The sequence below is a fragment of the Jaculus jaculus genome, chromosome 5, assembly GCF_020740685.1.
Source record: "Jaculus jaculus isolate mJacJac1 chromosome 5, mJacJac1.mat.Y.cur, whole genome shotgun sequence".
Classification (NCBI taxonomy): domain Eukaryota; kingdom Metazoa; phylum Chordata; class Mammalia; order Rodentia; family Dipodidae; genus Jaculus; species Jaculus jaculus.
Genome location: NC_059106.1, coordinates 34,789,186 through 34,861,274, shown reverse-complemented (window position 1 = coordinate 34,861,274; position 72,089 = coordinate 34,789,186). Strand labels below are relative to the sequence as shown.

Genomic DNA, 72,089 nt, shown 5'->3' with positions numbered 1-72,089 from the left:
TGGGGCCTGGAACAAGGTCAGGACTCAAGGCAGGTGGGCACAGGAAGGCAGCACCATGCCTGGGCACTTACCCGTAGGAGCTCAGAGCCATCCCCGGACCTCAGCTGCAGAGCATCCTGAGTCCAGGGACCATGGTGTCGCGGTCAGGGCCTCTAAGCTCCTCTCTGCCGGCCACGGACAGTCTCCCCGCGGAGACCCACACAGGTCCCGAGGGCCACCAGGCTCCAGCTCGCAATTCCCACTGCATTTCGGGAGACCAGCGAGGCGACTCTGGGTGAGAGAAGCGCTGCAAGAGAAGAGCAGCAGCCGCTCGGACCACGTCCAGCAAGAGGCTGCCCTGAACGGCGCCCCAGGGAGCCGGGCTGGTTCAGACAGGGAGCAGCAGCGCTGTGCGCATGTGCCGCCAACTGTCCAGGGCCCAGGCTCCTCTAGCCACTGGCCTGGTAGACGCCCCCTGCCGGCAAGCTCCTGTTAGACACCATGCACAGCCATTCTCCTAAGTCATGACCCCTACAGCCAATCTATTCTTTTCACTTCTTGTTGTTTTCAAGTAGAGTCTCGCTCTAGACCAGGCAGATGTGGAATTCACTGTGTAGTCCCAGGTTCGCCTCAAGCTCACATTGATCCTCCTACCTCTGCCTCCCGAGTGCTGGAATTAAAGGCATGCACCGCCATAGACAGAGTTAATGTAGTCTTTTTTTAAAAATTATTTATTTATTTATATGAGAGTGACAGACACAGAGAGAAAGACAGATAGAGGAAGAGAGAGAGAATGGGTGCACCAGGGCTTCCAGCCTCTGCAAACGAACTCCAGATGTGTGCACCCTCTTGTGCATCTGGCTAACGTGGGACCTGGGGAACAGAGCCTTGAACCGGGGTCCTTAGCCTTCACAGGCAAGCGCTTAACCGCTAAGCCATCTCTCCAGCCCAGTTAATGTAGTCTTAAACATGCTCCTCCAGCCAATATTCTTTCACATGTGAACGCCTGGCAAGCCCTATCCAGACTTTCTCCTAGACATGACTCCTTTGGCCTATATAACTTCATCATTCCCAGATAGTGCCCGAGGCCTTAAAATGACAGCAGAGCTGCTGACGCGCCCCAGGAGGGTGTGTGCGCTGTCTTCCCAGGTCTGTGAAGAATCCAAGGGACTGGAGACAAGAGCCTGCGTCCTGCTACAGGGAGCCTTAAGGAGTCGACCAGGGCCTCCAGGCCTCAGGCCTCACACAGGAGCCCAGTGCACTTTCCAGCTCAGTAGACCTTTCCCCTGCTCCTCTTCTTCCTGCCTAGACGTCCAGCTCTGCTAGCCCAGAGGATCCCAACTCAATGGAAAGTGTACGTTTGCCTATTTCTCTCAGCAGGTCTCCGAGTTTTTCTTTATACATTTAGTGCTGTAAAATTTGAATTTTTAAAAAGATTTTATTTATTTAAGGTCTGAAGAGGTGGCTTAGTGGTTAAGGTCCTTGCTGGGAAAGCAAAAGGACCCAGGTTCAATTCCCCAGTACCAATGAAAGCCAGATGCACAAGGTGGCACATGGGTCTGGAGTTCGTTTTCAGTGGCTAGAGGTCCTAGCACACCCATTATCTATTCTCTCTCTCTCTCTTTCTCCCAAATAGACAAATAAATAAAATAATAAAATATTGTATTTATTTTTATTAATGTGAGAGAGAACTGTGTGAGCTTGTACATACATGTGTGTGCATGTGTCCATGTTACCTGTGTGAACTTGTACATAAAAGTGTGTGCATGTGTGCATGTTACCTGTGTCAGCACGTACATACAAGTGTGTGCATGTTGCTCTTACTCTGCCTTTGCCTATGGTCATAAAATCTTGGGATTTCCCAGGTAACCCGTGTACTAACAGTCATGTACAGCTGATGATGTACTAGAAAGTAGATGCTAGAAAGATCTCTGGGAGCAGTTGCTGAACTGAGCCTTTGGCTGAACCCAAGATTCCCAGGACAGTGTGCTGGGATGAATCATGTTGTCATGTGTTGACATGTGTCGATGTCCTGTTGTCCCTGGACCAAAGAGAGCAGGAGACGTCTGCAGCTCAAGGGGCCATTAAGAAAGACTTTTCTGGGCTGCAGAGATACCTCAATGGTTGAGGTGCTTGCTTACTTTATTGCCCAGTGCACATGGAACCAGATGGTGCATGCGTCTCGAGTCATTTGCAGTGGCTAGAGGCCCTAGTGCACCCATTCTCGTTAATTCATTTATTCATATTCATATTCATTCATTCATTCTCTCTCTCTTTCTTTGATTGCAAATAAATAAAAAAGGTCTTTTCTGAGCAAGAGACTCAGGTAAGAGGAAGGCAAGAGTGATCTCACTTAACTGACAGGAGCCAATAGAGCTTGATACCATGGTGACCATGCAGACACAGTGGAGAGGCAGCCTCAACTGACTCCGATGTCCAGAGACCCTGACTCACTTGTCCATAGAGCCTGGACAGGGCAGTATGTGTTTACTCTCCTGCTTGGGCTCCATAAGCACATGCTTCGGAAATGTGTGGAAAAGGGGCGTCGCCAAATCTGGAGACACAGTGTGCACTGTGGCGCCAAACATCTCTGCCCACCTACCCCAAGGAATAGAATGGTAACACTGGATAGCCGTAGCAGGCTCCATAAGTCATAAAATCTCTCTGAGCCCCTGGGCATCCACCCAGCCAGGTGTGTGTGTTTCTGTGTGTGTGTATACATGGAGAAATTTTTTTTCTGCACATATTTCACTTCAGTTCATGGCAATAGTGATTTAGCAGTGTGTTAATGTCTCCTGAGCAATACTTCTTAGGTCCTTCTTCATGATGAAAATGGTGAAAACATGTTGAGACATTTTATTACAACAGTACCAACTATGTGGACGAAGTGGTGAATTACCTGTCGACCGCTATTCAGAATGGCAACTACCGTGTACTCTGCAGCTTCTTGTCCGTCATGCCAATGGTTACCACTGTCTGGAAGGTGATGAACCTGGTTATGGAAAAGTGAGTGCCCAAGTCCAAGCCCAGAGGAGCTCGCCTTCCTGTTTCCTCTCTTTCATCTCTGTTTCCTTCCTTCCTTCCTTCCTTCCTTCCTTCCTTCCTTCCTTCCTTCCTTCCTTCCTTCCTTCCTTCCTTCCTTCCTTCCTTTTTCTTGTTTTTTTGATATAGGGTCTCACTCTAGCCCAGGCTGAACTGGAATTCACTATGTAGTCTTAGAGTAGCCTCAAACTCATGGTGATCCTCCTACCTCTGCCACCCGAGCGCTGGGATTAAAGGTGGGTGCCACCATGCCTGGCTTCTTTCCATTCCTTTCTTCCCTCCCTCCTTCCTTTCTTTTTTTCCTTCCTCTCTCCCTCCATCCCTTATCTTTCTTTCTTTCTCCCTCTCTTCTCCTCCCCTCTCCTCTCCTGTCTTCTCTTCTCCCCTTCCCTCCTTCCTCCCTCCCTCCCTTCCTTCCTTCCCCTCTCTCTCTCTCTCTCTCTCTCTCTCTTTCTTTTTTTTTTCTGGCAGAGTCTCACGGTAGTCCATACTGACCTGGGACATAATCTGTAGCACTAGGCTTTCCTTGAACTCACAGAAATCCTCCTAACTCAGCCTCCTGAGTGATTAAAGTGATTAAAGTGATTAAAGGCAAGCACCAGTACATCAGGCCTGGTTTCTTTCTATCTTTCCTATTTTTTTTTTTTTCAACTTTTCAAGGTAGGGTCTCACTGTACTCCAGGCTGACCTGCAATTCACTGTCATCTCAGGGTAGTCTCAAACTCACAGTCATCCTCCTACCACTGCAACCTGAGTGCAGGGATTAAAGGCATGGGCCACCACACCTGGACTGGTTGCTTTTCAAAAGAAACTATTTAAGTGAGCAGGAAAGAAAGAAAGGACATATGAAAGATGCAAATAAACTCCAGAGATATATGTACCACTTTGGGATGTCTGGCTTTACGTGGATACTGAGTAATTGAATCTAGGCTAGCAGAATTTGCAAGCAAGTGCCTTTATCTTCTGAGCCATCTCCTGTCCCCATCCTGTCCCTTCATATTGCAATCTTGGAAGTCCTCTATTCTCTCTGAGATGATTTGTTCTCCTATACTGTTGATAGGACTAAGTGATATTGGACCGTGGTGGTGTTGGCTCAGGGCCTGAAATGTCTGGGGGACTCTAGTAGGTGACATTCACTCAGCTCCCTTCCCCTACCAAAAACATGCACTGTTCAGCACCACTCTTTCTTAGGCCTCAGGTAAAATCCTTTACACATTTGTAAGTGAGCTTTCCCATACCATCTAGCATAACTAGCATAAATGGCACATGACCAAAGACTCCACCAAGGGCACCCCAAGAACCTCTGTGGCTATGGAGATGACTGGTGATCAGCTTCTTGGGTTCACTCATGGCACAAGCTCACACCACCCCCTGTGACTGCAGCGTTTCCCAGGCGCCTAGCACGCAATTCAGCAGCCAACACTACACATCCTAGCCACCCATCCTCTGAGCTGCTATTCTGTATTCCAGGTAAGGGACAAGGATCTAAGGACTGACACCCTCCTGACATCCTTCAGGTACCCATGTTTCCTGCCTGGGAGTGAGGAGGACCAGAAAGAAGTGAGTGGGCTTCGCTTGAAGAGGCGGGAAGCTTCCCTTGGCAGAGTGGGATTTTGGAAGCCTTTGATGGAGGGCTGGGCTATGGCCATCATCTTCCGGTAATTTCCACTAGGACTGATGGCTGGGGCTTCATCAACACCTGGGAAAGACAGACCTGCACATGGAGTCATGGTACTGGGGAGCAGAGGGAGGATGCAGAACCCTGTAAACGTCCATGTCCACCATAGCCCCACCCAGGCCAGTTTCCTCAGTGCTGTCCTCCATTCAGGGCCTTGGCAGAGGCATCAGGACCCCCACATGGGCCTCACTTCCATTCTCACCATGCCCAGCTGCACATGAGCTGGGTGACCCAATACCAGCAGGGCCCATTGCAGTGCTGGACCAGGAGAGGGCAGGCATCGCATTTACGCCCTGACCATCTTCCGGCAGTGCCATAGGATTATTCTTTGCAATGTGGATGAAGAATGTGCCACAAGATTTTTATAGGGATCCAGACGCAGCCACTCTGGTCAGGCTGAGAGCCTAGCTGAATGACAACATGCCTGCTACAAATCTAGCTGCTCATGTCCAATTTCTCATGTCACAAGAGAATCAAAACAAAAACACAAATGCCTCACATGAAGTCACCAGTAGTAGGTGCCTGCGAATGTGAAAGGTGTTTCAGTGATGGGTACCACCAGGTGGGCTCTAGAAGATGTAAACCAGAGGTGGACCTCAGGCTGGTGAGGTATCCTATTGTGGGAACAGGGCCTGGACATTCTCTAGCAGGAAGGGGTCAGTTGTTGCTTTAGAAAGAGTTGGGGAAACACATCGTGAGGAAGCTTTCTCACACTGAACCTTCTACACTATCTTGACTTCCAGCACAGACCCCACCTAAAGTGAGCCTCTTCCTCTTCTTAGCTTCATAGAGTGACACATCAGGGATGGCAGAAGCACTGGCATCAGCTTTGGAAGCCATGCACCAGGGAGGACCGCCCCCACCGAATACCCTGTTTCACCTGAGGTCATAGAGCCAAGACCAGCAGATCTCCGGGTGATGGATGAGCCGGAGCAGCCTGTGTCCAAATCAGCGCCTGCTCCATCGCAGGGCGCAGACTCACCTGTCACTGGGAAGGCACATGAAACTACCACAGGACTATTAGATCCAGATCCTCTGGGGAGCATGTCTGATGTGAGCACTTAATATCAGGCCGCTGATCGTCACACAGCTCTGGCACCTCAGCAAAAATTCCCTCTCCAAGGAAAATACCATTTACTCTTTCTAGTTCTTTTACATTTTTATTACTTTCTTATTGTGTTAAATAAAATTTTATTGTTCATTTTATTTGCATGGCTCAAGGGCATAAAGTGACTCCCATGGTATAGTGTCCAGCACCATCTTCCTTTACTGCAGCCCCTAGACTAGCTCTTCGCTCAGGGATGGAGGACATTTGGAGGCATCATCAGGCATTACAGGAAGTGGGTATTATACAAGAATGTATCCTGGGCCTCAAAGGCATGCAGACACCATCAGCAGAGCACACTGCTCTGTGCTGTGTAATGGTTAGGGACATGGGATTTAGGGTCAGGCAGACCAGGTATCATTGACAGAGATTTCCAATTTAGTCCAGGGCTCCTGTTTTGTCAGACAGGACAATGGCCCCACCAGAAGTGAGACTAAGTCAACTCACATATAATGGTCTGGTGGTTTCTTTGTGAATCCTAACACCAAATTTGTGTGCACATATTAGACATATATATGATGTAGAAAATGAATGAAGGGAGGCAATGTTTCAGTAGGGTGTTTTTCCTATTGGTGATGTTTAAACTATTTTTTTTCCTTTCCTCTTTTTTGAGTTAGGGTCTCACGCTAGTCCAGGCCTACCAGGAACTCACTCTAGTTCCCGCCTGGCCTCAAGCTTAGTGATCCTCCTCCTACCTCTACCTCCTGAGTGCTGTCACAAAAGGCCTGTGACACCACACCCAGGTCTTTTATTTTCTTTGAGGGAGGGTCTCAGTGTAGCCCAGGCTGACCTGAAACTCAGTCTGTAGGTCTGCGCTGCCTTGAATCACGACTCTCTTCCTCCGCCAGTCTCCTGAGTGTTGGGACCAAAGGCGCAGCAGCACCACACTGGGCTCTGACGATGATGTTCTTAAGGGAATGCCAGGCTTGGCTGCAATCGTGGGGTTGATCATGAAATGACCAGAGAGTCCATGGAAATGCGTGTATGTGAGACGGCCTGGATGCGATGGCACTCTTCCCCATGCACAGGCAGCTGACAGCAGACAAGGTCAGTGGTCACGATCAGAAAGGGATCATCGCAGCCAGGTGTGGTGGTTCACACCTGACATCCCAGCACTCAGGAGGCTGAGGGAGGAGGACCCTTGTCAGTCTGAGGCCAGACAGTACTACCCAGTGAATTCCCATTGAGTATGAACTAGAGAGATAGAACCTCCCTCATAAACACCACCAAACCCACCACCCTAATGCTTTCTGCACACTTGCGATGCTGTCCACTAGGAGAGGACAGTGAGTGGGAGCAGGGCATCTTGGGTGTAGGGCAGCTCATTTTCACCATCCGGTGAAGAAGGGAGCCCCCAGCACTGGTCACAAGACATTAGACCTGGGACTACGTTCTGCATGTCTGGATGCTCTTGGAGCAGAGTCCACAATCTTCACAGTCCACATGGCAGTACATGGAGGCGAGCCGCACATCTCATCCAGTTCCCAGAGGTAGGTGGTCTGAAGCATCTGAAGGCTGGAGCCAGGCCTGCAGAAGCTCAGCTCAAGAAAACCCCACCCAGATTGGTGGTTAGGGACAGGCTTCCCATAGAACATGCAGACAGTGGGAGTCAGGCCTGTCCAGCAGAGGGAACACGGTGAGCACTGATCAAACGTGGTGGTGGCAGTGAGGTAAAATCAGCAGACAATTTAAAGAGATTAAAGGCATCCATATCCAGAAGCAAGCACACCATCCACTCAAACCACACAGATTACTTGGTCAATATATATAGACAATCTTGTAGAACCCAATGGAGTATCCTTACTGCTAATAAACAAAATCAACAAAATGACAAAGAAAATACCAATATAAAATTATATTACTGTATACTAGGAATAAGTCATCTGAAAAGTAAAATTAAGAACATCAACTTGGGGCTAGAGAGAGGGCGAGGTGGAAGGGAAGCAACTGCTTGTGGATGTGTCTCACCCATTGGAGCGGCCTGCATGTGGTGCAGTGTACTCCAGAGATGTAGCTTCTGTGAGGATGAGACTTCTCGTGGTGGGGTACCTTGGAATCATCTATCGCTCCTGTTAATAACTCCTCACTCTGCTCTGTAAGTAAACCCAATAAACTCACTGGATCATCAAACTGGTTTTGCTGTAACTGTCCTTTGTTCTGTCTTTTGTGCCCTTTTTGGGGAGAAGTGTTTGTGTCACCCCAGAGAAATGGTTTCCCACAACAATGTAACTTGTGAACCTCCACATTAGGTGTAAGATCCCAATCACTGCATACATAGGTAGAAACACCCGTTGTTTAAGGCCAGAAGTGGAAAACACCTGAAGTTTAAGACCCTACTATGACAGTTAACTACTCACAACTTTTAAGCTCTATTTCCCCTCTCTTTTGTTCAGGGCCACGAGGCCCTACAGCTGTGCACCAAGAACCTGTCCATGTATATAAGCCCCCGCCCCTGGTGGTGTGCCCTACATGACATAAAGATCCTAGGCAAGGCTCTCTTCTCTGGGACCTTGAGTGTCATGTTCCATGCAGGAAGAGTCACTATGTGTGGGGACTTTTACGTTGGACTGAATGTATTTTACATCAAAATGGTTACAAGGGTTTTTATGGGGGGGGGAATGGGGTCGAATATGATGGCTTGAATTAGATGTCCCTCATTAAGCTCATGTACTCAAGGTGGTGGCTTGCTAGAGGAGGTGTGCCATGAAGGGCAGGTCTTGGCATTTATTAGCCTCCACTTTGGTAGTATCGACTGGCTCAGCTCACCCTCCTGCTGTGCCAAGAGGTGGTGTCCAAATTCTGCTTATGCCTTCCTTTCCTCTGCAACCAAAGGTCCCCTTTGAGATTGCAAACCAAAATAAATCCTTTTCTCAAATAAGCTGCTTTTGGTCTGCTGTTTATCCTAGAAACTCAAAGGTAACTGCAACAGAGTATTTTAGAAACTGGGTGAATATTTTATACTTGAGTCCCAGTATGTGAGCCATTTATCAGCAAATGGCGAAGGGCTGGGAGGACCCATTCCTAAGGCTGCACTAGAAAACCACAGGCATGCATTCAGTTCAGAATCAGAAAGTAGCTTGACAACAGATCAGTGCTGAAATTAAGAAGCAATGTTTGGCCAGGCATGGTGGTGCTGCCTGGAATCCCAGCACTTCAGAGGCAGATGTAGGAGAATCGCCATGAGTTTGAGGCCACTCTGAGACCACATAGTGAATTCCAGGTAAGACTGGGTTAGAGCAAAATGCTACCTTGAAAAAACAAAAACCACACACACACAAAAAAACAAAACAAAACAAAAAAAAGGATGGATGGGAATAATGTATCCCTCTAATAAATTAAAATTTTAAAAAGTTTTTGAAAAAGTGCTGGAGAGATGGCTTAGTAGTTAAGGTGCTTATCTAGGAAGCCTAAGGACATAGGTTCGATTTCCCCAGAACCTATGTAAGAAATGCGCATGGTGGCGCATATGTCCAGTTTGTAGTGGCTGGAGGCCATGGTGTGCTTATTCTCTTTCTCTCTAATAAATAAAAGGCCTAAGAACTCATGTTCAAATCTCTAAATCCCACGTAGTCAGGTGCACACAGTGACACAAGTGTGCAATGTTGCACGTGCGCACGAGGGGCACACGCGTCTGGAGTTCATTTGCAGCAGATGAAGGCTCTGATATGCCCATTCTCTCTCAAAAATAAACTAATTTAAAAATAAATAAAAAAGACAATTTAGGCTCAGTATGGTGGCGCATACCTTTAATCTCAAGCACTTGGGAGGCAGAGGTAGGAGGATTGCCATAAATTCAAGGACACCCTGAGAGTACATAGTGAATTTCAGGTCAGCCTGGGCTAGAGTAAGATCTTACCTCAAAAAAACAAAACAAAAAATAAAATTACCAAAAAAGAAACATTTGGGTTGACATCCCTGTGGTCTTTCAATATTCAGAAGTGGTGGACTGAATGTAAATGCTGCTCTCACTGTTTGCCAGAGAACCATCACTATGGAGATAGTGATAGACACTGAAAAGATTCAAATCTCACCAAAGCAGAGGGAGGGTACTGAGAGATAAACACTGAGACCCTTCCCTGAAAAGCTTATGGAACAATACAGAAGAAGGGATAGAAAGAATTCAAGTGGACTGGAGGGATGGCTTAGTGGTTAAGGTGTTTGCCTGCAAAGTCAAAGGATCCAGTTCACTTCCCCAGGACCCATGTTAGCCATATGCACAAGGGGGCGCATGCATCTGGAATTGTTTGCAGTGGCTGGAGGCCCTGGCACGCCCATTCTCTCTCTCTCTCTCTCTCTCTCTGCCACTTTCTCTGTCAAATAAATAAACTAAAAATACATATATTTCAAAAAAAGGGAAGAAAGAATACCCCCAAAAGACATGGAATATTCTGAGCTCCTGAACACTTTGGCACTGAGAATGGAAAAGTATAAAACAAATGAGACAAAAAGAAAAAAAACAAACAAAACAGAAAAGACTATGTTGAAAGACGGTCCTCAGTGGATGGAGGGTAGGGGAAGAACACAAAGGATGACTGGACAGGAACATGATCTCATGACAGTATCTTCACACATTAAAGTCCTTCATTTGATTTTTTTTTTTTATTTGTTTGAGAGCGACAGACACAGAGAGAAAGACAGGTAGAGGGAGAGAGAGAGAATGGGTGCGCCAGGGCTTCCAGCCTCTGCTAACGAACTCCACACGTGTGCGCCCCCTTGTGCATCTGGCTAACGTGGGATCTGGGGAACCGAGCCTCAAACCGGGGTCCTTAGGCTTCACAGGCAAGCACTTAACCACTAAGCCATCTCTCCAGCCCAAGTTCTTCATTTGAAAAAACAGTAACAGTGCTTGACAGTGCACCACCCCTATGAGCATAAATGCAAGAACCACTTCCCAAACCTTGAGTCAACTAACACAGGCTGCCTGGGCCACGTGCAGCTTAAAGCTGGGAGCAACCAAGGTATAGGGAAAAACAACACTAGATCCACAGCTATGTCATTATCTTTTCCTCTGGCAAGTTCTTCACATCGGTCATCACATTCATTGTCTTGCGTATCCACCTGGGCACAGTGACCTAAGCACTGAACAGAAAAGGCACTGAGAACACAACAGCAACGAAGACCCCTGTGCAGCCAATCACCGGTTCTAAAGAATATCCAACTCTTCACAGGCACCCCAGCTGGTAACACCAGCACAATGAGCTGCCAAGCTAGAAGTGGCCACTGTGTAGCTGACACATCTGGGATGAGGAGCAAGAGAAGCGCAAACAGCATTGGCAAGCCCCAGCGTCCCTGCTTGGCTCTATGTGCATGACCATGGGGATGCTGACAGCCATGGGGTTGCCAACAGAGGCTGAGGGAGAACACAGCCTGGTACACAGTGACCTCACTACTACTGCCCATCTTGCCAATTCTGGTCTTGCTGCACACAATTCTGCACTGTCCCTGTGACTCAAGGTCTTATCTAGCTACCTATTTCCTTAAGTATTACACAACAGATGATTTGAAAATGTCAGGTAATTGTTGTATGTATTCATACTTAGGAGTTTATGAATTTTTTTAGTTCTTCAGAGCAATTTCCTATCATTGTTAATTTTACTATCAAAAGTTACTTTTTGGAAAGTATTTCACATTACTGCTAGGAAAATAAAAATTATTTTACTGACAAAATGCTATGCTGCTTCTAACAATGTCAGTGTGAGAATTCCATATGCCTTTGCCCAGTATGCAGAGGATTCTGGGTTTGATTTCCAGCACCATAAAACTGTTTACATATCTTACATGCAGATACAATTCTTAGCTCCTAAATATACAATTGTCAATTTCTCAGGATGTATTTCAAAATCGCTTCATGCATAAAATTATTTAAATATCAAGATTGTCACATACAAAATAAAAAATTCAAAACAATTCCTTCAGCTTCCAATAAAAGGATTTCTACACTGAGAAAGTATTTTGTCTATTAGGTATAATACAAACCAAGGAATGCATTATTTCAACCTGAAGGACGTAGAAAGAAAAAATATCCACAGAAAACCATCTTAATTTATTTTCAAATCTCTCCTCCTAAGAGCTGATTTCTGAGGCAGAAATTTGTAATTAAATTTACTATGCCTAAGTATGAAGAAATGAGATAGATTAAGCAGGGATGTGGAGAATAGCAAACAGGATTACTAAGGCGATACAGAGTAAGACATGGACAAGATAACGATAAGGAATTCTCATGGATATTGACAAGTAAAAATGTGTAATTCTCACTTCAAAGTTATTTTAGTTCAAAGTAGAAAACACATTTAAGGAGAATAAATAAAAAGACTGTCAGCAGTGATGTGAAGGCTGCTGGACTGTTCATGAGAGGCCAGTAAGGTAAAAACTTCTAAGAGTCTCTCCACATCTCTGACCTTTACTGTGTACCCAGGAAAGAAATATTTTATACTAAGCCTTACATAGGTATTTTTATGGCCACACATCTTTGTATAAAAATCAACTAAAACCAAATGAAAATTAAACTTCCCTAGTTTCCCCTAAGAATCTCATCTCTATGTTGAATAAAATGATACATTTCTAGCATGTAACAACAGTTCTAAGAGGAGATTCATAAGTACTGTTTAATTTGGGGATAAAACTCATCTCCCAATTCAGTAGGGCATGAACTGCAGTTTCTACATGTATATCTAAAATTATTTATTTATTTATTTACTTGAGGTGGGGGAGATAGTGAGCATGTGCCAGGGCCTCCAGCCACTGCAAATGAACTCCAGGTGCATGCACCCCTTGTGCATCTGGCTTATGTGGGGTCTTGGGGAATTGAACCAGGGTCTTTGGCTTTGCAGGCAAATGCCTTAACCGATAAGCCCTGTAGTTTATATTTTACCACAATTCTTTAACCCTCTCAACTCAATGGGACATAAATTGTAGTCTGCATTTTATCATAATTCTTTAGCCCTCTCAGAAAAACAGATGTGTTTTAGCTTCTTAAGAACTGACCACCAGTGCTTCTCCTCAATTACTTTATATTTATTGGTTGATTCGTTATTTTTTTGAGATAGGGTCTCATACAGTCCACCGTGGCCTACTACTTGGTATGTAGTCAAGAATAACCACCTGCTTCTCTATCTCCCAAGTGATAAGATTACATGTATAGGCCACCAGACAGGGTTTTATGAGATACTGGGGTTCAGCTCAGGACTTTGTACAAGCTAGGCAAGCACCCTATCAACTGAGCTATATCCCCAACCATTCCTAGACTCATGAAAATTACACTGCACATACAAATAAAATATGTCAATATAGAGTCAAGACAGTCAATTTTAGTATTTTCGGCCTTTTTATTTAATAAATAACTTCAGTAAATAGCATTGTAAAAAGTGAACTGTTAAAATTAAAAGGCACTTTAAAACAAGAAGTCGAGCCGTGGGAAGGAGCACACAGTGGTCTGCACAGCTGGCGGGGAGGAGGCCTGGCCCAGCTGAACATGGCTGTGTGAGCCACAGGACAGAGACAGCATCCCGTGTCTAAGAGAAAGGCAAATGTACAGCCAAATCTTCAGGGAAACAGTACTGATAAAGTTTTACCCGCAAACAGCAAATACATTAAAAGATTAGAAGAGGTGATAAAAAGCACCAGAACTTAAACAAAAATAATAAAGTAAAATAAACTAAATCCAAAAAGTTCCCATTCTGCACATGCTACCAAAAATGATGACCTTTATATAAATAGTGCTAAATCAAGGGCTGTTTAGCAGAAAAGTTGCCAGTACGTTTATCCAAGGATTGGATTTATAAAGAGAAGGCGTAATAACAGTCACCAAGATTAAGTAACTCTTGAAATGGCACACAGGTTTTAAAGCTACATTTTTTCATTCCTAACTCACTGAATTTTTCCCATAGCCTCTGCAGACCAAATCTATCAAAGCAGGTTCAATCAGACATTCTCAACATAACTTGTCTTTGATCTGTCATCATTCTTGTCTAGACGGCAATATGATAGGTTTAAACAATCCTGTCCAGCTAGCAGGACTGGAACTTTGGATTGTGTATAGCTAAAAACTGACATATCTGTAAAGCTAAAATTCAGCTTTAATAATACGATCATTTCACTGATTCAACTTTTGCCCTTTCAATCACACTAGCAATGTCACATAGTCCTGTAAGAGCTTGATGCCACTGGTCTAGGAAGAAGAGGTCAAAAGGCACACTGTGACCTTAGTTGACAAGGAAAATGATCCTGTATCAGTCTTCGGTCAGTCCCTGGCATAGATTATAACATTATTTTCAAAATAATAAAAAATTAAAAATTATACATATTGTACATTTTCAAAACCCGCACATGAATAAAACCATGGTAACAGAGCCCTAAAGCTACCCTAATGTGACTATGGCAATGGCTGCTGTGCATTCAGTGTTGAGAAATTCAGGTTGAACTCATTTCCCCTCATACTTTGGATTGACCACAGTTGTCACGGCACTCTTATAAATAGGATTTTCACCCTAAAAAAGAAAAGAAAACTACCAGTTAGTCTCTAAAATCATACAATGTTCTAAACGCAAGATTAGCGGTCTTTTTTAAGTCTTCAATGTCCAGGTATCACAGTTCTTACAAGGCATTAATAATGGTTTATATCTGACCAAAAATGAAAGTTCTTCTCGATGAGCTTAAGGCAATCGCTGGCATCTGACCCTCAGTTCTTGAGTACTTCCTCTCTAGAGGGCAGCTGGAAGAACGCCCTCCACAGAAGAGTGGCACTGCTGCTACCACAGAGGCACCTGTGAAGCAGACTGCATGCCAGGCCCAAGGAAGCCCTGACTCCACCTGCCTCATGCCCCTATGCACAGGTGAGCTTGATATCACTTACTCCCTAGTGAGCGAACTGTGCTCCTGTGCACTTCCTGATTTAATGTTCTGGGTCACAGAAGGCATTGTGCCCTGACCAAATCCCACTGCCAAGTTTGCATAAACCGTAACTAAATGTCATTCCTCATGGAGTTATTATAAGTTTTTAATGTGCTAAGGCTGATGTCTTACAGCAATTCTACACTTTAGCAAAGTATATAACGGGCCCAGCACTTAACTTCAAGCTACAAACCTCTTTCAAGACCCAAAAATATACTAACAGAGCTGTTTTACATAGAAAACTAAAATACATCCATAATTCTGCCTCCAAGGAGGGTAGTACGATAGATGACAAACATAAAAATAAGGTATTCTGACAAAGTTTCAAGTCTCACACAGAATTATGTTCATAACATGAGAGTCATACTAGAAAAATGGGATTAGTTTTGGGAGTTTAGGAGTACTTTCATAGTGAAAGTCACTAGAGAACAAATATGAATATATACAAGGTCCACAGATGGGAACAAGAATGCTACAAATATAGCTAAACAGGATTTAAATGTTTTGAGGTGACAGGAAGGGAGAGGAGACATGAACAAGAATCAATGCCAGTTCACCAATATATGCAAGCTCAGTATCTACAATATCCTGTGAGGCACCCATGACTGTTTTAGCTACATGGCTGTATGAATACCAGTTAGTACAATATGAAAAACCTGATTCCTCACCCCCACTCCTCAAAATACAACTTTTCTGAGTCCGGACAAACTTAGTATCCCTCACACAAGCACCTTGTCTTATGGAAGATCAAACTGTCCACCTTCTCAAAGTGTAAGCTCCCTGGACAACTGGAGCTCAGATGTTATGACAGAGACAGTTATACACCATTCCTAGCCAGGACACTGGACCCGAGGGCTGCTTGCTCACAAAGTCAGGGAGCAAAGATGTTACACTCATTATTCCCATCGGCCAATCTGTGTGTGAAACCAGGACTGCTCATGCTTAAAAATATGTTGGGCTAATAAAAAAAAAAAAAATCATCACTTGATTAAGTGTCTTTAAACTAATGCAGTGAATACATCTGGTATGTAGCTAAAATATAAAGGAAAGCCCACTATTACCAAAGCATCTAAAGTAGAAATTTATATGGAAGAACTTACCTTTGAAGAAGTCTCCTTTGCCATGTACACATTTATAGTCATTACTTCATAGGCCAACCAATCAAAAGTTTCACATGCAAGGTTAGTGGTAAAATTAAACTATGTGTACTAGACATCAGTTTAAATGGTGGTAAACTAAAGTAATTCAGATTAGTCCCCCTCACTTAAGAGCACAGCCCCACCCCAGAAAGCCAAAGCAGGTTTCCATGTCCAGAGCAGGTTATATATCCTCTGAAGTGAGGCCCTCTCTGCTCAAATGAAGGCTGCCTGAAATCACACGGCCATTGCACTCATGAACTCACAGCAGTTGTCCTTACTCACCCGAGACTGAGCTTGTCAACATTTAATCATGGATGGCATGGATGGCCCTATCCCTTCCTGAGATGTTATTGGCAGTTAATAGTTGCTAGAGAAAGGGCAGAAATTTTCTCCAGTGGTGTAGCCAGGGCTAAGTTCCCATGCTCCGTTAAATAACCCCTAATTCATGCTCATGCTAGCAACCCTAATTAAATTCACTGAGCCACACGCATTCAAAAAAGACATGAAAATGGGAAGGGACTTGTCGGGAAGGAGTTTAACAGGAGTGAAAGGGGGACAAAAGAAGGTAACAAGGGGGTGAATATGATCCAAATACACTATATAAATATATAAAAATTGTCAAAAGATAACAAATTAAACAAGCTCACCCTTGTGCTGGCTCTCAAATGGATGGTGATACTATGGAATTGTTTTTGTACTCTTGAATGAGATAGGAATGCTTACTGAGAGATGTGGAATCCACATTTAAGTTCTCGTAGCAGCAAAGGAGGACAGGTCAGGTACATTTGTCAAGTATCTCAACAGGGTAGTCTGAGGCCCTCCAGTAATTACAGTGACTTCTAATGTCGTAGATATTAACTGGAAGCCTTGGTGCACATGAGAAGAGTAAGGTATGAATTGCTTTAAATTCTCAATGATCATTAATTTCTATTGCTAAATGTCTAGTGAAACTTTTCCTTAAAAAAAAAAATCTACCAAGAATAATCTATAGCCAGGAATTTTTATGGACTTCATTAATACAAAAAGACATTTTAACGAAATCTTGCTCTTAACTTGGATGAAATGCTGGTTTTGGCTGAAGAAGTATTTGAGGCAAAAAAATTAATCAAAAATATAAACAGTAAATATGAATAATTGATCATTTTCTCCAAAGTACTACTAAGTATGTGAGAATGGTAAATATTTAACCTCAATAAAACAGGTGAGGGCTGGAGGGATGGCTTAGCGGTTAAGGTGCTTGCCTGCAAAGCCAGAAGACCCAGGTTCAGTTCCCTAGGACCTACGTTAGCCAGATGCACAAGGGGGCGCACACGTCTGGAGTTTGTTTGCAGTGGCTGGAAGCCCTGGCGCGCCCTTTCTCTCTCACACTCTTTGTGACTCTAATAAATAAGTAAGTAAATAAATAACAAGTGAAAACTTCTTCTGTGAGAAAAAATAACCCTATGAAATTAAGGTTCTGACCTACAAAGTAAAAGAATACAAATAAAAAAACAATAATTTCATTGGCTAATCAGTTTTCCTCTAAAAATTATGCTCTATAAAGTATCAGGTGAGATCAGAAGGAATGCAATGAGTTTCAAACACGTGTGCACTAGGGGCTGCCGCGATGGCGCAGCGTGTAAAACTGCTTGCGTGCAAGCGTGAGAGCCCTAGTCTTCTCTCCAGCACTCACATTAAAGGTCCACACCTGGTGGGGCTGCAGAGGTGGCTGAGTGGTCAAGCACTTGCCTGTGAAGCTAAGGATGTCGGCTCAAGGCACAATTCTCCAGGACCCACTTAAGCCATATGCACAAGGTGGCACATGCATCTGGAGTTCGCTTGCAGTGGCTGGAGGCCCTGATGCACCCATTTTTTCTCTCTCTCTCAAATAAATAAATAATTTTTAAAAGTCCATACCTAGGACTGGGGAGATTATTTGGTGGTTAATGCCACTGGTTTGTAAAAGCCTACTAGCTCAAGTTCAATTTCCTAGTACCCACGTAAAACCAGATGTACATCCACAGTCTGTAGCAAGAGGTCCTGGTGTACCATTCATTCTCTCTGTCTGTCAAATTAAATAGAAATATTTTTTAAAAGCTGGGTGCTGTATTTCATGACTTTAGTTCTAGCACTCAAGAGGTAGGAAGATTGTTGTGAATTTGAGGCCAGCCTGGGCAAGAGAATAAGTTCCAGATCAGCTTAGGCTAGAACAAGATCCTGCCTTGAGAAAAAAATATGTATCCACACATGCCTGTAACCCAGTCCTAAAGGTGAGGGGGGAAAGAGATGAGAATTACTGTGGATACCAAGTCAGCTAATCTAAAAACAAAAACAAACAACAGTTCCAGTTTCAGTAAGAGACTGTCTCTGGGAAATGAGGCAGAAGAATGAGAAAGGAGGAAACAATGTTTACTCTGGCCTCTGCATGTATGTTTATAGGGTACTACACACACACACACACACACACACACACATGCGCGCGCACCATGCACAGCCAATGTGCCCCGCCCCCTTAAACTCCAAATGCCACACATGTGATCTTAATATTTTCTACTGGCATGCTCTATATCCTTTTATTTTGTCCCATCATTCATTCATTCGTTCATTTTTTTGCAATGCTGGAATTAAAATTCAGGGCCTCACACACACTAGGCAATACCACTAAGCTACATTCTCAACCCTTCAGTATCATTTTATAATTACTTTCTCAATAAAGCAGCTCTGTGTAAGAAGGTGACTTCCCATTATGTTTCCCACAACAGCAGTATTGCCCTGAGTCACAACAAACTGTCAAAATGGCAACTCTGTACAGTGGTCTATCTCTTCCTAAGCAGGTACTAAGTCTCCTGAAGTAAACAACTACAGGGTGGAAGACAGGAATATGGGCCCTTAAGTCTAATTGCCTGGGCTTCTCCATCACTGGCTCTGTGACTTGGTTAGGCTACCTAACCTTTCCCTGCCTCAGTCTTCTCATATGTGAGAGAGAAACTAAAAATAATTGCTACTATTCTCTCTCTATCATTTCAAATGCAGAGTAAGGACTGAGGACTACGACAAGAGCACAGAGTAGCATGCAGTGTCAGCTGTCAGGACCAACATCACCACCACCTACACCATGAGGCAAAGTGGAAGGTGACAAAAGCTCAATCCTCTCAGGCTCTACTGTATTCAATCCCACTGGGAAAAGAAGAGAAGACTTCTGTACCACCAGCCATCTCGTGCTAAGTAGAATTAGCTTTTTATTATGACAGTTTTATGGTGCTGTTTTTTTTTTTTCCCGAGGTATGGTCTCACTCTAGCTCAGGCTGATCTGGAATTCACTATGTAGCCTCAGGGTGGCCTCGAACTCATGGCCATCCTCCTACATCTGCCTCCCGAGTGCTAGGATTAAAGGTGTGCGCCACCACGCCTGGCTCTTATGAGAGTTATTTTTAGGGTTTACATAATTAAAATATGCTGGAAGTACCTCATAACAATTCAGTATGAACAGTTTGATGTGGTTTTAAGGAATAAGTCAGTCCACTAATATAGAGAAAGTGATAAGTTTATGATCTAGTTAAGATATACATGCACCAAAGTTAGTTACTCAAGCTTGGAGAGCAGGAAAAATAAGCGTTATTCCAATCGTGAACATTTTTAAGTTTTTATCTAAAATCCTATCAAGGACTGAGGAGAAGGCTCAGTGGATAGTACTAGCCACGTCCCCCTGAGTGTCAGTTTCGAATCTCAGCAGCCAGGCAAACAGTTGGATGCTGTGCCAGATGATTGTCATCCCAGCTACTTCTACAAGTGAGAAGGGAGAAAGAGACAGGAGAATGTACCAGAAGCCTGTGAGCAGCTAGCCTGGTGAAAACAGCTATGAAAGTTAGACCCTGACTCAAAGTGTGATGATAAGACACCTGAAAGCTGTCCTCTGACTCCACAGGTGTACATGGCTCACACCAGCCCACATTCACACAGAACACACACACACACGCCCCCGCCAAGTACCAAAACGTTTCTCTTTAAAGTTTTGTTATATTTTAAATGTTCAATTTTAGCTCTGAACATCAAAATCATTCAATAAAAATAAACACATGCACACCACAGTCTTTGGCTCTTAATATAATTTCAAGTTAGAATCAAGAACTAAAGGACTGGAGAGATGGTTCAGTATTAAAGCACTTGGCCTGCAAAGACTAACAACCCAAGTTTGATTCTCCAGTATCCATGTAAAGTCAGATGCACAATGGTGCATGCATCTGGAGTTCATTTGCAGTAGTTGGAGGCTCTGGTGTGCTCATTCTCGTTCTCTTGCTGTTGCTGTCTCTCTCTCTCCTCCCTTATCTTTCTCTGCTTGCAAATAAAAAGTATTTTTTTTTTTTTGAAATCTAAAAAGTATGTTATCTTTTTAGAACCAGTAACATGAAACTGCAAACGAGACAAACACCATCCAGGACACATTTTCTTTGGGCTGGGCTTTTAGGCTGCATTCACTTTCACTGGTCACCTCATACAATGAATGATAGCACCACTTATGGCACATGACTGCCTCCCTCATACAGCCACCTCACATGGCAATGGATGTCCTTTTTTACTAAGGATGTGGAAACTGAGGACTCTTAGGAGTGTGGCCCCTCCAGGCCATTCTACTTACTAAGTACGAGGGTGGGGTCTTGACCTAGGTCCCCCGAGGGCGTGCAGAGCGCACTCTTCTCACCACACACGTACCGTTTCTACCCCTCTGAGCATATTACATTAACACACAGGAAGAAAAGCCACGAGAGATAAATAGAAATAAGCCAAACTTGAAAACAAAACAGCAGTTGTGGTAAGGGACACACAGTGCACTAAAAGACACAAGTTCACATGCAAAGACAGAATGTGAAAGGAAATACGAACGGCAACTTAGAGACCGGCTTTACGTCCATAGTTTGGGTTCTTGAAATTATTAATAGGACTCTTGTAAATCGGATTTTCTTGCTAAAGTAAAAGAAATAGTTTCTAGTGATTTCATCAGAAAGAACACTGACATTATAGTGTACAAACACACTATAAAACAGAATTTGTGCTATTTCTACATTTCTGAAATTCCTAATTTTTAAAGCCTATGCAAATTGTAGTATAATATAAATGACTATAACTCATTTAAAAATATTAAAGATTTCAGTGCTTTCTTGTACTGATGAATGTATGAAGGCCAAACATTCTGCTATGCCACCAGAGTCCATATATGAAAGCACTAAATGATAGTATGAGCTATTCACAGCTTAAGGCAAGGCGGCTTGCAGATGGCATCTGAACAATGTAAAGCACTCCTTATATACAGAGCTCCAAGGGCTTCCAAATGCTCATTCATACCCACCATAGACATAATCCTGAACAGTCCCTTGTACCCCCTTTGTGGTCATCCCTTACCCCACTCAAGCCCCAGCCACCACAAATCTGATTTCTGCCATTACAGTTGTGCCACTTCCAGAATGCCAATTAAAGGGAATCACATAGGATGAGGTGTGTGCGACCTGAAGCGGGGAGGAGTCTTTACTGAACAGCTTATTACACTGGTGATGTTATTTAAAGTTCTATGTCACATTAGACAAGGGAGACAGAGTAGATTTATAACCAAAAGTGTTAAAGAACTAAAAATATTGGCCAATATAACCAAAACATACATAAAAGTTTACTACAGTGAATATATGTGGAATTCTTTGTTTTTCAGTGAAAATTCTTTGAATAACTTTGGGAAGAAGGAAATACAGTGTACTTTAAAAATCAATCTCACCCTTTTCAAGAGTTACATTTACTTTATGAGCCACCTTTGCGTTTTAAGTGGTTTAAACTTACCGTGTCCCACTTGGCATTCATTTTTTCCTTTTCAAATTTGGCAAATTCCCTTCTGTCATGAATGATCATTAAAAGTTTCCAAATCAGAAGTAACGCGAGGCCAATAAGAACAATTCCAGCAACCACACCAGCTACAATTGGAATGATGTCTGGGCCAGTTGGACAGTCTAGAAAATAAACAAGTTTTATCCTAAGTATCCAAAGGGTGAATATGGGCTAAAATCAAGCCTAACCATAAAACTTGGGCAAAAATTTTGAAATAAATAGCATTCAATCCCCCCCCCCAATAAAAAAAATCTATCTAAAAGTTTCTAGGGACTGGAGAGATGGCTCAGTGGTTAAGGCGCTTGCCTGCAAAGCCCAATGATCTGGGTTCAGTTCTCCAGTACCCACGTAAAGCTGAATACACAAGGTGGCATGAGTGTCTAGAGTTCATTATTAATGGCTGGAGGCCCTGGTACAACCATTCATCCCCTCCCTCCCTCCCTCCCTCTCTCTCTCCTTGTAAACAAATAAAAGAGCTACCAGGTTCTATCAAGTGATTATAGGATGCAAGATCAATAAAAGCCATTTTGGGGGTTATATACACTTTGTTTTCTAGTGCACACCTTTAATCCCAGCACGCAGGAGACAGAGATAGGAGGACTTCTGTGAGTTTGAGGCCACCCTGAGACTACACAATAAATTTCAGGTCAGCCTGGGCTAGAGTGCCATCCTATTTCAAAAAACCAAAAAAAAAACAAAATAAATAAAATAAAATTTTAAAAAATCACAACAACATAAAAAAATCATCAGAACTTCCACAGAATAGGACAGAATATTTGCAAGCCATACACATGAATATTCAGAATACAAAGAATCTTTAAAAACGCAACAGAAATGACAAATGACAATTAAAACAGGGACAGTAAACATGCACAGATGTTTCTCAATGGAAAACGCGCAAAAGGCCAAAAGGTCCAACCTCATTGATCATAAGGGAAACAAGTCAAAACCACAATGGCCACGGCACTCCAGCAAGAACCGTTACAAGAAAAGATGGGCTGCAAAGTTGTGGAGAACAGGAAGTGCAAGAGCATTGTCCGTGACAATGTAAACGAATCCAGCCAATATGAATAGCAATAGGGGAGCTTCTGAGTAAATTAGAAGCAGAACTCCTGCACAATCCAATAATGACGGAAATTGGTACAGTAAAGAGGTATCTGTACTCTTCACCAAGACAAGGAATCAGAGACAATGAAACCAACGCCTGACATCATCCAACTTCTACCTGGAGTCTCCACAACATGAACAGAGGCTTCGTTGTTCCCATTCACTGAGTAGGTGAAGTAGAACCAGCAGTCGTCAACATCCTTCTCCTTGCAATGGGTCACGGGGTCAACCTGGACTGGCTGGGGCAATTTGTCCCGGCTTTCTACCTTGGTCAGGTTGAAATGTGAACACTCCTGTGCACACGTGTCTTTCTTTTCTCCTTTATTAAAGGCTCGGCACTGAACACATTCTCTGGGAAAAGAGAATTTGTTACACTTAAAATGTTTTACTTAAGGACTGGGGAGATGGCTCAGCAGTTAAAGGTGCTTGCTTGCAAAGTCTACCTGCACAAGTTCAATTGCCCAGTACTCCCATAAAACCAGATGTGCCAAGTGGAACATGTGTCTGGAATTCACTTGCAGAGGAAAAAGACCCTTTCATGACCACCACTTTCTCTCTCTCTTATCTAGTAAATAAATTTTGTGTGCTAACCTCATGGCCATACTGAACCAAGGCAACAAAAGAGTGGAAAAGCAGAAATACATGCTCTGATGGTGACTCAAAGTTGCCTGTTTCCAGCAGCTGTGAACAAGCCACTTTTAGTGAGACAAATACTATCCTGTGGTGGAGCCACCGCTGAAAGGAAAGGGGACAGGGTCTCCGTACTTCAGCCAGGCAAAGCACCTGAGAATCTTCAGGCTGCAAGTACGTGCCCTCTATTGGAGGAAGGAGAAGCCTTACTATAGGACCTCACCACAGGGCTTTTCACCTAATACTGATTCCAAATCTTCCTTCTATCTCTGGTCTGGGAAACTGCTCAGGACTTCAAGTAAAACCTGCTTTCCACAACACAGCTGCTAGGGCTATGGAGGATGCCAGTAAGGTCTACCTGAGGGCCTCTTCTTTGAAGTTACAAACTTGTGGGCTATCTATATAGAACTGGTAGCAATTTGCCCAATATATCCAGCTGGCAAGCTGAAGACCTGGGGAACATGATTTAGTCCAGGGTGAGGTGGCCATACCTGCTATCCCAGCCCTGGGAGGTGAAGGCAAGGCAAGAGGACCTCAGGTTCAAGGCCAACCAACAACATAGTGAGACCTTGTCTCACAAACACAACAAACAAGAAGCCAGTGGGGAAGAAGTATGATGATGGAGTGCATTCACTTCTCAAAAACCCCAAAATGTTTCTCTTTTTTTCTATGCCTGGTGGTTCTGAATGTTAGGGCCTGCCCCCTCTCAATGGGGTCAAAATGTGTAAGGTTCAAGTGGAGAAATGGGGAGTAGAAATCAACTATTGGCAAGTCTCTCATTTTCATTTGTGTATGCATTTTAAACACAAATGGAGTCATTAACATGTTATTTCAGTGAACAAATTTTAGCAGTTCAACTGTATAATTGTTATAAGCTTAATAAATTTGCCTAGACAATGCTAGCATTTGTAACTTTTGCAAGTAAAATTCTCATTGATTGCTTAAAACATGTTAGTTTCTCAAATACAATTAATTTATTATAGCTTTAATTAAGTTCACAATAAAAAGTGAAGGTATAAGACTATATCACATTAAGTATGTAACATAACCATAATAATTCAAAAAATGTATTGCTTGTATAACTATAACTCACCAAGGGGAAAAACCTTTCATTCTGTTGAGAAAAGGGGAATAATTGGATTTAGTGGACTCAGTGGCAGAACACAAAACTCTGGGTTCTGCCCACAGTGCTGAACACCAAGATAGCCAAAAGCAATTTAATAAAAGTTGCAACAGAGATTCAATTATACGGTGATTTCAGATCAAAACAGTGGGATTCTTAGTGCAACTTCAGTGCTGTGCAATACACACTAGCAAGCAATTTCTTTGGCTCTAGTGATACACTGGATACTCAGGTCAGCACATAGAAGAGTTAGGAAATACTTACTTATGCTCTGCACAGACACCCAGGCAGGTTTGACATGTCTCACAGGTTTGCCCTTGAAACTTGGGGTCTGTGCACTTACAGACACCGCACTCACAGATGCCTCGACCATTGCAGATCTGCCCATTTGCAGCCATGCAGGGAAGGGTGTCCAGGGAACAGTCACATGCACTGCCAGTGTAGTTGGGGAAGCACTCACACACGCGGCACCTGCAAACACCATTTCCTGCAATGAAAAACACCATTTCTCAAAATAATGGTAAAGCATTTCATCATAGCAATAAGTTACATGGAGAAGTATGCCACTCTAAAAGAAAGTGTACCTAAGGGAAGGCTGGCTCTGTTTGTGCCCTTCTCTACTTATACACCAAGTAACACTGGAGAAAACTGTACTATGAAACTATCTGATGCTTGTTTCTTACCTCCACAAATTAAGCCGTTGGATCTATCACAGTTGAAATTATCACACTCGCAGAATTTGCCAGAATAAATTTCGTTTGTATTATCCCTCTTCCTGCACACACACTGTCCACAGACACACTCTCCATTGTTACTGCAGATCTCGGAGCTGTTCTCTTTCCTGCAGTAAGCATCCATGTCTTCACTGTTCACTTCATCGGTGCTGCACTCACAATGCCTCCCAACACGCCCTTCATTGCACCTGGGGATAGGGTACATTACAGCCTCATGAAAGGAAAAACAGCAATCTCTTCCAATGACCAACATGGGAGTGCTCATGATGCACTCTAACTACATCACCTGGGCATGCACAAAGACAGACAGACAGACTCCCCCACATACCAACCCAGCAGCCCTTCAAGTTCTTATAGAACATAGTGAGAAACTCCTGTTCAAAAAGGAACCATCTTGGCCAAAAAGAAAATATAATCCAGCAATGAATAGGAAAATAAGACATGCAAGTAACAAAATAAATTCATTTGTAATGAGGAGTAGAGTTTCAAATGCTTTGTTACTGTTTTGCTGTCATAGGTCAACTTCCTCTACATTTCAAGCAAGGATCCAAGAGCTAACATAAAAAGCACAATGAACACATTGCAAAAAACAATTAAAAAAAATACACTGACTATATAAACTGAAAACATTACTAGTAGCATTTAAAGGTAAATTTATTCTACAGGTCCAGATTTCCAGAGACCCTGCCTATCTTTGAAGCACTGTTATTAATGCCCACTTGGTAAACTGCTTCTGGAGATGTGAACAAGAGAAGAAAGACAGCTGTCAAGATCACCTTTTTGGTGAGATGACATCCACCAAATTAGATCTTCTGGACTCAAAACAGGCTTCATGCAACAAGGAGTCATATGACTTTTAAATTATAAGAGGTAACTAGTAACAACTGATGGTGAATTATAGCTGTTCAATCATCTCATAGATAATAATCCTAAGCATATCATTTGCAACTTATACTTAGATTAAAAGGTGCTATTGATTTAAAGAATAGGCTACATAGAACATGTAAGTTTCAGTTAGAAAGTACACAAGGTGGTGTGATGGTCAATCTAAATTGTCACTTTGAACTGTAAATATAAATCCTCCTTTCTGTTATACTGCTTCTTGTTAGGTGTTTTGTCACAGGAACAAGGACAGTAACAAATGTACAAAGGATGAGAATACTTAAAATTATTTTAGTAGTTTTATATTCTGAAAATACTATTTGTATTCCAGCATACAAAATTAACACAATGCATGATAACACTTCTTACTGCTTCATAATCTAGTCCACAGATAAAACTCTCATTATCACAAGGCGGGCTGAGGCCAGCCTATACATAGAAAAGACCCTGTCTCAAACAACAAAACTAAAATTAAACCAAAAGCACCATATTAATTTGATACATTTTCTTAAGCATTTTTTCTATATATATTTCTCATTTTATATAGGCATGTTTTGCTCTAAAGACGCAGTTAATCATGAAAGAAAAACCCAAATGCTACCTCACCTGCTTATGTGACAATGAATACTTTTATTTTAAGCTCTTTTCTTAGAATGGAACAGATCCTCTACTTGATCTTGTAATGAGCAGTCATGGATGGAACAAATCATCGGTTGGTTCCATACAGGTTTCCTGTGCATTTCCTGAAATGCAGCCTACCTATAGCTTTGTCAGTCTCCAACAAGACTACACTCACCTGCAGGCTCCACACTCAAATGTCCCGTTGCCCTCATGACACTTGGGGCTTTCAGGGATGCCTTCGCTTTGGCATTCACATTCACAGATATACTCAAGAATGACCTCTACTTCTTCAGTGAAACCCAGGGGCTTAATTTTAATGGTTTCAGAAGGTTTTTCTGGACATTTATTTGCAGTTATGCTAATTTGAAACTGAACCTTAAAGAGAAAACAAGTTAAGAATTTAGCAAAAAATTCAAAAGCTACTCATTTCTTTTAATATTTTTAATATTAAAAAAAATAATTTGCTTATAAGCAGGCATTTTTTTTTCCTACAGAAGATGTTTATACAACATACCTCATCTCCAATGGAAATGTTGGAACATTTTCTTCCATTTTCTCCTGTTCCATTCACCCCATTCTTACAAAATGATTTGTAACTGATTGTTACACCATCTGACAATTTGCCATTTTCCAAAATGACTTCTGAGGAAAGGGACTAACAAGAAAGACTAATGATGAATAGGGAACTCAAATCAAAACCACTTGAATACATAAAAACAATGGATAAAACGAGCTGTTAAGAAAAAATATCATTCTAATATAGTCCAGACTAACTTGGAAGGATTAGAAAACCCAGAGTAACAGACTCTAATAAAGATCCTACCCCTCAAAATACTGCACATCAGCCGGACGTGGTGGCGCACGCCTTTAGTCCCAGCAGTTGGGAGGCTGAGGTAGGAGGATCGCCATGACTTTGAGGCTGCCCAGAGAAAACATAGTGAATTCCAGGTCAGCCTGGGCTACAGCGAGACCATACCTCAAAAAAAATAATAAATAAATAAAAAAGTACACAACGGAAAGGAGTATGTCTTGTTTAATTACCCAGTGTAACCAGAAGCCGGAACACGCTTTAACCAGTTTTGCTTTGCTCAGGCTAGGATCCTAAGACAATTATCAAGTTTCCTGCCAGAGATTGCACTTTTTCTTGTTCTCTTGGAAGTTCAACTTCCTCTGAGCAAGTATTCTCATCAGAGTAAAGCCCAGAATTTGATCTTAAGACATACTCACATTGTATGCGTCAATTATCAACTGGATCACATTGCTAGAATTGCCAGACAATGTTCCCACTGCTGACTTAGGAATCAAATTTTTCAGCTCCTACGATTAAAAAATAAAAACTAATAAAATATAAATATTATTGATTGGACCACTAGAATCCACCGAGGGAGTTCAGTTCCCAATACACTTCCTAAATAACTTAAAAGTCAAACCTTAAAAAAAGACAAGTATTCTAAGCTGAGCATGGTGGCACATGCCCTTAATCCCAGCACTATAGATGCAGAGGTAGGAAGAGTTCTATGAATTGGAGGCCACACTGAGACTACATACTGAATTCCAGGCCAGCCTGGGATAGAGTTGAGACCCTACCTTGAAACACAAAAAGGACAATTCTAATATGCAATTAAAAATGAACAATAGAGGGCTAGAGAGATGTCTTAGTGGTTAAGTGCTTGCCTGTCAAGCCTAAGGACCCCAGTTCGAGGCTTGATTCCCCAGGACCCATGTTAGCTAGATGCACAAGGGGAGCATGCATCTGGAGTTCGTTTGCAGTGGCTAGAGGCCCTGGCGTGCCCATTCTCTATCTATCTGCCTCTTTCTCTCTCTGTCTGTTGCTCTCAAATAAATAAATAAAAAGCAACAAAAACCCAAAATATGAACATTAGACACTATCATAAAGTCAGCATATAATCAGTGGCATTTTCCTACATTTTAATTCAAAACTAATTTTGCAACTAATAACTGTAACAAAAATAAAAAAAAAACCAAAAACTCTGTTCATTTTATCCCACATATTTACCTTGTAAATGGGCTGAAATTCTTCAGTAACTGCAAAAATTGTCTGAATGTTATTTTCACTGAGTTTCTGGACAAGGTGAGCAATAGAGGGATAATCCTAAGAAATCAGACATAAATACATTGTTAATGAATTACAGAGCTGTTTTTGTTTATATTGATTTTACTATATAGCCCAGGCTGGCCTGCTAAGTACCAGAATTACAATGTTTGAGTACAATACTTTTTTGAAAACAATGGTTTGCATAAATAACTAATTACTTAAACCAGCCTACTTTCAAATAGGAATACCAAATAATTGCTGAGGTGGGTAAAATGTATTTGAGTTTCTAATTCTCTTCTTTTATGCATGCATACGAATTGTTATATTAAAAGGTCTTGAATAATAAGATAATCTATTGCATTAAATGTAAGTGCAAGTCAGACATGGTGGCACACGCCTTTAATCCCAGCACTTAGGAGGCAGAGGTAGAATGATTGCCATGAGTTCAAGGCCACCCTGAGACTACATAGTGAATTCCAGGTCAGCCTGAGCTAGAGTGAGACCCTACCTTGAAAAACAAAAAGACAGTGAAATTAAGGAAATAAAGGCTCTAATATCTAGCACAACAAGAATCACAAACATTTGAATTTCTTTTATACCTTGAGTAAGTTGCCAGTACTTACTTTCAATAAAGACCAAAGTACCTATTTTTCAAAGTCAGAAAAATAAGCAGCTAAAACCTAGATGAAGTACTACCAATGCTGCTGCCCAGGGAATCATGCAAACGCGGAGCCAGCTGGGGGGCGGCAGGGCATACAGAGGTGACTCAGCAACCCTGACAACCAGAGGAGCAAGCACCCTGCCACAGCCTCACAGTCAGCTATCCAGCTACCCTGGGCAACAGGTTAGAGCCCACACTTACCCAAGTCACAAAGTCCTAACCCCAGTCACCCACCATACACTCAGTGTTAGACACTGAAATTCATCGTAAACCCATTCACTAGGTGAGAGCTTAAACACTTACATAATAATGGCTCATTGTGTACGAGTTATTTTCCAGGTGACACTGCCCATCATTTGGCAAAACAATGCCACCAAGTTTCCCATCTCCAGCAAAGTGAAACCCAGCATCGGTGGAAAACACTAGCAGCCGTGTAACATTCCTCCAGCCGATCAAGTCCTTCAAAGGAAATAGAGGTTCAGTCATAAAACGCTATACTCAGCATGAATAACTTCACATGGCACATGCTACCCCTGCAACTTCAATGTAATTCTGTATTTATCTTTTCTTCTCACAATTCTAATGCTGCTGATAAATGCAGAGCACTCACTGAATGGTGCCCTTCTAACCCACTGAACACATTTCTTGCTGACTGACTACATGGACAAGTCTCAGCTCAGAGCCTGACTGTGGGTTATTGAGTATTTGATAAGTACATAGAGTCTCAATTTACATCTTCTATTACCCACTTGCTGGGTCCTACTGTCTAGCTCTGCTCTGTCTTCCATACAAAGTATCAGCCCTCCAAGTGTGTGCACATGTATGTTTGTTCATATGTATGGTAACGTATGTTTAAGTGTAGGACTGAGGCTAACATTAGGTGGCTTCCTCCAGGGCTCTCCCTTTTTCTCTTTTGAGACAGAAGCACCAATTATTGGATTAGAGTGGTTAGCCAATGAGGCTCAGAGATTCCATTTCTGCTTTCATATGGTTCTTTCTGGGATCTGAGTCGCCTCCTAGCCCTGGCTTGATTTTTTTTTTTTTTTTAGGTTTGATATCTTGTAGCTCAGGCTGACTTCAAACTTACTATGCCCTCCCTGCCCTTATCAACTAAGTTCTGTAACCACAAGCATGTGCCACTATGCCTACTTTTCTTTAAAAATATTTATTTATTTACTTTATTTATTTATGAGAGAGAATGGGCACACTAGGGGCCTCTAAACACTGCAAATGAACTCCAGATGCATGCACCACGAGGTGCATCTGGCTTATGTGGGACCTGAGAAATCAAACATGGGTCCTTAGGCTTCACGGGCAAGCATCACTTTCCAGACCTTTAAAAAAAATTTTTTTTTAACTTTTCTTATTATAGGCAAAATTAATCATCACAGAACATGCCCTGCTTTAAATCTATCCATTTTACTCATTAACCAGTACTCATGGAATCAGTTCATTAGTGTATTAACATGATTCAATAAAGAGTTTAATAGCAATACTTTTCTTTTTTTGTAACTATACTTAAAATTTTTAATCTGACTCAATATTTATTTATAAATTCCTTGAAGGTAATAATAAAGTTTCAGCATTGCTAACCATTTTTGGAAAGAAGTCTACATGACCCTTTGCCTCTCAAGCATGACAAACTCAGACTGCAGCTAGGGGCCTACGTATGGTTGCTTAATTCCATTTGTTAAGGCAGTGCAAGAGGCAGGCCAGACACTGTTCGCCATATAGTCACCACAAAAAAACAGACACAACAGTGACGCTATTGGCTACCTGGAATACTGTTCTTCCTTCTGCTTTAAAAGCTATGACTAAGATTACATTGCAAATGCTCCAGCAACAAGTCAGACATCATTAGCCAGTATATGCTGAGTGCTTGCTGCTACTCATAGATCACTACAGTGGCACTTCAAGCCCTGAGGGTTGTCTGTCATTTCCTTTCTGAAAGAGACATCCCTGGAGAGGCCAAGTGAAATATTTAGGCTCTGAGAGAATGGGAAGTCACACCACCACACTGCTTTACTGTCTTAGACAGTATTACTTTAGCAAGGAGAAAAATATGAGCGAATACGAACTCCAGACAAACTTCATTATTGTTATGTTTTCCAATTTTAGCCTCAGCTATATCATTAAAAGGTGCTCAAGCCTGGCGTGGTAGTGCACGCCTTTAATCCCAGCACTCCAGAGGCAGAAGTACAAGGATCCTCATGAGTTCAAGGCCACCCTGAACTACATAGTGAATTCTAGGTCAGTCTCGACTAGAGAAGACCCTACCTTGAAAAACCAAAAAAAGGAAAAAAAAGAAAAGAAAAAGAAAAAGAAAAGGGACTCAAGAGCCAGAGCCAGGCATCATCATGCCTTTTATCCCAGCACTCGGGAGGCAGTGGCAAAAGCATCACCATGAGTTCAAGAGGCCACTGTGAGACTACATAGTTCATTCCAGAGCAGCCTAGGCTAGAGTAAGACCTTATCTAGAAAAACCAATGGGAGGGAAAAAATAAAAAGGTATTCCAGGATCAGGCATGGTGGTATACATCTATAATCCCAACACTCAAAAGGCAGAGGCAGGAGTATCACCTACAGTTCAAGGCCAGCCTAAGCTACAGAGTGAGTTCCAGGTTAGCCAGGGCTAGAGTGAGACCCTGCTTCAAAACAGAAAAATTGGAAGTGGAAAGATAGCTTAGCAGTTAAGGCACTTGCCTGCAAAGTACTAGGATCCATGTTCAATTCATCAGGACCCACGTAAACCAGATGTACAAGGTGGCACATGCATCTGCAATTCATTTACAATGGCTAGAGGCATGTCCATTCTCTCTCTCAAGATGAATATATAAAATAAATAAATTAAAAAATCATCAAGGCTGGGCGTGGTGGTGCACGCCTTTAATCCCAGGACTTGGGAGGCAGAGGTAGGAGGACCACCGTGAGTTCGAGGCCACCCTGAGGTGACATAGTGAATTCCAGGTCAGCCTGGGCTAGAGTGAGGCCCTTCCTTGAAAAAAGCAAAAAAAAAAAAAAACCCCAAACAACAACAACAACAAAAAACTATCAAGAAATACTCAACTGGTTTGGTACTTGAATCATAAAATGCTAATTACTAGTCCAATAGATGAATTTGCTACCACTAAAAACTTTGTAATATAAAAAAACAAACAAAAAAACCCAAATTTTGTTGCTTCGCAAAACATATGTTGTTCTAGATCTCATGAACTAGGTAGGGCTTTAAAAGTTATCTCATGTGAAGTTCTATGACAAAGAAAAGAGCATTGTCTTTCAAAGACACTGGGAAGTAAATAGACCTAGAGAACATGATGTGAGAACCACTCCACATGTCACTTTCAAGCTGCCTGTGAGGCCTGAGATAGATTACTGTCCCATCTCTGGTAGAGAGCTACAAAGTTAGGACACCTAAGGCTTCTCCAGCTCAAGGACAGCCAAGTTCACCCATGGTTTCAAATAGTTAGCATGCTGACTGACTTTTAAAACTCATGAGTTAATGAACTACCGGGCTCATGTAGGAAAATATGGTTAAATATACTTTTATAAAGTAGTTATGGTTAAAGGAAACTCAGGGGATTGATGTTTTTCTTCTCAGTACCGATCACATGATATGGTAGCTAAAGTCACCTTTTCCTAACTTTTAGTAAATCACACTTATTGTCCCCACAAATGACACTAGCATCCCCTGTAGCAAATACACTTACTCCACAAACTGCAACCTGCATGATTGCATCAAAACCACCTTCTGGAGAATCCAAGTTTCCAGATATGCGCTGTTGACCAACAAGTTTGTTGAAATGCTCTCCTCTATCAGTAAGACTCAGCACATTTTTGTAGCTAAATGGGCTGGTGCAGTTCTGTTCATTTGTGCAAGGGTTCCTGAGCTTTGCTGGAGTTGTACTAATGTAAGGCATCACAGTTTTCTCCACAAATGAACCAAACCCTGGAGGTAAATGTAAACAGATAGATGAATGGACAGATGGAAAAACTACCTCTTTAAACAAGCCAGTAATGTCAACACACTTAAGTTGCTATGGACTGAATGTCTGTGTGCTTCAAAAATTCATGTTGAGCCGGGTGTGGTGGCACACGCCTTTAATCCCAGCACTCGGGAGGAAGAGGTAGGAGGATTGCCATGAGTTCAAGGCCACCCTGAGATGACAGAGTTAATTCCAGGTCAGCCTGGACCAGAGTGAGACCCTACTTCGAAAAACCCAAAAAAAAAAAAAAAAAAAAAAATTCATGTTGAAACCTCATCCACAATGTGTTGGTATTAGGAACCGATAGGTCTTGAGGGTCAAGGCCCTGTGAACGAAGGAAGGATTTATAACCTTGCAGGAAGCTCCAGAGAGCAGAGAAACCCCACCCTCCAGCACTGGAGGGCACAGCTAGAGGTACCACTTATGCACCAGAAAGCAGGCCTTTACCAGACATTGAAGCTGCCTTGACCTGAAAATTTCTCAACCTCTAAGAGTGTGAGAGATAAATTTTCCTAGTTTACAGTCTTATCATAGCAGAATAAATGGGCTAATATAAGACTATCCATTATACATGCACAAGTGCACATATATTATATACTTGGTTTTGGTGGAGAGAGAAGGGACACAGGGCCTGGTTATGTAGCGCAGGCTGGCCTTGAACATACACTCTTAGTCTTCCTACCTCAGCCTCCCAAGTACTAGGATTACAGGCATCTATGAGCATACCTGACTTGACACTACCTACTTTAAAAATAACTCACCTTCATTTTCTTAGCATACAAGCTCTCAATAGCAGGATAAATGAACATTCTGAATTTCTGACAACTTAAAAAAGAATGGCATAAAAGCTTCCTGTCTCCACAGCCAATTATGCTGGGTAAGAGAATTTTAATCAAACTACTTTTTGATGTTTCTAGTAAAAGTAGAACACAATTTTGAAAGGCAATTTTCAGACCTCAACAAGATCATCTTTCCAACATTCTGTTGTTAACTCTCATTTAGCCCAGGAGTGGAAAGCGGCAAACAACAAAGTGATTCCACTGGGGATGCATAAAACAGGGTCGAAAGGAAAGCTTCAAGCTGGATGTGGTGGCGCACGCCTTTAATTCCAGCACTTGGGAGGCAGAGGTTGGAGGACTGCAGTGAGTGGGAGGCACCCTGAGACTCCATAGTGAATTCCACATCAGCCTGGGCCAGAGTGAGACCCTCCCTTGAAACCCATTCCCCTCCAAAAAAAGAAAGAGACAAAGAGAAAGAAAGGGAAACTTCAGGTATGAAATGAAATTAGGCTAGTCTAGAGAGGTGTGATGACACTAATTAACTAATTAGTAATGAAATCTTAAACTATGCGGTACTTGACATGAGCTTATACATCAGCAGACGAATGGCTAAATTCCTGTGACAAAAAACAAGCATTTCATTATTTATGAAGCATCAACTCTGTCAAATCACATGTCAGGTAGCCTTCAAGAAGCACGAAGGAGCCAGGTGTGGTGGCGCACACCTTTAATCCCAGCAATCAAGAGGCAGAGATAGGAGAATTGCCATGAGTTCAAGGCCACCCTGAGACTCCATAGTGAATTCCAAGTCAGCCTGGGCTAGAGTGAGACCCTACCTCGAAAAACAAAAACAAAAAAAGAAGCAACAAGGCAAAAAGAACACTATGTATGAGACAGGAATATAAGGTTCCTCACTACTTGTGGTAGGCCAGTATGTAAACAATGCTTTGAAAGAAACGTAAACTTGTACATATGAAAATTATTATTTAGCCAATGTTCCCACCAATTCGGAAGTCTGAAGTAATCCTTCTCATTTCATTCATCAGATCTGTCCCAAGACTCTTCACATTTTCCAGGTCATCTTTCATGGAATAGGAGAGGTCCATAAGGTAGTAGAGATCAATGGGATAGTCTTCAGCTCTCTTGAATTTTAACGTAAATGTCTGTGGTTCCCCTAATTAAACAGATTTTAAAATGCAATTACTTTACCAGCGATCAAAAGTAAATGAGAAAACTAAAATCCAACTTAGAGGATAAAAAGTATGAAATAAAACGCATTAAGTATGTAATTTTCAGGAAACCTGAGGATTCCATATGTCACTAAATAGAGGCTCATCCAATTTCATTCAACAGATGCTTGTAAGATCGTGACTGAAGGAAAGGTGACTGAAAAGACAGAATTCTGATTCAGTTTGATGGGAACTTCAAAACTTGGGGTACACTGGGAGATTCTAGGTCACTGGAGATGCACCCCAAAAGAGGTTTATGGTACCTGTTCTCTCCCTCTCTGCTTTTTCTTCCCACTATAAGGTGTTCCGAGTGCTCAACATAATGTGCTGCCTCACCACATGCCAAAAGCAACAGGGCCACTCTGTCCTGAACTGAAATTTATAAAACTATAAGCCAATTTTTCTCCTTGTAAGTTATTTCCAATAGTTGTTACTATAATGGTAAACTAACATACAAATTTATAATTATGAGGAAAACAGACTCTCATAAACTGGAGTAGAACAAAGGACAACTACAGAGTACATGCGACAGGTACAGATTTAAGTTAAAACTCAGATATGCTCTCTGTGTAACGGGATACTGCTAACATGTCAACTGACTATAAATCTGATTTTTACCTTAGAAGGAGTTTTTAAAATAGGTTGTAGAGGCAAAAAGATTTGTTAATAAACTACAGGGAAAAATGAAATCCAAGGGGTGAAGCTCTGAGCTGAGGCAATGGGAAAGGAGGTTATTAAGTGTAACAGGCAGTGAGCAGGAATAGGACGTACGTTACCACATAAGAAGCCGGGGCTCACTCTAGTACCATCAAATTTAACAAAACACTTAGAAACCATGGAAGAAAAATGAAGGTTCAAAGCCAGGTGTGGTGGCGCATGCCTTTAATTCCAGCACTCAGGAGGCAGAGGTAGGAGGACTGCAGTAAACTTGAGGCCAACCTCAGACTATATGAATTCTAGGTTAGAGTCTGGGCTACAGCAAGACCCCCATCTTGACAAAGTAGAAGATAATGAAGGCTTGGACAAAAAATGCTTAGTCTTCAATGTGCAGACTTTTTTTGTATTGACTTCTAGTAGGCAGCTAGAGACATGGGCATGGGGCTCAACAGAGACATCTGTGTTGTTGCAGCAAAATGGTTTTCAAGACAGAGAGAAAAACCAACACTCTGGTGAAATGCAGACAGAGAGGGATGGAGAAAAGAAGACACAAAAAGGTGAAAACTACTGGGAATGATATCACTTAATGTAAGAGGGGAGGCACCACTTGGTGCCAACAGGCTTACAGATTATAACCATGAAAACGAAAGAGAGACAGATGAGCACCTAAGTGAATGGTCCTGCAGGTCTGTAGCTTCAGGGGACGGCGGGGCTCTGCTAGAGCAGGCGTGGAAGAAGAGGCCAGTACTTGACGCAACACCTGACACAAGCAACGTTAGGGTCAAGGGATCTATTTTGGCTCACAATTTCAAATAGTATGGATGGCCCTGGCTGGAGAGATGGCTTAGTGGTTAAGTGCTTGCCTGTGAAGCCTAAGGACCCAGGTTCGAGGCTCAATTCCTCAGGACCCACATTAGCCAGATGCACAAGGAAGTGCATGCATCTGGAGTTCGTTTGCAGTGGCTGGAGGCCCTGGCGTACCCACTCTCTCTCTCTATCTGCCTATTTCTGTCTGTCACTCTCAAATAAATAAATTAAAAAAAAAAAAAAGAATAGCCCATCATCAGAGAAGGACTTGCAGCTGGGGAAGCTCTGTTCTTGGCGGCAGGAGCATGAGCATCAGCTCCTCAGACCTTATGGATCAGGAAGGTACGAGCTACACTGGAATGAGGCCTAGGCCGCCACCAAAGTCCCTCCCTCCAGTTGCCCCACAACTAAAGGTTCCATAACCTAAAAAAAAAAAAAAAAAGTGCCACCAGCTGGGGAACAAATTTTCACATACTCAAACCTCTGGGAGACATTTCACATGCAAACCTAATAATGCCTGACTACCTCGGTTGAAGTACAGCTAGGTGGAGTATAAAGGGCACTAAAGAAATGAATAGATTAAAATGTTACTTTTGTATTATGACATTAGAGTGAAGGACGGGCATTCATTTTTTAAAAACTCACTAAATTTAATTAATGCCAGTTAAATATTTAATAGGATTTGCTTCTGTCATTAGGTAGTGTGGTGGTTTGAATGAAAAGGTCCCTATATCCTCAGATATTTTTGATCAAGATTCAGTCTCCAGCAGGTGGAGCCCTGCTTGAAAAGCTGTGTCACTGCCACCCGCCCCCCAAGAGTCCAACCCTGATTCTGTGTTCAGAGTCATCTCTCTGCTATGTAGAAATGCAAGCCTGAAATAAACCCTTTCCTTCCAGAAGGTACTTCTGGTCTTGTGTTCATTCCTGTAATGAGAAGGTAACTCGCGAGCCGGGCATGGTGGTGCACACTTTTAATCCCAGCACTTAGGAGGATCATCATGAGTTCAAGACCACCCTTAGACTACATAGTGAATTCCAGGTCAACTAGTGAGACCCTACCCCCCACTCCCCCAAAAAGAGAGGGGGGGGAAAGAGGCATTTGTTTGACAGCTGGAACCACCTATGAAAATGAACTCTCCACAGAACACAGTTAAAGGTTTGTGTAAAGCCGTAGTTGGGAAACTGAAGTTGAGAAAGGAGTATGTATGTCTGTACCTGAACGTAACTTCAAGACCAACTGCTGTGGTTGGATCTGAGTGATATCTTCTGGCTGGAGCTTCTCTGCTGTTCCTTTGCTCCGATTGGTGACATTTTTATTTTTCTTTATAGTTTTGGAACCTCTGGGATTTTCTATGTCATCTGGATGGCAGCCCTTCTTGATTAAAGCCTCTAAGTCATCACATCGTGCAGAAGTGGGCATTCCTTCTTGTAAGAATGTCTACATGATATGTAAAATACTGGCATCAATGAGAGAAGTGTACCAGTAACCCTTTCTATGTGATACAACTGCAAACACACAAGTTATGAAAATCAAATAACATCTAAAGCACTTCCAATCTAGCTGTTAAACAAAATCTTCCCTAAGCATGTGTACTTGTGCAAAATCAACTCAGAGAAAGGAATACTTTCTCAAATCTGACCTAATGGTTTCTTGTACAAGTCAAATGCAGTGTCTAATCACTAACTAGATTTCTTCAGTGAAATCACTTATGATTAACAGCTCCCATGATGCCCAAACATCAAACTGTATTTTTCCTAAAACTGTACACAATAACAATCCTTACCAAGTCTTTTATATTACATAGCACTCTCCCCAGCACAATATTCAAAATATTACTCTCTATATATTCCATTTAGTAAAGGTATTTTTCTAAACAGAAGAAACCTAGTACAGATTTAATTAAGTTTTGGTGAGTGTTTGAAATTTTTCAAGTACTGGCTAAATATATAAGCAAGCTTTTTACATTTTACCTTAAAACCTTTTACTAGTTTACCTTTTACCTTCTTTTTGATTTTTTTATTGAAAATTTATATATATATATATATATATACACCACATCTTAAGTTTCTTAAAAAGTCCTAATAGTATATGACTGAATACTTGTGACTTGGGATAAAATTTGTAATAATGACATATTCCAAGAAGCAGATACAAATAAAAACTACTTTTTGTTGTTTTGGGGGGAAAGGCAAAGTGAGACAGGATCTTGTGATGTAGCACAGGTTGGCTTTTGACTCACTATCTTCCTGTCTCCCATGTTTTTGCAAACAAACAACTTTTTCTGACTGAAAAATACCTTAGAAAAGACAAAAATACTGTTATTACAAGCATAACGATTCTGAATAAGTTATCCACGAAATGTGTGCAGGGAAAAGCAATGACTGTGCATGTGGTGGCACATTCTAGCACTCAGGAGGTACAGGCAGGAGGATCATAAGTTCAGTATCATCCTTAGCAAGTCTGAGTTCATCCTGGAATACATGAGACTCTGTCTCAAAGAAATAAAACAAAATAGTAAATGGGAAATTAATTTTAACACACATTTATACAAAGTATCATAATTTAAATATTTTTTTTTAGATTTAGAGCAATCCTTACTTTTTAACATCATCTTTCAAGTGCTCAACAAACTCATCTACCTAGAGGCCACTCTAACAAAAAAAAAAAACACATTATTCAACAAGCATTGATTTAAGTGGCAATTCACACATGTTACTCCCATGACACAGATCCAGCAACACTCATCCAGAGAACATGTGGAAGAGTATCAGCAATTTCACTTACTGAATTTGTGCACCACCCACAATTTGGTCCCGCCTGTATACATTCTCCACAAGATTTGGCATTTGCTTTTAAACATCTATTCTTATCTGTGAGGAAAAAGGAGAGAAAAGCTTGCTTGAAGTTTCAAAGAAATAAAAAAATGATAAACATCAGGACTATGATAACAAAATGAACATGGACACACATACACACACACCACAAACAGACTGCCTTACATACAAATACAACTTAATACAAACTGTATTAGATTACTCCAAGAAAACTACTGATTGGAGATTACCTTCGCACTGAAAACCTCATAAAAGGACAGTTATTTTTATAGCATATACTAGGTCTTATTAAACTGTGTATGCTCATCACTTTGTCGAAGGGTATGACTTCAGAATCCATCATTTCAAGTGGTCATAAACATCCCTATATTTTTTTGAGATCAGGTTTTACTGTGCAGCCCAAGATGGCCTAAAATACATGTTCCTCTTGCCTCCAGAGTGCTAGGATTAGAGGTGTGTGCTTCCATGCCCAGACTGGTTTCATTTTCAGATACAAATAAACACTTCCTAATAATTCACTGCACACCTTCACTTTATTTGCTCCTGAATATATTAGGTGCCTCTGCCTTCTCTCTGCTCATGCCGGCACTCGGACATTCTACACCTGTCATCTGGCGGTTTGCTATCCTCGCCCTTGGATGGCAGGGATCGGGATCACGAGCATGAAGGCCCTCTGAAACGCCACATGGGACTATGTATGGCAGGGTTTTGAGAAGGAAAACTATGATCTGACTTTAGGGTTTTTCAGAAATCTATCAAAAAGAGTGATACAAGATGCTAAAATGAAAAGATACTAGGAAAAATTTTTGCTTTTTTACCTGTTTGCCCAAATACAAAGCAAATTGAGCTGCTCAGTCCAATCCAGAAAACCAGTTGTAAATTCATCTGCAATAAAAAAAAGTGCATTACATTAGAGAAACTGCAATAAATGTTTCCCCTTCATTCTCTTCCACTGTCATATAAACACCTTCCAAACTATTTCACCTGCCTTTCTTCCTTAATTATTTTCTTTTACCCCCTTCTCCTCAATATTTCTACCACCACACCCCCAGAATCCACTCCTAAATGAAATATGTCATGACATTCAATCAAATGTTGCAGTGCTAATTAAACGTGCTCCAGACACAGCCAGTACTCACATGAATACAGGAGAGAAAGGGCAAGGCATGTGGCATGGCCTATAGTTTCAGCAATTTGAGGCTGAAACTGTAGAGTATTTATTTATTTATTTATTTATTATTTATTTATCTGAAAAAGAGAATGGGCCAGGGCCTTCAACTGCTGCAAAAGAACTCCAGACACATGTGCAACCTTGTGCATCTGGCTTATGTGGGTCCTGGGGAATCAAATCTGGGTCCTTCGGCTTTGGTAGGCAAACACTTTAACCATTAGGCCATTTTTAAGACATTAAAAAAGGTGCTAGGCATGGTGGCACATGGCTTTAATCCTAGTACTTGGGAGACAGAGGCAAGAGGATCACTGTGAGTTCAAGGTCATACTGAGACGACACAGGGAATTCCAGGTCAGCCTGGGCTAGAGTAAGCAGAGCTAGACTCTACCTCAAGAAACCAAAAGAGAGAAAGAGAAAGAGCTGGAGAGATGGCTCAGCAGTTAAAGGCACTTGCTTGCAAAGCCTGATGGCCCAGGTCCAATTCCCCAGTTCCCATGTAAAGCCAGACATACAAAGAGGCACATATGTCTGAAGTTTGTCTGCAGCAGCAGGAAGCCCTGGCACACCTGTACTTGATCTCAACTAAACAAATAAATAAAAATATTTTTCTTAAAGAGAGAAAAGGGCTGGGAAGATGTGCTTAGTAGTTACAGTGCTTGCCTGCAAAGCCTAAGGACTCATGTTTGACTCTCCAAGTCCCACATAAGCCAAACACACAGTGACAGAAGTGCGTAATATCGCACATGCACACAAGAGGATGTATACATTTGGACTTCGATTGCAGTGGCTTGAGGCCCTGGCACACCAATTCGCTCTCTTCCCTCTCCCTCTTTCTTCTATTAGAAAAAAGGCTGGGGCTAGAGAGATGGCTTAGCAGTTAAGGTGCTTGCCTGCAAAGCCAAAGGACCCAGGTTCAATTCCTCAGGGCCCACGTAAGCTGGATACACAAGCTGGCACATGCATCTGGAGTTTGTTTGCAGTGGCTGGAGGCCCTGGTGCTCCCATTCTGTCTTTCTGCCTCTCTCTCTCAAATATATTTTTTAAAGGCCAGCCTGTTGGGCTTGCCTGAAAAAAGAAAGACAGACAATATACAAGTGGGGGGGAAATAAAAAACTTGTCAAAAAGTTATGTTTATCAGCTACTTATCAATCCATACATACATATTAAAACAATGTAAGGTGAACCAGCAAGATGGGGGGAAAGTTTTCTAACGCAACGAAACCCACACACACAAGAGGGTTACCACAAGTCTGATTTAAAAAAATCAGCTACTGGTAATTCAGCTACTACTCACCATAATGTAAATGAATAATAAAATTATAAAAGGAAGCCAGGCGTGGTGGCACAGGTCTTTACTCCCAGCACTTGGGAGGCAGAGTTAGGAGTATCATCATGAGTTTGAGGCCATCCTGAGAGTACATAGTGAATCCCAGGTCAGCCTGACCTACAGTGAGACCCTAACTCTATAAAAACAAAAATACAAAAAAAAAGAAAAAAGAAAAAACAGAACAAAAAAATATATACATACATAAAAGGAAAAGACTAAATATATTCCACATATGTTCAGTATAACTCTCTAGTAGAATTTACCACAGGGAAAACATATAAACAGCCTATGAAAAAGAATGACAAGGGACACTAACATATCAACTTTAGGTACTATTAGTTATAGAAGGGCCAAAGGAAGGGTAGGCCTCCTTACAACGTGCTCCTCCAGACACAAAATGGCCTGGATATCCATGACCTCACAGTGCCTGACACTACCTACACAAGACCATCATAACAGGAGGAAAAGATCATAACATCAAAATAAACAAGAGGGCTGCAGAAATGGCTCAGCAGTTAAGGTGTTTGCCTGCCAAGCCAAAGGACCTCAGTTATTCTCCAGGACCCACGTAAGCCAGAAGCACAGGGTGGTGCATGTGTCTGGAGTTCGTCTGCAGCAGCTGGAGGCCCTGACACACCTATCCTCTCCCTCTGCGTGTGTGTGTGTGTCTACCTCTTTCACTCTCTCAAATAAATAAATAAAAATTATAAGTAAATAAATAAAAGAGAGCGATTGAGAGGGGAAGGCATATGATGGAGTGTGGAGTTTCAAAAGGGAAAGTGGGGGGAGGGAGGGAATTACCATGGGATATTGTTTACAATCATGGAAGTTGTCAATAAAAATTTAAAAATAAAATTTGAGAAGTAGAACAACAATAAAAGGTTTATAGACTAAACTCCGGGTGCCAAGGGTACACAAACATGGGAGAAATGTAGTATTTGTATATAAACATAAAAACCTACCAAACAGACTTGGAAATGACAATTACACGCACAATAGGCAACGAGGTTTTTATTTGTAACTGCTGTAATGCGTTCTTTTTCTTTCTTATTGGCCTTTTGTAATGAAAACAAATCTATTATTGTTTGTGTGAAAGTATTGTCTTGGCAAATTTTGACTGATAAAAAAATTTCACAGGCTAGTGGCACAAGCCTGTAATCCCAACACTGTCCAGGAGGTGGAAGCAGGGAGACAGGAGATCCTACCTCAAGGGAAAAAGTTCACTACATTTTTCTCAGAGACCACCATCTTCAGGGGCTTACATCCTCTTCAATTCTCTGTCGGTCAGAGTGCTTTAAGCTTCATCAGCGCTCCCCTTGGGAGGTGGGGGAGCGAAGGAAGGTGCCTCAGGAGTCCAGTGTGGCCTCCAGTGTGACTGCACCAGGCTCACCTGTTGTCCTCCCTAGGCTGAAACACCACAAACCAAATGTGGGGTGGCAAGGTAAACTTATGCTGAATAGAGGAACTGAGAAGTTCTCTGTGGATGGAATCCCACCAAGAGCTCACAAGAGGTGACAACAGAGAAATGCCATGACACACTGTCCTCTCTTTTTTTGTAGACAATGGTAGTTGACTGGTCTGGTCTCCATTTCCTAACCAACCCTTGCACTCAAGCCACCACACCTGATGGATACTCCTTACCACCACACAGGTGAACTGATCCTGCAAAAAAGCCCTTTGCAGGCCTTCTCTTGCAGCCTGCATTCATTCAAAACTTCTTGACTGGCTATGATTAACTTCAGGAAATCAATTCCTCTTTTGACCACCAAAGAAATGAACAAAACAACACTCAATCCTCTCTTCACCTTGCTTTCCTAACATCTCTATTCCCTTGCGCTCTTTGGTTTGCTCTCTTATTTGTGGATCCTTTTCCAGGCTGCTACATCATTTTATGTAATATCTGGAAATGCCACTGCCTCTGGAACTTCCAGTTCAAAGACAAAGCTGGAAGCAATGAGCATATAGTATGATAGCTTCTGTAATGAGGACAGGACACAGTGCACTGAGGGCACCAAACTCTGTCATGGAGGCCTCATGGAGAGGGCAGAGCTTTGACCACAATGGATGGCACATGGGAAATGGGCAAGAACCAGTAGAGAAGGCAGGCATAGAATTTACTGCACTTATTAAGCACATTTTTTTTAGGCATGGTAGCTCATGCCTGGAATCCCAACACTTCGGAAATAAAGGCAAGAAGAATGCAAGTCCTACACAGAAATCAGTAGCCTTCGTATATGCTAACAACAAACACACAGAGGATGAAATCAGAGAATCACTCCCATTCACAATTGCATCAAAAAAAATAAAATACCTTGGAATAAACCTAACCAAGGAAGTAAAGAATCTATACAATGAGAACTTTAAAACACTCAAGCGAGAAATTGCAGAAGACACTAGAAAGTGGAGAAACATCCCTTGTTCCTGGCTTGGAAGAATCAATATCGTGAAAATGGCAATCTTACCTAAAGCAATCTACACATTTAATGCAATCCCTATCAAAATTCCAAAGGCTTTCTTCATGGAAATAGAAAAAACAATCCAAAAATTCATTTGGAATCACAAAAAACCTCGAATATCTAAAATAATACTGAGCAACAAAAAAGAGGCTGGTGGTATCACCATACCTGATTTTAACCTATACTACAGAGCCATAGTAACAAAAACAGCATGGTACTGGCACAAAAACAGACATGTAGATCAGTGGAACAGAATAGAGGACCCAGATGTAAGCCCAAGTAGCTATAGCCACCTGATATTTGATAAAAATGCCAAAAATACTCATTGGAGAAGAGACAGCCTCTTCAGCAAATGGTGTTTTGAAAACTGGATAAATATCTGCAGAAGGATGAAAATAGATTCTTCTCTCTCGCCATGCACAAGAATTAAGTCCAAATGGATTAAAGACCTTAACATCAGACCGGAAACTTTGAAACTGCTAGAGGAAAAAGTAGGGGAAACCCTTCAACATATTGGTCTTGGCAAAGACTTTCTGAATACAACCCCAATTGCTCAGGCAATAAAACCACAGATTAACCACTGGGACCTAATGAAATTACAAAGATTTTGCACCACAAAGGACACAGTGTAAAAAGCAAAGAGGCAACCTACAGAATGGGAAAAAATCTTCGCCAGCTATATATCTGATAGAGGATTAATATCTAGGATATACAAAGAACTCAAAAAGTTAACCAATAAGGAATCAAACAAGCCAATCAAAAAATGGGCTAAGAAGCTAAATAGAGAGTTCTCAAAGGAAGAAATATGAATGGCATATAAGCACCTAAAAAAATGTTCTACGTCACTAGTCATCAGGGAAATGCAGATTAAAATTACATTGAGATTCCATCTCACTCCTGTCAGATTGGCCACCATCACGAAAACAAATGATCATAAATGTTGGCGGGGATGTGGAAAAAAAGGAACCCTTCTGCACTGCTGGTGGGAATGCAATCTGGTCCAGCCATTGTGGAAAACAGTGTGGAGGTTCCTAAAGCAGCTAGAGATTGATCTACCATATGACCCAGCTATAGCACTCCTAGGCATATATCCAAAGGACTCATCTCATTTCCTTAGAAGTACATGCTCAACCATGTTTATTGCTGCTCAATTTATAATAGCTGGGAAATGGAACCAGCCTAGATGTCCCTCAACAGATGAGTGGATAATGAAGATGTGGTACATTTATACAATGGAGTTCTACTCAGCGGTAAAGAAAAATGAAGTTATGAAATTTGCAGAAAAATGGATGGACCTGGAAAGTATTATACTAAGTCAGGTAACCCAGGCCCAGAAAGCCAAGCGCCACATGTTCTCTCTCATATGGGGATCCTAGCTACAGATGACTGGGCTTCTGTGTGAGAATGAAAATACTTAGTAGCAGAGGCCAGTAAGTTGAAAAGGAGACATAAAGGGTGGAGAAAGGAAGGGAGGAGGATACTTAATAGGTTGATATTGTATATATGTAATTACAATGATTGTAATGGGGAGGTAATGATTGAGAATGGAATTTCAAACGGGAAAGTGTGGGGGTGGGGAGGGAGGGAATTACCATGGGATATATTTTATAATCATGGAAAATGTTAATAAAAATTTAAAAAAAAAAAATCCACAAAAAAAAAAAAAAAAAAAAAAAAGAATGCAAGTCCAAGGCCAGCCTGGAATATACAGTGAAATCATGTCTCCAAAACAGGGTGACATATGCCTGAATTTATACATCAGCAATAAAATGAGTTACAAACAAGCCTGTGATTAGTAGGAGGTATGTACTAGGCTCTGATAATCTGCTTAGATAAGGAAGGAGAAAGAAAAAGGCCCAGTAACCATTTGTAAAATACTCATAGGAGGGCTGGAGAGATGGCTCAGTGGTTAAAGGGGCTTGCTTACAAAGCCTGACGTTCTGGGTTTGATTCCCCAGTACCCACATAAAGCCAGACCCACAAAGTGACACATGCATCATGATTTCATTTGCAGTGGGAGAAGTTCTGGCATGCCCATTGTATCTCTCTCTTCTTCCCTCTCAAGGCAGCACCTCTTCTCCACAGCAGTCACTGCAGGCCTGACATTTCCGTCTGAAGTCAGAAGCCAAGACAACTGAGAAAGGAAGAGGAGCGATCAGGAAGATGCAACAGGATCACACAACACTGCTGGGGGCCAGCAGCCAGTGGACACCCTCGTTTACAAAGGCACATGTATAACACTATTCTCATTTGTAGCCACATTCAAATCTGTCTTCTCCAATGGCTCTTGGACTTAGGCGAACAGGGTCCTAGTGCATCCTATTCACAGCTAGAGAATCCACAAGTGCTTGGCTCAAGGCAGTGCTAAAAATGTCAGACTGAAGTGTACTACTTGTTGGTCTTTTCTCTGACTTCATTTATTCAGTGGGGACGGATCAGGAGGTAGATCAATGTCATCTTCCACCTACATAGTGAGTTTAAAGACAGCCTGGGATACATGAGATTCTGTTTCCAAAGTAAAAGTATAGGACATGGCAACTGACACCTATAATCCTACCACTGTAGGTTTAATAAAAAAACTGAGGTAAATTTGAGGCCAGCCTGAGCTACACAGTAAGTTTCAGGTTAGCCTTGGCTAGACTGAGACCCTGCTTCAGAAAAGCAGAAAAGAAAGAAAGGGAGGAGAAGCAAGTGCAAGCAAGAAGCCAATATAAACTACTTCTTTACCCATGGAAAACTCAGCAGAGGGCTGACAGAAGTACAACTAGGTTCAGCCCAACAGGCAATGGGTGGCCTCAAGGGGTGCTGATCAAACTGTCCACACCTTCCCAGAACAAGCATGTGCTGAAAAGGCTGATGCCACTTCTGTTCCCTCCCCAGGCAGACCAAGGTCAAGAAAGAAAGCAGTATGAGTCAAGAAACAGCCAGAAGTGAGTCACTGGACTGTTCCCAGCAGCAATGGCTGGGATCTGAGAGAGGTCAGGTAGACATGACCACATAGGTTTCTAAATAGTGACCAATGGAGCTGAGAGTCAAGAAACTGTGAAACCAAGCCATGACAAGTAGCTATATGAATTCTTAAGGCTCCTTTATGGTAGTAAGAACTGGGAAGAAAAAAAAAAAAGACTAAGCCAGTGAGTGCTATACGGCCATACGCATATAAAAACATGTAATCTGTTTCCAAATCCTTATGTTTAAGAAAAATGCAGCTCTTTGCATTACTCAATGAATCATCATTACCCAGGTCACACCCTCAGAACCTAGCACAATATCCTAATAATTAGTAAATGAAGAGATTATGATAAAAAGGCATCAAAAGACAGCCACTTATGAAAGTTAGTAACACAGACCAGCTGATGGGTGGGGATCACACAACCAATACAAATGAAAACAGAGGAGGAATAGAGACCCTTAGGTCACAAACAAGCAAACCTAACCTAAGGGGAAGGAGATCACTCTGAAAGACACTTTCCTAACAGGAGCTTGAATCGGAATTCTGTGTGGCAGACCGTCAAAAAAAAAAAACAAAAGCAAAAAAAAGGTAGGTCTATGTGTCCACTGGGGTCAGACGAGGTGAAGAAATACCACAAAAACACTACAGTATAATGAATTTTGATAGTTTAAGTTCATTTGTAACAAAAAATTAATCCCTTTACTTTAAAAGGTTGGATGGGAGCCGGGCGTGTTGGCGCACACCTTTAATCCCAGCACTCGGTAGGCAGAGGTAGGAGGATCAGCATGAGTTCGAGGCCACCCTGAGGCTACATAGTGAATTTAAAGTCAGCCTTAGCTACAGTGAGACCCTACCTCAAAAAACAACAACAAAAAAAAAAAAGATAGGATGGGCAGGAGAGATGGCTTAGCGATTAAGTCTATTGCCTGAGAAGCCTAAGGACCAATGCTCTATTCTCCAAATCTCACGTAAGCCAGATGCACAAAGGTGAGGCAAGAGCAAGGTCACACATGCCCACTAGGTGTCACAAGTGTCTGGCGTTCAACATCAGTGGCTGAGGCCTTGGCACACTAGTTCTCTGTCTTCTCTCTCACTCTCTCTAAAAATAAATAAATACTAAATAAATGGTTGGCCTTTTAATGACCATAATGGTAACAATGTTGATTTAAATAATACACATCCTTGGTAGGGAAGGAATGAGGTTATCTTCCTTTTACACCACTGAGAAGTTAAGCAACTACCCAGGAGGAATAAAAAGTTGCACAGGTACAAATGGGGCTTGAGCATCTGAACTTGGAACTGATGACATGACTCTGTGCTGCATTCAACTATAATTCTGGAAGGCCTTCTTGATCACTCTTGAAAAGAAAGAACACCCTTCTGGTGTTAAAACCAACTTGGGGGCTGAAGAGTTGGGTTAGCAGTTACAGCATTTGCCTGCAAAGTCTAAGGACCTAGGTTCAATTCCCCAGTACCCATGTAAGCCAGATGTACAAAGTGGTGTATAGATCTGGAGTATATCTGCAGTGGTTAGAGGCCCTAGTGCACCCATTCTCTCTCTCTAATAAATAAAGTAAAATTAAATTTAAAAAATCACTTGGAGCACAGAAACGGAAAAGCTTATGACTGCGGAGTTTAGTTACTGAGCATTCACAGTGAATACAAGGCAAAAATTACTTCAATCTCTATATAGGTAGCAGTTTTGTATCTGTTTCCCACAAAAGCATTTCAAACTAAGATTTTTTTTATTCATTTTTATTTATTCATTTATTTGAGAGAGAGAGAGAGAGAATGGGCACGCCAGGGCTTCCAGCCACTGCAAACGAACTCCAGATGTGTGCTGTGCGCCCCCTTGTGCATCTGGCTAACGTGGGTCCTGGAGAATAGAGCCTCGAACCAGGGTCCTTAGGCTTCACAGGCAAGTGCTTAACCACTAAGCCATAAGATTTTTTTTTTTTAACATATTCAATTTTATCTAAGGAGTCAATTTTACCCAAGGTGTTTAGTATGAGCTCACTTTGGCTGCTGCCTCTCAGCTGATGTAGTCAGATGTAATGCTCTGCTGTCTGCTCTGCCATGCTTTCTCCACCTCCCACGATGAAACTTGCCCTTTAGATAGTACGCCTTTCCACCAGATGCTTCAGGTCTGGTGTTTGCCCCAACAAGAAGATAACTGCTATAGTGGCTATTTTAAACTTCACATTAAAATCACCTTAATTCATAATGATTAAGTATGGCTTTACACCCTAAATAAGCTTCTTGCACACTTGTCATTTATTACTGTTTTTATAAAATATTATAAATAACTCATTTCACCTACCCTTTTCTATTTACAGATGAGACTTTTTAAAAAGCATAGTATGTACAGATTGAGTATATCTTATGCAAAAGGCTTAGAACCAAAAGTATTTTGCCCTCTTTTCAGATTTTGGAGTATTTGCATGTATGGAAATAGTCAAGTCTAAACATGAAATTTGCTTATGCTTCACTTAGCCTGAAGGTAATTTTATACATTATTTAGTACACCTTCAAATGACAGGCACAGAATTTTCCATGTAGCATGCTGGCCCTCAAGAGTTTCAGATATTGGACTATTTCAAATGTTTAGGTTAGGGAAATGCAACCTATAATACCTTTATAGAAATTACTTATAGAGAAAAATTACTTTGAAAAATAGTGAATTAAGTTGTGGCTGAGAATGACTCAGTGGGTAAGAGTGCCTGTCATACAAGCATGAGGGTACCTCAGAGCACTTGAAACTGGCTGAGTGCAATTCCCTAGCACCCATACAAACAGCTGAGCATAGCCCACACATGCAACCAAAAAAAGTGAATTAGGGTTGGAGAAATGGCTTAGTGGTTAAGGCATTTGCCTGCAAAGCCATAGGACTCCGGTTTGATTCCCCAGGACCCACATAAGCCAGATGCCCAAGGGGAAACATGCATCTGGAATTTGTTTGCAGTGGCTGGAGGTCTGGAGCACCCATTTTCTTTCTCTCTTTCCCTGTGTCTTCCTCTTTCTCAAATAAATAAATAAAATATTTTAAAAAGTGAATTAAGTGTACTTCAGGGTTTTAAAATAAGGTGTGTCTATAAGTCAAGTCATATAACAGATATGTAAAAGGGCTGGGGATAAATCTCAGTGTAGAGCCATGTCATGTGCCAGGCCTTGGGTTCCACCTCTAGGACCATAAAACAGTACCCATAGGGTTATTTCTGTTTATGAATTCTTTGCAGGAAGATATACCTGCATTCAATCCAACTAACTAATCAAGTCAGCAAATATTTATTGCATACCTACAGGAGCTAGGTATGATAGTAACTGATAAACCCAGTCCAGAATCAAAAGCCCAAGTTTTTAAAATTATTAGAGCTCTTACATGAGAAGCAAAAGTTCTCATCATTCAAATACTTCCTTTTCTATGCCACAGTACCTTAATGGCAGGAAAAAAAAAAAAAAGTCACTATCATCTCCCCTAATGCTTCAATATCACTTTGTATCTGCTTTCAAGGAGGGAAAATAAATAGGCCAATACAGATTTGAACATATGAAAAGCACCCAAACTGAACTCTAGGAATTAGCATGTGGCTCCTCCTATTCGTGCCCCATAAGGAGTAGTACAATGAGGACAGCCTGAATAGAAGAAAAAGGAACCTTTGAGCTCTGTACCTAATTGGGTGAGCTATGGGGATGAAGTCATGCCATGGCAAGAGCACCTTGCCCTTACAGGGAGAGTAATTAATACTCAGCATTTTCCCCTTCTGTCTGGCAGGAAGAGGTGTGGTGGTGAGTAGGAAGATGTTGGCCCAAATAAGAAGGAAGTATTAATGATTAACATTATTTAGCAGATAGGATCGAGAAGGGAAAAAATAAAAGGAGGACTGAAGAATGAAGCTAAGTAAGAAAGGCTAACCCTAACAGAGGCCAAGGTGTCAGTAATACCTTATTTCAGGCCTCCCAAGACAGCCTACAGAAAGACATTACTCTCACTATGAAGAAAAGAAGCCCTTTGCAGGAACATCACAGAACTTTTTACCTAATAAAATTAATTACCCTGAACATACTAAGCTCAAAGAAAAAGGTTTTTGCTTGAAGCTGGGTGAGGTCGCTCACCCCGATAAACCCAGTACTTGGGAGGCTGAGGCAGGAGGATTGCCTCCCATTTGATGCCAGCTTAGTCTACACTGTGAGTTCCAGAACAGCCTGAGTTACAGTTCACTAAAGTTTGCTTGAACTACAGCTCACAATACAGCTACATACTTTAAGAACAAATACATACTAACACAAGATAAAATTCATTCCTAGCAACTATAGTTCACATCCTAAGGAAAACAAGAACAGGAAATCCTCTACAGCGCTCACACTCTTCAGACACAATCAACAGACAACCCCAAACTGAGCTAAGTCACAGGACATTTATGCTAACAACTGAATGAGGAACACGATGGCAGAATGCCTGGTGACCCAGAGGCTGACACCCCACCTTTGCCACCATCACCCCAAATAAAAACAGCCCCATATGAGGAAGGAGAAAAACATTAAATCTGCATGGGGGAGCACTAAAGAAACTCAGTGACTGCAGAAAAGCACTTCAAGCAAAGCTACTCAGCCAAAAATATGAATGCTGGCTTAATTCCTCCTGGCTCCATTTGCCACCCAAACAGTAAGATGTGACCCAGCAAATGACATGTTTCAAAGCCGCCTAGTAAACCATCTCATCCTTACCCTTTCAATGCTTGCAGGTTTGTTGTGGTTCACTGTTCCCTAAGACGGGGGAAAGCATGAGTTAGCAACTGTCTCAGTTGCCAGAGGTGACTTTAGAGAAGTTTACAAAAGGAGTTGTGACGATAGGAGCAAAAGTTAACTTTAATGGTTTCTAAAGCACTTTCTTCTTCTTCTTCTTTTTTTTGGATTTGGAGGTAGGGTCTCATTCTAGCCCAAGCTAACCTGGAATTCATTCTGTGGTCTCAGGGTAGCCTTGAACTCATGGCAATCCTCCTACCTCTGCCTCCCAAGTGCTGGGATTAAAGGCATATGCCACCATAGCTGGCTTCAAAAGCACTTTTGTCCTACTTAATTTCAATTAGGAAGAACTGTGAGTTATGTTCCCCACGTGCATAACACTACTGACTGTTTCAACTAGATCTCTAACAGTCCTCCTTATTAAACACATGTTGGCCATTATGTTCTCACCTAGCTTCCTTCTCTCTGGTTTGCAATGGAGGTATACTCAAAGTGCATAATAAATGTTTATAATCTAATCCGAGGGAGAAATTACTCATTTCTCACTTTACTCATCAGAAAGCTGGGAATAATGCCTACTTCAGCATTTTTAGAAGGATAAAAGATGACTCCAAATATAAAAGCTTTAGCAACAAGTACCTTTATAGATTATAGTTGTTTTCCTCTTACTTGCCGAGTCATTTACTGGTCATGGGCTCCTAAAAAAAGAAAAAAAGAAAAAACCTGAGTAACTACCACGTGTTTCTAAGTGTTTACTTTCTTCCCTTCTTCTGTGTGTACACATGCACACATGCTAGGGACTGAATTCATGGCCTTGCATGTTTAAGTACGGACTCTACCATGAGCTATCCTTGCAACCTCCGCCACCTTTTGCAAGGCATGTTTCTTTACTAAGCATCACTTATTCCCTAGTAGACTGTGGTCACACTTTCTTAAATGTACTTTGCCAAACTTTAATCTACTCCTGCAGTCATCAAATAGGATCCCACCACTACCTTTAAAAAGTACTGAGAGAAGCCAGGCATGGTGCCTTTAATCCTAGCACTTGGGAGACAGAGGTAGGAGGATTGCCATGAGTTCAAAGCCACCCTGAGATGACATAGTGAATTCCAGGTCAGCCTGGGCTAGTGTGAGACCCTACCTTGAAAAACCAAAAATTTTAAAAAAGGAAAAAAAAAAAAGGAGTACAGAGTTCTGAGAGGCTGGGGAGATGGCTAGAGGCACTTACTTGCAAAACCAGCCCGCCTGGGCTCAACTTCCCACATAAAGCTGGAGGAACATTCATTTGCAGAGGGAAGAGACCTTGGCGCACCCATACACACATATACATAACATATAAATAAATAAAAACTTATATACACTACAATTTGACTTCCATACTTGAAATGACACATAACTGATTTTAAATGTAAATACTTTCATCTCTCCACTGAAACAATTTCCTTAATCAAAATAATAATTGTTGGGCTGTCGAGATGGCTTAGCTATTAAGGCGACTGATTGCCTGTGAAGCCTAAGAACTACTGTTCAACTATCCAGGCCCATGTCAGCATGACTCACGGTGGCACAAGTGTGCAATGTTGCACATGCACACAAGAGGATGCATGCGTCTGGAGTTCAACTGCAGTGGCTGGAGGCCCTGACTCACTCAATCTCTCTCCCTCTCCCTCTCTCTCTCTCATTTGGGAAAAAAAAAAAAAAAGAAGGTGGCTAGTCTGTTGTCATTGCCTCAAAAAAAAATACTAATTGTCTTCTACCTTTCTGGCCTTTTTAGTCATCATTATTCAACAACCACAATACATAGAATTTATTCCTTTCTTTGAAGGACAGCATCTTGATGGTGTCTGGCACAAAAATGACCAGCTTTCAATGATGCCCAATATGGTGTTATTTTAATTATTTCTACTGTGACTACCTGTATTCATGTCTGCATCACCCCCTTACAGACTAGAATCAAGTTGGACTTTCATTTTACATATCAGTTACATACACACACACACACACACACACACACACAAACACACACCTCTTGAGAGAAAAGTAACCAAGTAGTATTTACCAAATTAGACATGATTCTGCCTCCTGAGTACACCTTTGAATGTGCCAACGACATCATGTGAGAGCCATACCTTCGCTGACAATTCCTTGCTCAGGTGTCACTTCCACAGAGCCTTGCAAAACCCTCAAGCCACAGCTGATCTTTTCTCTCACAAACAACTGGGAATCTTATCTGGAAAATATTCTTTAGTATTTGTCATATCTTCCTGAGTAGAACATAACTATTCCAACTGGAGAATTCACTCAACGTCTTCATTTGTACTCAAGAGACCACAGTCTCCTTCAGAAGGGATGACTCAGTACACTGGAAGCTAGAGTGCAACCGGCACAGCTGAGCTGCACACCCTGATGAAGAGCTGCCATGCGTATATCCTTAAAGGGGGCATGTGGCAGAACCAGATATGATGACAGACAAAAAAATGGTTCTTTGGGTCTAGAGAGATAGCTTAGCAGTTAAGGCACTTGTCTGCAGAGCCAAAGGTCCCAGATTCAATTCCCCCCAACCCACATAAGCCACATGTGTCTGGAGTTCATTTGCAGCAGCTGAAAGCCCTGGATGCCCATTCTCTATCTGCCTCTTCCACTCTCTCTCAAATAAAAATACATTAAATAAAAAATTAAAAAAAAAAAGAAAATGGTTATCAAGAGGATAACAAGAAGAACTATACTCTATAGGGCTTAGATAAAGAAATACCTGCCCTTTAACTCAGAATAAAGACAACAGTGCAGAAGTCAAAATCAGAGCCCTGCCAGGAGTGACGTGGAAGGTCACACAGAAAACCAACCTGAGACAGCTATGAAACCAGGCTGCTAGTCAAGAAGTCTTTATTTATCAGCTGTTTCTCTGATTTCCATAGGGGTGTAACAGCCTCTACCTTAACCATCCCACTTGCTGGAAAACCCGACAAATCCCTGGCCATTCTTGAAAATGGCCTCAAAGAACCCATAAGTTCAGAGAACTGGGAAAGGAACTGCTTTTCCCCATTCTTCTTCACCCAGCTCTTCAGTGTTCCCAAGCTCTCTCTCTCTAGAACCCCTTTTCACTCTACACTCTCCTTTAGTATTTTCTATTTTTTTAAAAGATTTATTTTATTTATTAGAGACAGTGAGAATGGGCATAGCCGAGCCCCTAGCCACTGAAAACAAACTCCACACGCATGTGCCACCATGTGCATCTGACTTATGTGCGATCTGGAGAGTTGAACCTGGGTCCTTAGGCTTTACAGACATGTGTCTTAACCTCTAAGCCATCTCTCCAGCCCTAGTATTTTCTTTTTTAAAAAATAATTTTATTAATTTTTTATTTTAGAGAGAAAAAGAAAGAATATGGGTGTGCCAGGGCCTCCTGCCACTGCAAATGAACTCCAGGTGCATGTGCCACTTTGTGTGTCTGGCTTTATGTGGGTACTGGGGAATTGAACCTAGGTTGTCAAGCTTTGCAAGCAAGCAACTTTAAGCGTTGAGCCATCTCTCCAGCCCTCATTTGGAATTTTCATCTGCAGCCTACATTTTGTACTACTGCAAAGATCCCCAATCCTCTTCCTCCAAAACACTGTCTCAGCTTCTGGCCTGTGCATTCAATGACACTCAATATATCTCTCTGTACCTATGCTTACAGTGTCCACCTTGATGAATGACATCACTGAGCCAGAATCCTGTGTCACGCTAGGTTTCTTTCATTTGTCAACCTGGACCCGTAGTCTTGTCAATTTCCTTCCTAAACACAACGTTTATGGCCCCACCAGACATCTCCTACACTTGGGATCTTAAGCTTTTGATTACTCACCCATATCACTACAAAATTCTGGGATATACATATATGCCCATCTATTTATAAAAGTATACATACGTCTATAGCAATACAGTAAAATTATAAATCATAACTAAAAGTTGAAACTTAGTAATGAGGCTGGTACACAGAGAATGTAAACCTAAAAATGTTCTTTATACACCAGGGAGTTATACATATCCCTGAGGGTCAAGAACCTGCAGTTCTTGTTATAAGACTGTTTCTATAAGTAAAAAACTATAGGCATACTTATCTTGCGTATATACACACAAGCAAGATTTGTACATTCTTACACAATTTAAATCTCTAGTCCACCAGAATGACTTTCAGATCAATTCAGCTTATTACACATTAAGAATTTTACACTTCATTCTTAGAGCTCTACAATTCCTTGAAACATTCACCAGCTACGTGTTTATCTTATCATTTTCTTCAGATAGTATACTATACATATACCTCCCCTTCTACCTCTAAGCCAGGAGTCTGTTAGCCAAAAATCCAAGCAATAAAACATTCCATTAGGCAGCAAAAGCAACCTCACCAAATTAATTTTCATTGTGCTATGAGTGGAGAGGTACTACGCAGTGTCCTTCCGGGACTTAATGATTTCAATCTACATTAATACAGAACTACATTTTCATTCAATGAAGGTAACTTGGGGCAAACAAGTTATACTGATCAGAGAAAAAAAAGACAAATAGGGTTAAAAGTACTAAATCCAGGGCTGGATAGATAGCTTAGTGGTTAAGGTGCTTGCTTGCAAAGCCTAAAGACCCAGGTTTGATTCACCAGAACCCCTATCAGCCAGATGCAAACGGTGATGCATGACTCTAGTTTGTCTGTAGTGGTTAGAGGCCCTGGTGCGTCTATTCTCTCTCCCTCCCTCCCTTTCTCTCATAAACAAACAAACGAAAATTAAATAAAAAATTTCTAAATCCAAGAATATTTTTAAAGCTGCTGAGTCCATATTTTGTGAATACAGAATGTGGAGGATTAAGAAAGAAGCTTAAACTGGGCATGGTGGTGGACAACTTCAATCCCAGCACTTGGGAAGCAGAGGTAGGATTGCCATGAGTTCAAGGCAACCCTGTGACTACTTAGGTCAGCATGGGCTAGAATGAAACCCCACCTCAAAAAAACAAAACAAAAAAGAACAAGAAAGAAGCTTAGGGCTGGAGAGATGTCTTAGTGGTTAAGTGCTTGCCTGTGAAGCCCCTGGTTTGAGGCTCGATTTCCCAGGACCCACGTAAACCAGATACACAAGGGGGCACATGAATCTGGAGTTTGTTTGCAGTGGCTGAAAGCCCTGGCATGCCCATTCTCTCTATATATCTGCACCTTTCTCTCTCTGTGTCTGTCTGTCGCTCTCAAATATATAAGTAAAAATAAGCAAACAAAAAATTAAAAAAAGAAGCTTAAAGCTTTAACCAAAAAGGACAAATGAAGGAAGAAAGAAATCAACATCACAAATACTCAAATTACAGGTCTGTGAAGTCAACACACAAAAGCAGAAATACATTTATTTTCTGTTCATGGAAGTATTAACAGCATTCCTTGTCTTTTTAACGAGCTTTCTGGTATCTTCTACATGCATTAGTGCCAACACACAAAATGCTGATGTTTCATCTGTTCTTTGGTTCTCCCTCCCCCCACCATCTTTAGTCATTTGTTTATTACCAATGGATGAAATTATTTGAAAACACAAAAATTATAGTGAGAGCCTTGTCAGTTCTGTCCCCGTGGGCCTCCATGACTACAAATGTACAATAACTTGCAACTAAAATTTCTTAATCCTTTGTAACAGTTGTCTAATGGCTTATTGTAAAGGACATAATTTAAGAAAGAAGCCTAATCAAAATTCATTCAGAATTTATTTTTGTGCCATGACAGCAACAATAACAACAAAGAAATCGCAGTAGTACTACCCACTTACTGTCCATGTAGACCTGAAGAAACCTTATTAATGATAACAAAACATCCCGGGAAATTTGGAGATCTGTTTGACATACCACAGGGCAATGAGAAGAACTCAATTTATACGGAGCATTTAGTCTAACAAGTTTGTTGTTTTACATTTCACTTGTGTGTGTGTGATTTTGTTTTTGTGAAACAAGGTGTCACTATGTAGCCCAGGTAAGTCTTGACCTAGTGATCCTCCTGCCTTTGACCCTGCTCTCTGCATCTCACGTTTGGTTTCCACAGGTATATTAGGAAGATGTGGGTCAAACACGATCTCTGGAGGTAAAGCCATGAGCTCTCTAGCGATAATCATAGGCTAATTGCTCCTACACCCTTCGCTCCATTTCTTCATTTGTAAAACAGATTAAATGGTCCCAACACCATGCAGGATCAATTCCAGAATTAGATTTAGTCCGTGTAAACTTTAAATACATGCCGAGAGCTATGCGTGGCCGTCACTAAGACCACAATGGTCACTGTCAGTCTCGGCACTCCGGCTTCTGTTTTACAGAGAGAAGGAAGAAACAGTGATACTACTACTGATTTTACCAATTAAGTGCAAGTTCCGAATCAAAAACGCCAATTTGAGGAAATACAAACTGGTTAGGCATTCAAGTATCAGGATGATCATGAACCTAGGAAGCATGAGGCAAGACCAGCAGTGACCCACACGGGGAACCGCTCGGCCAGACTAGGGGACAAGAGGAAGCCCCAGCCGGTCCGGTCCCGGTGCGGGAGCTCCTCCCGGGGCCGTCCCCCGCCGGCCAAAGCCGCAGGCCCGGGCTGGGGAGCGGACGAGTGCCCGGCGCGCCGCGCCCGGGAGGAGAGGGGCCTGCGGTGGGCACCGGGCCAGGGCGGAGCCCGCAGGCACCGAGGCCGACGGACCGAGCAGAGCGCCGCGTGGCCGGGGACGAGCTGGCCCCCGAACCAAGTCCAGCGACGGCCTCGGCCAGGGTCGCTGGACACACCGATGTCCGGCCACCACGCTGGGGCGAGACGGGACCAGGCCGGCGTCCAGTCCCTTCACGCCCGGTCAGGGGCGGCGGGCCCGGCTACACGGGGGGGGGGGGGACGGCAAGGCCGGACGTCCCCGCCCCGCCCGTCGCGACCAGCCCCGCCTGGTGTGCCGGGCCCAGGCCGCACCGAGGCCCGCCCGCCCGGAGCCGCCCCGCGGCCGGAGTCCCCGGAGCCCGAGCCCGCCGGGCCACACGCGGCCCCCTCGCGCCCTACCTTCCCCCGGCGGCCGCCCCGGCGCGCGTCCGGCCTGGACTCGCGGCGCTCGGCCTCGCGCGCTGCCTCGGCCCCGCGGCGGGTCTCGGGCGCTCTGGGCTCGCCTCGGCGTCTCTCCCCCGGGCCCGGGCCACGCCTCCCCGGCGCGGGGGCGGAGCCTCGCCGTCCCGCCGGCTCCCGCAGGAAGCGGCCGCGCGGCCCGCCCCTCGGGCCGATCCCTCCGGAAACGCATTCCTCCGCGCCGCGTCAGCCGCGCCCCGGGCGGGAGGCGAGGAGAGCGAGGAGGAGGAGGCGGCGGCGGCTGCGGCGGCAGGAAAAGGCGAGGCCCGCGGCGCGAAGACAAAGGAGCCGGCCCGAGCGCTGCCCGCCTGCTCCCCAGCGCTCCCGGGCCTCGGCGTCCCCACCACCGGCGGCTCACGCCGGCCGCGGCGCGCTGCCCTGGCCCACGGCGGCGTCCCCCGAGGACGGTGGAGGCTCGGGAACCAGCCGCCTGCCGAGAAAGATGCGGGTGGGGAGAGTTCACAGAAAGCAGCTGGGGAGCCGCTTTTGTAAATTTTGTTTGCTGGGGGAGAAGGGTTCGAGACAAAGTCTCCAGCTGGCCTGAGAGTTGAGGTTGACCTTGAACTCGTGGAGTGCCGCCACGACTGGTTTATTATGGTTCCGTTCCCTCCCTCTTTCTCCCCTTTGGGTTTGCCTCCCAGGTTGGTCTTTAACTTCTGATCCTCCTGCCTCCACCTGCTATGGGCTGAAATTACTGGTGTGCCCAACCATGCCCAGTTGTGTGCAGTGCTGAGGCTCAAACCCGGGGCCTCCTGCGTGCCAGGCAAGCGCATTCTACTTCCTGAGCTACATGCCTAGCCCATTTCTCTCTATTTTGTTTTCAGCTGCTCTTACTGGTTTTTGAAGTCCGGTGTCACTGGGATTTCAACTCCAGATCTTTCTGCTTTGGGTTCCAGGTGCTGGGAATATAAGCCTGCTTGCCATGCCCTCCTATGGAGTTGCTTTTGATAGGTTTTTCTGGAAGACAATGTGAGGAGTAAGGATGAGAAGGAAACGTTTTGTCCTTAGAAGTTTGACTTATCTGCCTGGCGTGGTGGCGCACGCCTTTAATCCCAATACTTGGGAGGCAGAGGTAGGAGGATCACCGTGAGTTTGAGGCTACCCTGAGACTACATAGTGAATTCCAGCAGGTCAGCCTGGGCTACAGTGAGATCCTACCTCAAAAAAAAAACCACTTAGAAGAGAAAGGAAATATTGTGAGATTGGCTGGCACATCTAATGACAAGACTGAAACCTACAGTAACCCACATCAAACTGAAACCCAGCAATGCAAACATGCAGCTGGCAAGGGCCCATCTGCTTAGCAAAGTGCTGTGGCACTCCTACCAGGTGACCTGACCTTCCCTGTTGGAAACACAGCGCACAGTATCAGATTTATGAACCTGTTTCATTGTGGGAGACTAGCAATACGGTGCCCAGATGTAAGAGAAGATAATTTCATCTACAGAAAATTTTCACCTTACCAGAAACATAAAGTGTATTGGTTAAAGCAGTTGCTAAAAAACATGCACATTCTTTTTCCTAATTAATAAATGACCAAGCTTATGAGGTTACTTCTGCACCCCAGCAGCTTGATGGTAAAGCTCAAAGTTCTTGCCTTGAAAGGTGGTTTTATCACTGTTCAGAATTAATTAGAATTAGCTGGGTCTCAGCACAGGAAACTGTATAATTGACAAGGCAAAGCACATTTTATCCATGCTTGGCTTGCACTGCATGTGTTCACCCAAGTGTGGTTTGAGGCGGATTTAACAGTCTTCACTACAAGAACCTTAATGAGCTTGATCCTAACTCAACTCTAAACTAAAATCAGTTCTTCATGCAGGGTTCAGCCATCTTTTTGAATACCAGTATCAAGCACATACCAAGATGGCATCTCAGTAGATTTTTTGTTTTTAATTCCATGATTATAAAAAATATCCCATGGTAATACCCTCTTTTCCCCCACTTGCCCCTTTGAAACTCCATTCTCCATCATATCCCCTCCTCATCTCAGTTTTGTTGTTTTATTTTTATTAATTTGAAAGTGATGGACAAAGAGAGAGAGAGAGGTAGATAGAGAGAATGTACACACCAGGGCCTCTGGCCACTGCAAACAAACTCCAGACGCGTGAGTCCCCTTGTGCCATCTATCTGGCTAACGTGGGTCCTGGAGAATCCAGCCTCTTACTGGGGTCCTTAGGCTTCACAGGCAAGCACTTAACCACTAAGCCATCTCTCCAGCCCTCAGTCAGTCTCTTTTGTTTTGATACCATGATCTTTTCCTCCTATTGTGATGGTCTTGAGTAGGTAGTGTCAGGCACTGTGAGGTCATGGATATCCAGGCCATTTGTGTCTTGGGGAGCACGTTGTAAGGAGTCCTACCCTTCCTTTGTCTCTTGCATTCTTTCCTCCACCTCTTCCGCAATAGACCCTGAGCCTTGGCAGTACTGAGCGCTCCTGTCACTTCTTTCTAGCACCATAATGCCTTCTGAGTCATCCCAAGGTCACTGCCATTTGAAAAGAGAAGATTCTCTACCAAAAGTGAGAGTAGCGCTAATGTAAGGATTTGAACATTAAGAGAAGTGCTTACTGGGCAGTTTGATAAGCATAGTATATACATTTAGCCAGACAGCAGCAGACGTTACACCCCTAGGCTCATGACTACCCCTGTTTTAAGTTTTCAGTATCAGGGATGTATTCCCTCCCATGGAGTGGGCCTCTAGTCCAAATAGAGGGCAGTTGGTTTCTACCATGACAGACGTGCTGCTATTGCACCCATTGGCTTGTTTGGCCTGGCTGGCCAATTATAAGGCTTGCAGTGTCCACTATTGAGTATCTTCACTGGTGATTTCTTTCTCTCACTGAATTGCATGCAGAATGGCTTCTTCCAGATTTCTGTCAGCTGGTCTACATGGAGGAGGTTATCAGCTCAGTTCCAGCAGGATTTCTCAGTGGCCTTGCAGCCCAAGTATGTGGAATCTTCAGCAATAGGGTCTTACCATCTATTCCTGGTGGGAAACCAACAGGCCTCGGCAATGGCCTATAACGTTCTGGGGGCATCAGGGACCTCCCTGGCCAACAACTCACTGGAAGATACCCCACCCCTGGCACTGAAAATTTTCGAGCAACAGTCTACAGTTCCTGAGTGTTCCATTGTCCAGAAAAGTAGGTTTTCCTGTGATTTATTTATATTCTCATAGATTTTTATTAGCCCTCCCTCTACCTTTCCTTTACTCAATCTCTTCCCCTGACCTCAATTTGGGCCTTTTCACCCCCATTAATCTATTCTACTTACATATATACAATACCATCCTATTAAGTTCCCCCCTCCCTTCCTTTCTCTTCCCATTATATCTTTTTTTCTAGCTTACTGGCCTTTGCTACTGAGTTTTCTTCCTACTCACACAGAAGTCCAATCATCTGTAGCTAGGATCCACATAGGAGAGAGAACATGCGATGCTTGGCTTTCTGGGCCTGGGTTACTTCACTTAGTATAATCCTTTCCAGATCCAACCATTTTTCTTTACCGCTGAGTAGAACTCCATTGTATAAATGTGCCACATCTTCATTATCCACTCATCAGTTGAGGGACATCTAGGCTGGTTCCATTTCCCAGCTATTGTGAATTGAGTGGCAGTAAACAAGTATCTCTAAGGTAATGAGATGAGTCCTTAGGATATATGCTTAGGAATGTTATAGCTGGGTCATAGTCAGTAGTTTTTGATAAGTGAATAAGGTGGCGCTCTGCTGCTTGTTCCTGCGTGGACCAGCTCTAAGTATTTGCCTAAAATGAAATGGGAGTAGCAATTTACATACAGAAGTCATAATCATTGAGGAAAATGAAAGGCAATAGTTGGTCAGGAATATGACTGTTGTTAGTACACAAATATTAAAAGGTAGAGACTAATGTAGCTATGAAATGTCTGACTACTGCATACAAGTTGGTCAGCCTTAGGGTGATCAACAGGACGTAGTAAATCCTCTTCCTGCAGATCACATTGCTAAGTCATAGAACATTTGGACTATTACCCAATTATTATTATAAGTTGTCTTCTAATATATCACATCTCATCATAATGTCAAACAATGAAAGTCTTTCCTTTGATTTTGGCACCATATTGCTAGTTGTTTTGAAAATGCAGAGGGCTTTTCAAACCTATTTTACAATATTAAGTTGCAAAGTTGCTCACCATTGAAGCTAGCATCGCATGATCAAGATTATTTCAATTAGCTTATAATACCTATTCTACATATAATTATAAAAATACTTCAATCAGTGGAAAGTACCACTAACATTTCTTGAGATACAAAAAAGACAATATATTTTAAAAATGGGTTAGAGAGATTGCTCAGTGGTTAAAGGCATTTGATTGCAAAGCCTGCTAGTCCAGGTTTGATTCCCCAGAACTTACCTAAAGCCAGCTGCACAATGGTGCACGTATGTGTAATTTGTTTGTAATGGCAAGAGATCCTGTCATACCCCTATTCATATTCTCTCTTTCCTCAAATATAAATTAAAATAAAAAAATTAAGGCAAAAGGCTTGTCAAGAGGTCTGATTATCTGCTTAAGCCAGTGGAATGTGGAATGGTAACAAGTTACCACCAACCTTTAGATTTAGCAGGTTGAATTGAATCTCATGGCTATGAACACAGGACTGGAATGGAGTATAAGTCAATACTGGCTTCAGGAATGGCTAGCTGTACCTTCTTGCTTGAGCACTCTTAGAACTTAAGCTCTCCAAGCCAAAACTCATCCTATGGTGGCTGGAAGACTTTTCATTCTGAGAAAACAGCCTCTGGTGGCTCCCCCATAAACTTAAGTGTTCTAATTGCTAGGTTTCCAGCTGATGAAGATTTGGGAATAAATACCTCCTGGAGGCAGTGTATTGTTGGGGGGCCAGGCTTATGGGTGTTATAGCCAGTTTTCCCTTGCCAGTGTTTGTCACACTCTCCTGCTGATGTTGTCCACCTGATGTTGGCCAGGAGGTGATGTCCACCCTCTGCTCATGCCATTTTCCTCTGCCGTCATGGAGCTTCCCCTCAAGCCTGTAAGCCAAAACAAACCCTTTTTTCCCCACACGCTGTTCTTGGTGGGGTGATTTCTGCCAGCAGTGCTGAACCTGACTGCAGCACAGCCCTAAACAATATAAACTTGTTTGGGTGATGTTTTATTACACATTTCTTTACAAATTATCTTCTAAAGGGCTGAGGAGATGGCTCAGTCAGTCAAGTGCTTGCTGCACAAACATCAAGAATTTTGTTCAAATCCCAGCACCCACTTGTAAAAGTTGGGCATCTATAATTATAGTAGTGGGGAGGTGGAGACATGATGACAGGAGAACCCCTGGAGTTTGCTGGCTAGCTAACTGAAACTGAGTTAAAGTTCAGTGAGACACTTTGTCTCAACAATAAGGTAGAGAATGATTGAGGAAGACACTCAGCATTGACCTCTGGCCTCCACACAAGTACGTGCTCACCCACATATATACAAACGTATGCATGCATGCACCCCACACAGAAATGCTTCCTTAAAAATAAAGTGAGTGTGGGGTGGGAGCATAGCTCCATGTAGTGTGGTCCATGGTTGTAGGGGTACATTCCCACGTGGAAGGGAAGAGATGACGCTGCGAAGGCTGGTAGAAAGTAGTTCTGGGAATTAATTGCTGACATTTTGCAAAAGAGCAAGGGTGAAACAGTCCTCACAGTTCCTCATTTTTCTGTCTCCAAGTATGTAAATATCTTACAAGACAGTCATATAATGCAGAGAAACTGGAAGTTTATTTAGTTTTTGGCTTGGGAGCTTCCATTGAGTGACAGCCCACAACACTCTCCCAGAGGAATTATGGGAAGTTAAGTCTACTGCAAGCCTACGTGGGTCTGTGTTATATGGATCTGACTAGACTTTTTATTTTTAATTTCTTATTATCTGTATGCATGTATATGGGCACATGTGTGCCACAGCACATGTATGAAAGTCCTCTCCTTCCATCTTGTTTGACACAGGTTTCTGTCATTGCTGGCCATTGTTAAGGCCAGCCTGGCTGACCTGCAAACTTCAGGATTCTCCTGACTTTGCTACCCAATGCTCCAGATGCATGGGACTGCAGACCTGTATGTGCCACTTTGCATCTGGCTTTGCATGGATGCTGGAGATCCAAACTCCAGCTGGCAGGCTTGTGTAGCAAGTGCCTTTAACTACTGAGCTATCTCCCCAAACCCTTGACTTATTTGTTTGGCCATTTTTATGTATTTTTTGTGGTGGTAGTGGTGTTAGCCTAGGTCCTGTGCATGTTAGACAAAGATTCTGTCCCCTAATCACATCCCCCCAACTGGCTAGGTTGTCCCAAGGCCTTAAACCACAGTCCAGTTCTTTGCTTACTTAAAAGACGATGGCAGAGAGGACAGACCTGCAGGTCCCTTGCAGCTTAGGCTAGCCATTAAGTCTTTCCCTTTTCCAGGTCATTAGCCCTGGCTGGCTCGTGGCTTTGACCATGAGTGGGATGTGAGTAAGGCTGCCTGCTCTGGCTCTGCTTCCTGTTCTCCATATATAGCATCCCCATTTGCCCTCTGGCTTGGTCCACACAGTTCTGCCCCCACTGGGTGTGCACATTCCTTGCCAGCAAGCATTCAGATGCTGAACATTTTTAAGGGCCGAGAGGGAGCAGTGTTTTTCTGCCGCTCTCTGCAAACACTGAGTTTGTTCAGCTGTAGAAGGGAATGTGCCTTCCCAAATAAGAAGGAATATGCCAAACATAAGCAGTTGAATAGCACTGAAGTTATTTTTGGGAGCCAGGGTCATTCTGCACAGGAAATGAGGACCGAAGGGGGGATGGCTAGCGCCTATGAGACATTATTTCTTCGCTCACTCAATGACTTCTGAGTATCTGTACAAAAGTGAGTTGTAATTTTGAATTAAGAACAGTTTTCTTTAGGCTAGGTTCACAGGAAAATAAGAATAGTTTTTCCTAAAACAGAAAAAAAATATATATGTTTGGTAGGAATCTCTCTCTAGCACTCCTCCCCCCTCAAATTAATCCACTTATATGTGAGAGTCCTTGCCCTACTGAGCTCTAGCTTCATGCCTATGAATGGGATAATATTAAACCCTGAAATTTGTAGGCCGAATTTCATTTGTACATACATAACTGCATTTTTTTATTTGAATGGGAAATGAACCCCAGCATTAAGAATCAATGTTTAAAGAACCTATGTGAACAGCCCTTTTATAGACTACATAAATGTCTTTGTTATTGCCTTTACATTGTTTGTGAGATACTGATTAATCTTACCTGAAACAGTTTCAGAACATCACCTACAGAACTGGGGGGATGACCCAGCAAGTAAGAGAACTTGCTTTGTAAGCATGAGGACCCGAGTTCAATTCCAATCTCCTACATAGATAGCTGGGTACCGTTATGCATGTCTGCAACCCCAGCGCGGAGGGGAGCAAGCAGAGACAGTAAAATCACTGGGACTCACTTGTCAGCCAGTCTCAGTGAAAAAACCCAGCAGCTCCAGATTCAACGAGATACTCTGTCTCAAGGAAGTACACTTGATATTTTCCTGTGGCCACAAGATATGTACTTTTGTGCAAGTGCACAGATACACCACAGAAATATCAGCTAGGGGCTTGGGAGATAGCTCAGCAGTTAAAGGTAGTTGCTTGCAAAGTCTGCCAGCCTGGGTTCAATTTCCCAGCACCCACATAAAGCCAGTTCAAAATGGCATCTGTGTCTGAGTTTGCAGAGGCAAGAGACCCTGATTCACCCACCCACCCACATACCCACCCCCAAACACACACGGTAATTATTAATAAATTAAAAATGTATCAGCGAGTACTTCCAAATATGTCATGACAAGATTTTCATTGCAGGTTGTTTAACCTGCAGGGATAGAACAAACCACACAACCAACTGAGGAAAGCCATGGGCCAAAAAGAAACCACAGCTTCTTTCAGATTTCCATTTCAGGAGCTGTGGATGTAGCTCAGTAGTAGAGTACATTCTCAGCATGTTCACGGCTCTGGGTTCAGTCTCCAGCACTGAAGAAAAGAATCTTCAGTTTACATAGATTTAAATGCATTCAGGTTATATCTAAAAATCTCCTGGATTAAGAGGTAGGGATGTGGCTCAGAGATAAAACAGCTTCCTAGCAAGTGGGAGACACTGAGTTCAATTCCCAGCACCATCAAAAGTAATATTTTTTTTTTAAATGATGAAAATCACCTTGATTGGCCAGGTGCCATGGCGCACACCTTTAATCCCACCACTTGGGAGGCAGAGGTGGGGGTATCACCATGAGGTAGAGGCCATCCTGACATCTTGAGACTACACAGTGAATTTCAGGTCAGCCTGAACTAGAGTGAGACCCTACCTTGTAAAACAAAACAAAACAAAAAAAAAAATCACCTTGGTTAGGTTTTTAATTAGAATAAGGAAAACTAAGTAAATTGTAAGTGTATTTCTTTTTTAAAAATTATTTATTTATTTGAGGAGGGAAGAGGCAGATAAGACAATGGGTGAGCCAGGGCCTCCTGTCACTGCAAACGAATTCCAAACACACGTGCCACCTTGTCCATCTGGCTTATGTGGGAACTGGGGAATTGAATCTGGGTCCTTAGTCTTCACAGGCAAACGCCTTAACCATGAAGCAATCTCTCCAGCCCCAAATTGCTAAGTATATTTCCTAGCAACATTTTCATTTACCATTTGGAAAACAAAGCTCAGAGATACTTCTGTTTTCTGCAAGGCTGTTGGCTGATGTCATAGGCTTCTCCCTCTGTGATCACTGGACTTCCCTATTTAGAACTTCAGTAGTTGCCAGTTGGTAAAGTTTTAAATTGAAAGAATTTTACATCTTGTATTAGTTTCCTGAACTAGAATAAAAATAACCTTGTCTGAAAAGTTTTGGTGGTTTGGTTAAAGCTCTTTAATAATTTTGTGTGCCTAGCTCTCCTTCATTTAATTAAGTTAAAAGCCCTCTACTACCACTCTCCTTAAAAAAAAAAAAATTATTTATTTGAGAGAGAAAGAGGCAGAGAGAAAATGGGAGCACCAGGGCCTCTGGCTGCTGCAAACAAACTCCAGACTCATGTGCTACCTCGTGTATTTGGCTTACATGGGACCTAGGTAATCGAGGCGGGGTCCTTTGGCTTTGCAGGCAAGTGCCTTAGCCACTAAGCCATTTTTCCAGCCTTTAAAAATGTTTTCACTTATTTATTTGCAAGCAGAGACAGATAGAGAATGGGTGTACCAGGGCCTCCAGTTGCTGCAAAGGAACTCCAGATGCATGAGTCACTTTGTGTATCTGGCTTTAGGTGGGCACTAGGGAATTGATACCGGGTCTTTAGGCCTTGCAGGTAAGCTTTTTAACCACTTAGCTATCTCTTCAGCCCCCACCACTCTCCTTTCATGATAAAAATAAATCCTTCATTATCTGCAATTGATTAGGAACTTCCAGATGCCTAAAATGTCAGCCACACTCTTTATCTCTTACATCAGGATACTGGCTACAGGCATAAAATACATCAACCAAAGTTTGTTGCGGACACACGACACTCAGTTGCAGAAATAGCAGGAACTGAATTCTCACAGCTAAAACATTCTCTTGTGAAGGACTGGACACATTTGAATACATCTGCTGACTTGAATAATTATTAACTGCTTTGTCTTTGTTGTGTTGTGTTGTTTTGTTTTGAAACAGGGCCTCACCTAGGTTGGCCTGGAATTCAGAATCCTTCTGCCTCAGCCTCCAGAGTTCTAGGATTACAGGTGTGCAACATCATACCAGGCCAATAATAATAATAAATAAAAATAATAATAATAAAAGTCAGTCACAGCTGGACATGGTGGAGTATGCCTTTAATCCTAGTACTTTGGAGACTGAGTTGGGAGGATTGCTGTGAGTTTGAGGCTAACCTGAGACTAATTCTGGGGTCAACCTGGGCTAGAGCAAGACTCTACCTCAAAAAAACAAAATTTGAAAAAGTCAGAAAGGTTAAAGAAAATACAGAACACACTCCCTACATGAAGAAGTACTAATGTCACCACATTTGATAGCCAAAGAAACCAAGACGAGAGAGGTTTAGTTGTAGAGTCAGTGAGATATGGAAGTGAGACTGGAACCCAGGTAGTCTGGCCTGAGTCCACATGTACTTTTATGTCCCTGATTTCTTGTGTTAAGTTTCTAGAGATAGCATCTACTCTTATCCGTCTCCACTGAGGGAGAACTGTTACTTAATGTGGACAGACCTTCAGGTTCTGCTCCATCTCTACTGTGGGAGAATTATTAATACGGACAGAACATCAGCTTTGCAAAGTGAAAAACATTCTCAAGATTGGTTGAACAGCCACATGAATATGCTTCTCTACAGAATTAGACACTTAAAACAGTTATGATGAGCCGGGTTTGTTGGCGCACGCCTTTAATCCCAGCACTCGGGAGGCAGAGGTAGGAGGATCTCCAGGAGTTTGGCAGAGGTAGGAGAATCGCCACCTGAGATTACATAGTGAATTCCAGGTCAGCCTGGACTAGAAACTCTACCTCGAAAATAGAACAAAAAAACAAAAGCAAAAAACGGTTATGATGAAAAACTTTATTTTGTAGTTTACCACATTTTAAAAGAAATATATTCCCCAGTTTGGCATACTGCAAACACTTTGAAACGACAGCCCAGAAGCAATGGCGACTGCAGAGTTGAAATCATGGTCCACTAGAAGGAAATGCCAGCCTGAGACCTAGAAAATGACACAGACTCTTTCTTTCACTGTCCAAGATAGGACAATCAGAGCATTAAAGAGGAAAAGTAATGTCTGCAGTTTATTCAAAGATTAAATTATTGTGCTGAAGAGATGGCTTAGTGGTTAATGCACTTGCTTGCGAAGCCAAAGAACACGTTTGAGTCTCCAGGTCCCACGTAGCCAAATGTGCAGTGATGCGACAGACAGAGAGAGTAAGAGGCAGAGAGTGAAGGAGAGAAAGAGAGAGAATGGGTGCACCAGGGCCTCTAGCCACTGCAAATGAACTCCAGACGCATGTGTCCCATTGTGCGCATATGGCTAACGTGGGTCCTGGGGAATTTAGCCTCAAACCGGGGTCCTTAGGCTTCACAGGCAAGCGCTTAACCATCTCTCTCCAGCCCTACTCCGTCTTTCTTATACACATAACATGGCAGGAGGATCACAGAGTCAAAACCAGCTTCAGCTACATAGGGAGGTTGGGTCCAGCCTGGGCTATGTGAGACCTTGTCTCAAAAAACAAACAAAAATATAAAGATTAAGCTAACATATGACTGGAGAGATAAGTCAGTCAGAAGTACCCATCTTGCAGGCATGAGGACGGGAGCTCAATTCTCATAATCCAGGTGAAAAAGCTGAATGTGGTTTTGCCACTCCTGCTCTGAGGGAGCAGAGACAGGCAGCTCCGTGAGGCCTCCTGCCCAGCCAGTCTAGCCTAACTTGTGAGCTCCAGGCCAATAAGAGACCCTGTCTCAAAAAAAAAAAAAAAAAGATGGATGGGGGCTAGAGAGATGGCTTAGTGGTTAAGTGCTTGCCTGTGAAGCCTAAGGACCTGGTTCGAGGCTTGATTCCCCAAGACCCACATTAGCCAGATGCACAAGGGGGCGCATGTGTTTGGAGTTCGTTTGCAGTGGCTGGAGGCCCTGGTGCACCCATTCTGTCTCTCTCTCTCTCTCTCTCTCTCTCTCTCTCTCTCTCTCTCTCTCCCCCCCTCCCACCCCCGTCTTTCTCTCTCTGTCATTCTCAAATAAATAAACAAAAAAAAATTTAAAAAAAAAGATGGATGGCATTCTTAGTGCCTCCACATGCACTGGCATCCATGTGCAACCTCGACATACAAACCTGCACATAAACACACAGAGATTTAAAAAGTTAAGTGCTGGGTGTAGTGGCACATGCCTTTAATCCCAGCGCTGGGGAGGCTAAGGTAGGATCACCATGAGTTTGAGGCCAGCCTGATAAGTCATAGTGAGTTCCAGGTCAGCCTGGGCTAGAGTGAGACCCTACCTCAAAAAACAAAAACAAACAAAAAACCAAAAAACAGTGGATAGTGAGCAAGCTCAGTTAAGTTCTAGCTCTTAAGCATAAGGACTAATCTGGTGCTCACATAAAATACTAGGCATGGGGGTCCCGTACCTGCAATTTCAGCTCTAGAGAGGTGGAAACAAGAGGATCCTTGGGCTCCGTGGCCATTCAGTCCAGCCTCACTGGTAAGATCCAGAAGAATCAGATAACCTGTCTCAAAGGAAGTAGTTGGCATTTGCTGGAGTGAACTTTTCAGGGGAGAGGGGAGAGACACAAGCAGATGTCTATTCACCCCAGTTAGGGAACCCATGACAGACTAAAGCTTGATTGCACCAAAATCCAATTTGGTGAAGCAATGAGTTTACGGGGTTATTTACACAGGTGAGGGGTTCATTTACAGGAGCATGGATAACTCAAGGTAGTTATATCAATGAAAAGCCCACTCCAGCACGGGTGACTGCTTGGGAACGCTACAATCCTGCAGCTCACTGCACAATTCACAGGCAGCTTCACTGGTCTTTTCTCTGCAGTTGTTTACT

General features: G+C 42.6%; 1 protein-coding gene across 3 annotated transcripts; it reads right to left on the bottom strand.

The window, feature by feature from the left end:
• Positions 1–13,109: 13,109 nt before the first annotated feature.
• Itgb1 (integrin subunit beta 1) lies at positions 13,110–59,512 on the bottom strand. Of its 3 annotated transcripts, none has more exons than XM_045149302.1 (17): positions 59,470–59,512; positions 53,073–53,131; positions 40,602–40,668; positions 39,734–39,819; positions 38,164–38,386; positions 35,259–35,429; positions 33,201–33,439; positions 29,797–29,952; positions 28,794–28,889; positions 28,004–28,093; positions 27,291–27,431; positions 26,952–27,151; positions 25,223–25,461; positions 24,804–25,026; positions 22,905–23,137; positions 21,635–21,801; positions 13,110–14,290 (listed from the first exon to the last, which is right to left on the bottom strand). In XM_045149302.1, exons 3-17 carry the CDS (start codon positions 40,666–40,668, stop codon positions 14,225–14,227), a joined length of 2,397 nt encoding a protein of 798 aa, XP_045005237.1. In that variant the 5' UTR covers positions 53,073–53,131; positions 59,470–59,512; the 3' UTR covers positions 13,110–14,224. The 3 variants fall into 3 exon arrangements, with proteins under 3 accessions (XP_045005237.1, XP_045005239.1, XP_045005240.1); XM_045149304.1 differs by lacking the exon at positions 59,470–59,512 and adding an exon at positions 52,416–52,454 and having other exon boundaries at positions 53,073–53,116; XM_045149305.1 differs by lacking the exon at positions 53,073–53,131 and having other exon boundaries at positions 59,470–59,487.
• Between the last annotated feature and the right edge of the window lie 12,577 nt (positions 59,513–72,089).

What these genes read in the sequence shown, in the direction of transcription:
- Itgb1 (XM_045149302.1), bottom strand. Translation starts at nt 40,668, where the DNA reads ATGAATTTACAACTGGTTTTCTGGATTGGACTGAGCAGCTCAATTTGC. An exon ending in ACACAATGAGCCATTATTAT is followed by an intron (nt 28,890 to 29,796) that starts GTAAGTGTTTAA and finishes CTGATTTCTTAG; the next exon opens with GATTATCCCTCTATTGCTCA. An exon ending in CAACGGCTTAATTTGTGGAG is followed by an intron (nt 25,027 to 25,222) that starts GTAAGAAACAAG and finishes TTTTCATTGCAG; the next exon opens with GAAATGGTGTTTGCAGGTGC.